The sequence below is a fragment of the Alexandromys fortis genome, unplaced genomic scaffold (genome assembly GCF_014885135.2).
Source record: "Alexandromys fortis isolate MF-2015 unplaced genomic scaffold, M_Fortis_MF-2015_v1.1 scaffold_146, whole genome shotgun sequence".
NCBI lineage: Eukaryota > Metazoa > Chordata > Mammalia > Rodentia > Cricetidae > Alexandromys > Alexandromys fortis.
The window spans coordinates 988,120-1,057,299 of record NW_026068042.1 but is presented as its reverse complement, the minus strand read 5'-3'; the positions used below and the strand labels follow the sequence as shown (position 1 = coordinate 1,057,299).

Here is a 69,180-nt window from a genome sequence, read left to right as displayed (position 1 = left end):
CGTGCAGGTCCGTGTGCACACACACGTTTGTTAGCACACACAGACTGATCTGAGAACGTGCAGGTCTGTGTGCACACACATCTGTTAGTACACACGGACTGGTCCAGAGCACTGGTCTGAGAACACGCAGGTCCGTGTGCCTTCAGCCTGCACACACTTTCTTCCTGCTCCAGTCATGTCTGTTACAGGGAATGCCTGATAAATGTAAGCTTTACATGAACAGCTGCTGCACAACATCTAAGAATAATGACAAGAAAAACATGTCTATGCATATTAGGTTCAGATGCAGTGTTATTTTGTTGTTGTTGCTTTTACTCCTGAATATATTTTATTTAAAATTTTAAATTTCTTTTTAAAGATTTGTTTATTATGTACAGTGTTCTGCCTGCATGTGTGCCCGAGTGACAGGAGAGGGCACCAGATCTCAGTATAGATGGTCGTGATTTCTGGGAATTGAACTCAGGATCTCTGGAAGAGCAGCCAGTGCTCTTAACCACTGAGCCATCTCTCCAGTCCTTAAATTTTTAATTTTTTTGAGATTTTCATATATAAGCACCACTGATACAGTGTTTTTAGTCTGATTTTGTTGTTGTTGTCTGAAGTCAATACCGTGGAATCCACAAATATGGAAAGCTAGATGCATTTACCCATTCACAAATAAAACTCAGCCTGGCAATGCCCCAATGGCTTACCCAGACACCAAACATATCCCTTCACTGTTGATGCCAGGACCTATACCCTTGCCAGTATATACAAGTATATCCTGTCTTCATAGGATGCTCACGAGGCCGCCCAAGAGACAAGGAAGCAGCTACAGCTGGAGATCTAATGAAGACAAGCACTATGAGTTTCCGTTGAGTCGGAACTCAAACGTGTTTAACTTCCACTTCGTCTTTTCCTCGTTTCTTTATTCTTTTGGTTTGATGCGGCAGGGTCTCCCTTTTATGTAGCTCTGGCTGTGCTAGAACTCACTATGTTGCCAGGCTGCTCTCAGACTCACAAAGGTGCCACTGCCCCTCCCAGTGCTGGGATTAAAGACGTGCTCCAAAGCGTTGATTTGATCACATCTCCAGTGTTTATGTGCATGAGTCTGTTCCTCCATAGACTTAGTTGGTATTTATCGAACAGTGTTCTGGTTTTTTTTTTTTAATATTTATTTATTTATTATGTATACAATATTCTGTCTGTGTGTGTGACTGAAGGCCAGAAGAGGGCGCCAGACCTCTTTACAGATGGTTGTGAGCCACCATGTGGTTGCTGGGAATTGAACTCAGGACCTTTGGAAGAGCAGGCAATGCTCTTAACCACTGAGCCATCTCTCCAGCCCTCGAACAGTGTTCTGCTTTGTGTGTGTTGTGTTTTGTGGAACCCGTTGTCTATTTCTGTATACCTTTCTTCACTTCTTACTCCGTGACTGGCTGTGTAGCTGGGTGGCTGGTCCCTTGAGTCCTCCTCTTTCTCCTGCTCCTTGATCTTTTCTCTCTCTTTTTCTCCTTCTATTTATTCTCTCTGCCTGACAGCCCCTCCTATCCTTTCTCCTGCCTGGCTGTTGGTCGCTCAACTCTTTATTAGACCAATCAGGTGTTAATTTAGTTAGGAAAAACATCACAACTTTACATTGTTAAACAAATATATAAATAGTTTAACAAAGAGTGAACTGGGTGCCCCCTTATTATCCCCTTTGCCCTACTACTCCACTGAGAAGAGGCACTGGCAGCCCGGAAGTCTTTCCAGAGCTCAGACTCTTGGGTGCAGCTTGCTTTAGCCCCAAAAAGAACAGTTCTTTCTGTCCAGAGTCATGCTTGGTTTTTGTTTGTTAGTTTAAGACAGGGTCTCAAAAGCCAGGTGGTGATAACACAGGCCTTTTTTTAAAAAAAAAAAAATATTTATTATGTATACAATATATGCCTGCAGGCTAGAAGAGGGCACCAGACCTCATTACAGATGGTTGTGAGCCACCATGTGGTTGCTGGGAATTGAACTCAGTACCTTTGGAACAGCAAGCAATGCTCTTAACCGCTGAGCCATCTGAGCCATCTCTCCAGCCCCAACACAGGCCTTTAATCCCAGCACTTGGGAGGCAGAGGCAGGCAGATCTCAAATGAGTTCAAAGCCAGCCTGGTCTACAAAGTGAGTTCAGGACACCCAGGACTGTTACAGAGAAACCCTGTCTCAAAAAAACAAAAAACAAGCCGGGCAGTGGTGGTGCACGCCTTTAATCCCAGCACTCGGGAGGCAGAGGCAGGCGGATCTCTGTGAGTTCGAGACCAGCCTGGTTCCAGGACAGGCTCCAAAACCACAGAGAAACCCTGTCTCGAAAAAACAAACAAACAAATAAATGGACAGGGTCTCAAGACAGGCTACTAGCCTGATTCCAGGGGAGCCTTGAACACAACTAGCATATGTAGCCGGAGCTGGCTTTGAAATTTATATACTAAGCATTTTCTAATAATTTATTTTTGTTTTATGTACATATGTACAGTTTTTTGCCTGCAGGTATGTCTACATGAGGGCATTGGATCCCCTGGAACAGGAGTTACAGACGCTGTGAGCTGCTATGAGGGTACTGGGAATTGAACTCGGGTCCTCTGGAAGAACAGTCAGTGCTCTTAACCGATGAGCCATCTCTCCAGCTCCTCTTCCCCCGCATTACTCCTCTTTATTTCCAGTTGCCACAGGTGAACAGTTTTCCTCCACTATGCCCTTCCACCTGGAGCTCCCACCTCGCGATAAGTCTAAGCGCAACGGAGGCACTGAAACCATAGGTAAAGATCCATCTTTCAGCGCACGCCTTTAATCCCAGCAGTCAGGAGACAGAGGCAGGTGGATCTCTGTTCAAGGCCAGCCTGGTCTACAGAGTAAGTTCCAGGACAGCCAAGGCTACACAGATAAACCCTGTCTTGAAAAAACAAAAACAGGAGGAAAAAAAAAAAAAAAGAAAGAAAAGGGGAGGGAGAAGCATCTCTGAAAGTTTTTTCCCTGAAATGAAAGTGTAACTCACAGTCAGTGAAGCCTCTCTATCTCTCTATTGTGCATGGCCCAGTGGCAAGATGCAGAGGTGGCAGGGGGCATAATAGACAGGGCCATAAGGAAGAGTGATCAATAGACAAGGGGCTTCCAGGGCTGAGAGTCCAAAGGAGCTACAGCATCCGGCAAGGTTCAAGGTTGGGAAGCTTCTCCGCGGAGGCAGAACTCAAGGGGAGGTTCCGGTGTGAGAAAGGCTGAGTCAGGAGGAGGATGCGCTGGAGGGCAAAGGTGTGGGGTGTGAGGTCAGGCAGGAGGGCAGAGACAAAGCCCAGGGACTTAGGCAGAAGGATGGAGACATTGTCCTGGGGACACTGGGAGTCACAGAAAGAAAGGTGCAGGATAGGAGGAAACAGAAAGACCCTTGTGGTCCCCTAAGTGTAGCCACCAATATCCGTGTTTTCTCCTATGGCCTTGCTCATTTCTGAAGCCTGCCAACCTGCCCCCATCATAGAGAGTAATGATGGTTTATAGTCAGGATTAGAACTGGGGTAAATATTGGCCCTCACAATGCATCTGGATGATTTTTTTAAAATAAATATTTATTTATTATGTATAAAAATTCTTTCTGCATGTATGCCTGAAGGCCAGAAGAGGGCACCAGACCTCATTACAGATGGTTATGAGCTGTGGTTGCTGGGAACTGAACTCAGGACCTATGGAAGAGCAGGCAATGCTCTTAACCGCTGAGCTATCTCTCCAGCCCCATCTGGATGATTCTAGGATGGGGCTTGGGTGTCTTGGGGGATAAGCAGCCATTAGATCTCTGAGCACATTTGTGATTGGGACAGAGATTAGGCTCAGAAGTAACATGATGAGACATTAAATTGTTATCATTGGGGGAACTGAGGAGACAGCTCAGAGGGTAAAAAGCTTTCTACACCAGCACAGGAACCTGAGTGTGATCCCAGCACCCACATAAAAGTCTAGGTGGAGCTGGCAGTTTGGTGCATGACTGTAATGCCAGGACCCAGGAGGCAGAAGCAGGTGGATCTGTGTGAGTGTGAGGCCAGCCTGGTCTACAGAATGAGTTCCAGGAAGGCCAGAGCTACACAGAGAAACCCTGTCTTAAAAAATGAAAAAAAAATTTAATTTCAGTGTCTAGAGATGGCTCAATGGTTAAGAGTACTGGTTGCTCTTGTGGGGGACCCAGGTCAGTTCCCAGCACCCACACGTTGGCTTACAACTGTCTGGAATTCCAGTTCCAGGAACTTTGACATCCTCTTTGGCCTCCATGATTCCCGGGCATACACATGGTATATACACACATACTTGCAAGCAAACACTTACAAAATAAAAACAAATACATCTTAAAACAAACCGAAAAGACTAGGGTCAGCTATGATGGCATGTGTCATTAGCCCCAGGCCTTGGGAGGCAGAGGCAGGAGGATCTTGTGAGTTCCAGACTAGCCTGGCCTACATAGTGATTTCAGGACAGCCAGAGCTACATAGTGAGACCCGCTTAAAACAGCAATCCCCTGATAAAAGGGACACTGGCACAGAATGCAGGGTCGTTCATACCTGAAGGACTCAGACTCAACATGAGACATACTTCCTCATTGATGCCATGACATCAACTTAGGTGAATGTCAACAGAGGAACACACACATGTTGCATCCATCTATCTATGTATCTATCTATGTATCTATCTATCATCTATCTATCTATCTATCTATACACACATATCATGTATGTGTGTGTGTGAGAGAGAGAGATGGAATTTTATTCAGCCATAAGGAAGGATGAAATTATTCTGTTTGAAGGAAAATGGATGCAACTGGAGATTATCATTTAAAAACATTGAATGTGGCAAGTATGGTGGTGTCGAAGGTAAGACAGGACGTGCTACCGCGAGGGAGCTACAAGCCCCCTCAGCTACAGGAGCAACCTGCCCCGCCAACCCCGCCCGCCCCGCCCGCCCCGCCCGCCCCTGCTGGGGACTGTTGGGCTACAGTGTTCGCTCTGCTCTGGGCATCCTGGCTTTGCTTTCTGGCTACTGGAGAATAATGAAGAGGAACCGTGAGCACAGGCTCCTGCAGACTGAGGATTTGGAGATCCGGATCACCCCCACGTCGCTTTTCCATGCAGAGAAGGACCCTGCAAATTCTTTGGAAGGACCCGGAGGAGGAGGCCATTCATCATCATGAAAGATGTGACCGTCCGGAAGATGGACGAGTTTGTGTTCTGCACCGTGCGCTGGGTGCTGCCTCTCCTCGGCGAATTGGAGCGGCCGCTCTACGGGAAGAGATGCACAGCGCCAACTTGGGCCTCACCTGCCACGTGTTGGGCCCCAGCCGACACCCACATTAAAAAATAGTCAAACAACAGGGCAGTCAGACCGCATGCCTTTAATCCCAGCACTCAGGAGGCAGAGGCAGTCTGGAGTTCGAGGCCAGTCTGGTCTACAGAGGGAGTTCCAGGACTGCCAGGGTTACACAGAGAAACGATGTCTTGAAGGAAAATGGATAGTCAAATAACCGCCGGGGGAAAAACTAATGGTGTGTGTGGGGGGGGGTGGTCTATGGTCACATGCACAGGCAAGTGGAAGTCAGCGCACAACTTTCATGAGGTGCTGGGATGTTGCACAATTGGTAGAGTGTTTGTCTAGTGTTGAAAAAATCCTGGGTTAAATCTGTAGCCTTATATAAACCACACCCATAATCCCAGCCCTGGAGAGGCTATGGCAGAGACTCTTAACTTGGAGACTAGTCTAAACTATAGGATGAATCCCTGTCTTTGAAAAAAACCTAAATAGGGGGCTGGAGAGATGGCTCTGAGGTTAAGAGCACCAATTGCTCTTCCAAAGGACCCTGGCTCAATTCCCAGCACCCACACGGCAGCTCACAACTGTTTGTAATTCCAGTTCCAGCGGACATGACACTCTTACACAGACATATACGCAAGCAAAACATTGATGGTCATAAAATACGAATAAACAAAAATTAAAAAACTGATAGGTCTCCTATTAAAAAAACAACAACAACCAAACAAAAACCTAAGTAGGGCTGGAGAGCCAGCTCAAAAGATGCTCACAGCCACCTGTAACTCTAGCTGCAGGAGGATTTAAGGCTATCTTCTGGCATTTCCACCACGTGTAGACACACATCCGTACATGTACACAAACAATAAAATTAAATATTTAAAAACGAACGACCAAGTGGAGTGCCAGGAGTGAAACTTGTGAAAGAGCATTTGACTAGCTTAGGAAGTGGCCTGGGTTCCGTCTCCTCTCTCTCTCTCTCTCTCTCTCTCTCTCTCTCTCTCTCTCTCTCTCTCTCGCTCACTCGCTCTTTTGGTGTTTGAGACAGTATCTTTCTATGCTGCACCTAGAACTTACTATCACTACTAGGCTGGCCTCTGCCTCCCAGAGATCCGTCTGCCTCTGCCTCCCTAGTGCTAGGATTAAAGGCGTGTGCCACCAAGCGTGGCACAAGTTCTGTTCTTAATACCACAGACAAGGAAGGAAAGACCAAATCTCAGAGAGATTATCTTTCTCAAGCCTGTGATGAGCACAGGCAGGACTTTGAAGCTGCTGACTTCTAAACTGCTGGGATCCCCCAGGGATTGGCTTCTAGTGAGACCAGACCACCATGGAGACAGTGAGACCCACAAGGCAGGGTAGAAGGGGGCAGCAGATCTGTTGATCTCCCCAACACCAAGACAGTCACTTTGGACAAAAAGAGCTGGCCCTAGGATGGGAGGCAAACCCTCCAGCTCAGAGGGGGAAATGAGCCCTTTGATGGGGGCAGGCAGCGGCGAGGCTGGGGGCGGGGGCTGGCCTTCCCTCCTGGGTGAGGCCCACGTCCACCTTCACCTGTGAGCAGTGCAGATCGTGTATCTGTTCCCCTCCCCCCCCTCTATTCCACAGCCATGGCCCTGGCCCACGCCTCAGTGCACCCACTCAATGGGCCTTTCCTAATCCCCTGACATCATCGCCTGCCTATCACTGGCCCTACTTGCCAATCTAGTGGTCCCCATCCTTGGAGATGCTGTTTAGAACCCCCCTACCCAGTACTGTCTGTGGCCTCTTCCTCCTTCCTATCTGAGTCTACAGTTCAGCTCTGGAGACCCACTCCCATCTCCAAGCCGGGGACGGGGCCTAGGATTTGGCCCGCCTATGCTGTGTGATTCCAGGTAAGCCGCTAACCCTTTCTGGACTGAGGCTCCTTCGTTGACTGTGCCTCACTCCCCACCCCCAACTAATCACTCTGAACCCTTATGGTTTCTCAGCCACTTGTCACTTGAGGAAACCTTGGATTGTTTTGTTTTACTTGATTTTATTTTGAGACAGGGTCTCATTCTATAGTCCAGGCTGGCCTAAAAAAAAAAAAAAATCAAGATTTCCCCTTGCCTTGGCTCCCTTAGTCCTGGGGTAACAAATATGTACTGTCAAACCTGTCTGAAACGTTAGCTCTTGTCAGCTTACGTTTATTGTTGGCCTTCTCCACCGGGGGTAGATGCCATTCACCCCAGGGCCATACACAGTGGGTGCTGTACTGTATCTGTTGTGAATGAATTTGAATTACCCTCTACCAGAGAGGGGCGTGGACTGTCCCGCAACCCTGTAGGGAGTAAGGACCAGCATCTGGCTGACAGTCTGACACAGAGTGAACACAGCATCATCCCTTGGTGGGCAAGTTCCCAAAGCGAGGGGGCGCCAGAGCTAGTTTTTCTGCCCTCCACCCCCTACTTCTCCAGGTGGGAAGAGGGTCTCGGGAGAACGCACGTGTGTCCATGTGTCCTGTACCTGGGCAGAGGGACAGGCTGAGGTGCGGCCGGATGAGGACCCCGGTCAGCTGCGCGTGAGCGTGTGACCAGCTTTAAGCGCACACCCGCACCTATGTAGGTGCGCCAGCTGGGATTTCAGGTGTTTGGGGTGTGTTTGTGTGTCTGTGTGCATCTGTACAGATGAGTTCTTATCTGTCTAGGACTCTGGGTATGGGACATGCGCAAGTCTAACATGATACGTGCATATAGAAAAGCCCGAGAGGGTCCGCTCCACGTGGGCAGGGATTCTACACCAAGCACCTGGAATAGGGACCGGCATTCAGTCCACGAGTACTTGAACAAACGGACATGTGAAATTGCCAGCACAGGGCATGCTCCTCTATTCAGGGGTCACACCTGGGTCCACTCCTCCGGCTCCTTTTCCAAACTCCTTGAAAGCCAGGGCCCAGTGCCTGGGTCCCCATGGGCGGAGCAGGGGGCGGCCTCCTCCTGGGAAATTGGATCCCAAGACGTGCAGAGCAGCAGGGAGCAGGGCTGCCCCTTTGTCCCCCATAATCCTGTCCCCGCCCTTGCCCCCTCCTTTTCAACCACCAGGGTTTAAGGTCAAAGTTGGGGGCTGTAGGAGTCCAGGTTGTCACCTTAGGGTCCTCTTCACTGACTGTTGCATGCTCTGGGGCTTCTGGTTGACCTGGAATATATACCCTCGTCTTGGTCTGTCTCAAAGCTCTCTATCCTGTCCCCTGGCTGGGTCTGTTTCATTTTCTGTCAGGGCGCTGTCCGCTGCCTGCCCTCCTTTCCTAGGGAGTAGCTCTCCTCCCTCCTGGGCGGCCCTAGGGCTCAGTCCCAGGTATAAAGCTACCCAAGGGACAGGAGGGCAGGTGCCCTGGAAAGACCCAGAGACTGCAGAGGAAGGAGCCGAGGAGGGAGAATGTACTGCCTACTGGGTGAGTGAGGGTACAGGGCCCCAGGGCCAGAAATCAGGATGGAAGGAGGCTCTGCCAGTGCCTCCCGCTGCTCAGTCTCAGGGCCCCGTGCACATCCTTACACATAGACGGACTTACCATCCATTCAAGGAGTATTTATTGAAGCCCCACTACGTGCTGGTACAGTTGTCCCTTGGTATCCACAGAGGATTGATTCCAGGACTTCCTCAGCGGAGACCAAACCCCAATGTGGCTTCATTCCCTTATATAGAATGTGATATTTGCATGTGGCCTATGCACATCTTTCTGTATGCTTTGTACCCCCTCTGGATGATTATAACAGCTGAGGCAATGGCAATACTGTCTAAGTAGTTGGTATGTTGTATTGTTTAGGAAATAAGGCAAGGAAAAAAAAAACCTTTGCATGCCCAGTACAGAAGTAAATTTCCAGACCCAGGTGGTGGTGGTGCATGCCTTTAATCCTAGCACAGCACTCGGGATGCAGAGGCAGGTGGATCTCTGTGAGTTCGAGGCCAGCCTGGCTTACAGAGTGAGTTCCAGGACAGGCTCCAAAGCTACACAGAGAAACCCTGTCTCGATAAAACAACAACAACAACAAAACAAGCAAAAGTAATTTTCCGTCTGCAGTTTCATGAATATGGGGGTGCAGACACAGTGAACTAACTATACAGTTCAGAGATTTGGGACAGGAAGAAGAAGATTGACAGCGTCTACAGTGGCATGGTGATTACCTGGTCAGATTTGTGCTACAAAGACATGAATCACACTGGGGAGGTTGAGGCTAGCTTGGAGTACATAGCAAGTTCCATCCTAGGCTCCATAACAAGACCCCGTCTACAAACAAACAAGTAAAATATAATGGTGCGTGAGAAGAGATGAGCTCACTCAAACTTCCTGAATAGGTGATGAAAGCTTTCTACTCTCAGTCTTCTTGTCTTACCTGCTCATTCATTCATTCATCCATCCATCCATTCATTCATTCATTTGTTGTTGTGTTTTTTTTTTTTATTTGAGAAAGGGGTTCACTGTGTAACAGACCTGGCTGTCCTGAAACTTGCTCGATAGACCTGGCTGGCCTCAAACTCACAGAGATCCACCTGCCTCTGCCTCCCAAGTGCTGGAATTAAAGGTGTGCACCACCAACAACACTCAGAGATCTGTCCCCCTCTGCCCGACCCCAGTGTTGAGATTGACAGCTTACACTGCACCTGCCCCCTTACTTTCAGTTCTCTCCCAACTGGTTCTGAGTTTAGGGACCTACATGAACTAAGGGGACCATGTGCACTTACCTTCCTCCTACCGGGTGGGTGAGCCTCGCACACTGTTGAGGGGAGCACAAGCTCCATCAGGGATTTGGGAGGACGATTGTCAGCACGCATTCAATGGAAAACAATCAGCACAGATGCCTACACTCAGGAGACTGAAGCAGGAGGATGGAAAGAAAGCTCGGGGCCAGCCTGAACATTTAGTGAGACTGCATGTGAAAACCAAGCATGGAAGGCATGCTGGGGCTTGGGCTGCCAGGCTCAGTTGGGAGAATATTCATACTGCATGCACGTAGCTTTGGGGTTGTCTCTAGCCCCGCAGAGACTGGGTGTGGTTCTGCACAGAGACCCTGTCTCAAATGAACCAGAAGGCTGGAATACCGCAGAGATAGCTGCACATCATACTGCAGGACTAGTCACAATGGCCAGGGCCTGGAACTCGTGTAGCTGCCCATCAACGTACGAATGGAAAAAAGGAAATGGGATACTTACACACAATGAAATTTCATTCAGCTATAGAGGAGTGAAATTATAACATTTTCAAGCAAAATGAAGAGAAGCAAGATCATGGTGTTAGGCAAAATAAGCCAGATTCAGACAAATATTGCATGTGAACCTGTTTATATGCATGCGCAGGACATAAATGTAAAACGGGAACTGTGAGAGGGGACAAGGGGGGGCAATGGACATGTGACATGTGACATGGAAACAGAGGGGGTACTTTCTGGGGGAAGAAATCTTAAAAAGGGGGAGAAGGATAGGAGAGGGTAAGAATAAAGTGTGTGTGTGTGCATGTGTGTGCACGTGCGCAATGCATGCATGTTACAATGAAACCCTTCCTTTGTCTGGCAGTCAAGATATTAAATAAATAAATACTCGCTATAGAACTCAATAGAGAGAGAAAGGGAGAGAGCGAGAACCTGGAAATAAAACTGTTGCTACATTCATTCAACAAATAATGTATGGGAGGCAGCAATGAACCACGTAAGGGTTCTCTTTCCTGGGTGACATTAGGGAGCTATAGCAACAAATTGTAAATATAACAAATAACCAAATGAATGAATACATAAATAAATAAAACCAGGCAGTAGTGGCACACACCTTTAATCCCAGACCTCGGGAGGCAGGGGTAGGGGGATCTTGGTGAGTTTGAGGCTAGCTTGGTATACAGACAGAGTTCCAGGACAGGAACCGGAGTTCCAGTTCCAAGGCTACATAGAGAAATTCTGTCTTGAAAAACAAACAAACAAACAAACAAAAACGAAAACAAAACGGGCTGGAGAGATGGCTCAGTGATTAAGAGCATTGGTTGCTCTTCCAGAGGACCCAGGTTCAATTCCCAGCACCCACATGTCAGCTCACAACTGTCTGTAATTCCAGTTCCAGGGGATCTGACACCTTCACACCAATGCACATAAAATAAAGTTGTTTTAAAACAAAACAAACACATAATTGTAGGCAACATGGTCTCTAAAGATGATAAATCAGGAGAGGGACATTGTTTTCTAATACTGTATTACTGTTGTGTGAGCCATGTATGATGTGTGTGCAGATATGAAGAGGCCAGAGGAGGAATTTCAGAACTTGTTTCTCTCCTTTCCACTGTGTGTTCTGAGGATCAAACTCAGCTTGCCAGCCTTGCTTGGAAGTTCTTTTACCTGCTGAGACCAACTTTTGATATGGGGGCCAGGCTTTGCTGAGCTGAGACCCAAAGAAAAGGAAGGACACAGCCTTGGAAATGTTTTTGTGGGTTCCTGTGGTCCTCCTTCATGCAAGGATGAGGTCATGAAGGAGGAAATGTGGGCGAACATAAAGAGAGAAAATGCTGAGGGAACAGAGTCTTTGCAGTCCACCTGGGGACTTCTGTCTACACTGGATGAGGAGGGAACCATGGGGATGCTAGAATAGTAGAGGGACATGCTTGGATGGGAGGGACCATGGGGATGCTGGAATAGTAGAGGGACATGCTTGGGTGGGAAAGACTGCACAGGAGGCCATCAGGTGGGACCAGAGACCAGAGGAGAGGGGAGGTGACAGGGCTCAACCCGAGACGCTACAGGCAGTAAGGAGTGAGGCAGTTAGATTCTGGGGACATCTTTTGATTTTTTTTTTCAAAGTTTGTTGTTGCTGTTGTTTTTAATTTTATTGTTTTTAGTGCTCGAGGAAGTCAAAAAGAAGGCATTGGATCTCCTGGAACTGAAGCAAGGAAAGCTGTAGGCCACCATGTGGGTGCTGGGACTTGAACTTGGGTCTTTTGGGAGAGCAGCCAGTGCTCTTAACTGCTGAGGCATCTCTCTGGACTGTTTCAAAAATTTTACTAAAAATAATGAATGTACAGAAAGATACATATTATACTTGTAGGTGGCCTAGTACAGCTGGATTTTTTTTTTCCAAGACAGGGTTTCTCTGTAGCTTTGGAGCCTGTTCTGGAACTAGCTCTTGTAGACAAGGCTGGCCTCGAACTCACAGAGATCCGCCTGCCTCTGCCTCCCAAGTGCTAAGGTTAAAGGCTTGCGCCACCACCGCCTGGCCTGGATGAGTTTTTATAAAGGGAACATTTCTAACGAGCATTCAGATAAGAAACACTCCCACAACTGCATATGGTGGTACAGGCCTATAATCCCAACACTCGGGAAGAGGAGGCAGGTGGATTTCTATGAGTTTGAAGCCAGCCTGGTCTACATAGTGAACTCTAGAACAGCCAGGGTTATACAGTGAGACCTTGTCTTAAAGGTAAGTTCTGGGCATGAAACAATCTGCCAACTAGGTAACTTTGCTTTGACTTGAATAGACAAGACATCAGTCCACAAAGGCTGTCCTCCTCGAAGACACTGTTGGAATGAATGCCTGATGAGGGGACCAGGGACTTAATGTGGACTCTCTTGTGTTCTGTACCAGCTCCCCTCTGCCTCCTGAGCCTGTTGCCACCCCTCAGTCCTGCAGCCCCCATCTCCCCATCAGAGCCCATCAGTCAAGCATATAGCCTGGCTCTCTACATGCAGAAGAACACATCAACACTGCTGCAGACCTATGTGAGTGACACTGGGCACAGGCAGGGGCCTGGGGGAGGAGGTGCTGGCCTGGACAGGGCAAACAGAGCAGGTCCAGGAGACCCCCCCCCCCGTGAGCCTGAGGAAACCAAAAGAGGGCATCAGATCTCCTGAAACTGGGGCCAAGGGAAGTTGTAGGCTGCCATGTGGGTGCCGGGAATTGAACCCGTGTTCACTTCACGTGTGCTGTCCTGGAGCCACCTCTTGCCCTGGGTTTGCTCCATCCCATTGGTTTCTGGACTCTTCAAACTTCTCTGAGAGGTGGAGCTAGAATCCGTTTTGCAGGTGAGAAGATGGAGCTGTAGAGAGGTAGGTAATATGCCTTCAAGCACTGAGCTAGTGAGCGCAAAGCCAGCTTCTGGGACCAGGTCTGCGGAACTCTTTACTAGAAGCTCCCACCTGCACACTTACTGTCTAGACGTAGAACTGGCAGCTTGCTTTCTGAGTCTTGGATGTTGGTTTGCTTGACCCATGTGTGCTGGTTTCCGTTCTCAGCAGCAGGGACAGGGATCCCGTTGGCCTCATCTGAGCCTGTCCCTTCCTAACTCATACAACTGTCTGGCCCTGACCCTGGAGTTCACAACTCTCCCACTGCGGTTTTCCTTTACATCAATGTGATTACAAAATCCAGGCTCTAGGTTGGGCGCGTTGGCTCATATCTTCCAGACCAGCAACAGGGGAAGAGAGGCAGGTAGAACTCTGTGAGTTTGAGGCCAGCCTACACACAGCTAGACAATGAAATACTATTTAAAAAATAAAGAGCCAGGCAGTGGTGGCGCAAGCATTTAATAGCAGCATTTGGGAGGCAGAGGCAGGCGGATCTCTGTGAGTTCGAGGCCAGCCTGGTCTACAGAGTGAGTTCCAGGACAGACTCCAAAGCTACAGAGAAACCCTGTCTCAAAAAACAAACAAACAAACAAACAAATCCCACAAAGAAAAAAAAAGAAGAAGACGAAAGAAAGAGAAACATCAGCTTTTACATTTTAATAATGTGCTCGGGCTGAACATACAGTCATAGTGCTCACCGGTATCCCTATATCAGTATGTGGTTCTCCCCTTATTGCAGGTCAGACACTTATGTGTATTATTTCCTACCACTGTACAGTCCTGCCATGTGGAGCTATGGCTTCTTGCGGTTCAGTGAGGCACCGTTGGTGCACAGAGGACGTAATGGAGCCCGCAGTGCGCTTGCTTATCCTTGCAGCTCCCAAAGGGCGGTGGATGGTGGCTTCTCTGGGGGAAATGCCAGCCTCAGAGGGAAGATGTCCCCCGAGAAACTCCTTCAGTGACTTCCCTTCTATTTGTTTGTCTCTCATGCAGCTCCAGTACCAGGGCAGCCCCTTCAGTGACCCTGGCTTTTCAGCCCCGGAACTCCAGCTCAGTAGTCTGCCACCGGCTGCAGTCTCCTTTAAGATTTGGCACGCTATGGAGGATGCAGAGCGGCTGAGGCGAGCCCAGGGAGCCTTCCTGGCCTTGACCCAGCACCTCCAGCTTGTGGGGGACGACCAGAGTGATCTAAATCCTGGCAGTCCCATTCTGCTGGCCCAGCTAGGAGCAGCAAGACTCAGGGCCCAAGGCCTACTGGGCAACATGGCTGCTATCATGACTGCCCTGGGGTTGCCCATCCCCCCAGAAGAGGATACTCTGGGACTTGTCCCTTTTGGGGCCTCGGCCTTTGAGAGGAAATGTCGAGGCTACATAGTGACCCGGGAATATGGTCACTGGACGGATCGGGCTGTGAGGGACTTGGCTCTACTCAAGGCCAAGTACCCAGCATAGAAGGTCGGCCTTCTGTCAGAAGTCCCAAGGCTTTTCTATCAGAGGACTCTCAGAGAACACATCACATCTCACTTAGCAGTCAGGACCTGAGCCAAGCATTTGAACTATTTTCTGGAAGTCAAGCCTCCACTCCTTATGGCTTGGGTCTTCCTGCCGGGTCCTAGCGAGCGACTCCCTTCCCGATCTGGGCAGGACTCCATGGACCCATCTGATGGAGCAACAGAGTGTTGATAGTCCTACTGTCTGGTTGGAAAGAAGAGCCCTTCTGAAGAGGCTTCACTTCCCACCCTAGGGAGAGGACAGCTGGTCTCCCCCCTGGGCTTGCCCTGCCCTGACTTTGCTCTTCCTGTATTTGAGGAAGTCCTGGGGCTTGCTTCCTGTCTCTGTCTACCTCAACTCCCAGGTGAGAACATGACCTTTCTGAACACAGGCCTCTTTTTGCTAGAGTTCTGGTCCCCACTCTACCTCTCCATTGACGGCTTCTGTTGAATTGTCCAGTGGATGGAGGCCCAACGCCCAGCCACAGTCACCAGGGCTCTTCCTGCTGAGGACACCTACTTCGTGGTCAGGACTGACAAGTGGTATCCCTGGCCTGGGCCCTTCGTGGATGCATTTGTACTGTGCCTCTGTGGGCGGGTGGAACCCACCTCCTGTACACTAGAGATCCTATTCTCTTCAGCTCTCACTCCCCATATGCAACAACTGTCTTTCATTAAACTGTGGTTTTATTGTTAAACATTTATTTACAAATATTAATTTATTCTCAAATAAAACTCTCTTAAGAGGCTTTTGACTTTCCCTCTCCATAGACCAGGCTAGGGCTGGGGGCCCCTGGGAACGGGATGTGGAGGTAAGAAAAGGAAGGGCATTGAAGGGGGGAGGAGTAAGGCTCTAAAGGATCTGGTGGGAGGAGAGAGGCACCTGGGAGATAGATGGTCCTGAGGGTAGGTGGTCTTGCACTTCTGGTTAGGAAAGGACAAAGGAACTAAAGGGATAGAAAGTGTCACTTCCGTGTTACACATAGTCATATGGACCATGGGGAGACAGATGGAGAAACTGGGAGTCAGAGGCAGGTGGATCTCTGAGTTCTAAGTCAACTGGTCTACATAGCGAGCTTCTTCAGGACATCCACGGCTACCTAGTAAGACCCTGTTTCAAAAACAAACAAACAAACAAAGAGCAAGAGACATAGAACGAGAAACAGAAACCTCCTGAAGAAAAAAAAAAAATACGGGAGAAAAAGAGTAAAAAAAAAAGAGAAACTGGTAGGCACGAAGCTCCCTGAGGATACAAGATCCAAAGAGAAAGAGACCACAATACTGCAGAAAGACTGGGACAGGGCAAGAACACAGTGACACAGATGGAGAGAAAGAATTGGAAGCCAAAGAGGTGGGACAGAGTAAGCTTGCAAGAACGAGTACTAACTCTCAAGCGACGCCTCCAGGCACCAGCTGGCTCAGGTCGCCCTCGGTGCGGCTCACCCACTCGCCATAGAGGCCGCACACGTGGAGCCCCAGCAGCTTGGCTGAGAAGACGCCCGGAGCGCCGTTGGCGGTGGAAAGGGGGGTGGTGGCGGCGGGCTCAGATCCGGGCCCGCGGGCTGCTGCGCCCAGAGCGGCCAACACCGTCTCCAGCGCGGCTCCCAGGGCGCGAGCCTGGCGCGCCGCGTCCTCCAGGCTCCGCAGCAGGCGCGGGGCGCGCGGGTTCAGTTCCGCCTGGTGGCGGCGCACAGCATCCAACAGCGCGGGGAGCGCACCCAAGGCGGCCGCGTCCAGACGCAGCCGCTCGGACAGCGGTAGCCCCGCGTGGCTCGGCGCCGGGCCGCTCAGGCCGGCCAGGGAAATCCGTGGTGGTGAGAAGCCCGGCAGCCCAAAGGGGTCTCCCTGCTGCTGTACCTGTGGAGATATGGCCACCGGTCAGCCGGGCTCCTGGGACCTTGTTGGGGGCTCGTCCACTCCTAACAGCCCTCCTCCCCTCTCCTGAGGCCTTAGTTTCTTGCAAATGATTGATCCTATTGTGTTTGAGATTAAACTAAGAAATTACACGGTCTTTGTTTCTCTAACAGCTAATAAGAGTTAAGCGCTAGAACCCAGGAAGAACTCAATAAATATTTTTTTAAAATTACTTTTTTTCGGGGAATACTTTTGAGAAAAGAGTCTCACTATGTAGTATCCCGGAACTCACTCTGTTGACCAGGCTGGCCTTGAACTCACAGAGATCTGCCAGCCTCTCAAGTGCTGGGATTAAAGGTGTGTACCACCACACCTAGCTTTCCTTGTTTATTTTGAGACAGGGTCTCACGATAGCTTTTGCTGGCTAGGCTGGCTTCAAATTCACAGAGATCAACCCGCCTCTGCCTCCCAAGGGCTGGCGTGTGCCCATGGCGTGCTGGGAGGACGGCACCACGCTGCACAGGTGGCAGTCAAAGACGACTTCATAGAGGCAGTTTTCTGCCACCTTTATGTTGGTTCTGGGGATCAAACTCTGGTCACCCAATTGCCTGTCAAGCCCCTTTACCAGTTAAACTGTATCTCCAATCCCAGCCTTAGGTTTAACTCCTATCGGCTACTTACTAGCAAGACCATTGCCTTCTTTTGGCTTCAGCCTTCTCGTCTGTGAGAGTAAAGAATGCTCTCTGTTCTGTCTTTCTATCTCGAGGACCACAGAAACAGTGCAGGGACCAAGTCAAATTCACTTCCTCTTCCCTACTCGATTGCCACCAAATGAAAGACAAAGGGGATTTGTAATTTGTCAAATGCTCTAACAATAATATTTATTCTTTGCAAATATCTTGCCTCAGATGCAGGCCTTGTGGTTGCTGCTTTGAATACAGTGTCTTTCTAAGATGGCTTTGTAAATAAGAAAACCGCGGCCCACTGAGATGGTTGCCAGTCTGACAACCTGAGTTTGATCCCGGGATCCACATAGTAAAAGAGAAAACCAAGTCCCTCAGTTGTCTGACTTTCATATACACGCCATGACACTTGGGTGCCCACACACATGCACACAAAATAAATGAATATAATTTAAAAATGGGTGGAGCACAAGCCATGATTGGCAGTAGGCTCCCTGGGAAGCAGCAGAGATGGAGTTTGGTCTGCCTACAAAGCTGGCTGAATCCTCCTACTGCCAGTGTTAGATTCCTCTTTAAGGTTTACCGTTATATCCCAAGGTTTTCAGTTAGCAACCCTACAGTCTGAATCAAAACACCAGCCTTTCCCGCTACACCTGGTAATCTAGAAGAGTCTTTTTTATGTGGCCAGGATAAGACTGCTGGCGGGCCACTTTGCTCTGGAAAGTCCCTCATGGGTAGAACTTTTGCCCCGACTGAAACCCCTTCTTGGCTTTTCTAAATGTCCCAGGTGGAAATGGTCACAGTTCACACTGTTCAGCTGCTCCATTTGACAGTGCAAAGAGTTGAGACCTCAAGAGCAAACTGAGCCCAGATCTAGGTTTCCTGACTCCCAGAGTTCCCTCTGGTTCCTCACACTGGTTCTGATTTCCGGCACCAAGGATGGAGCCTCCAGAAGGCTCAGTATCACTGGCCACTGGTGGGGTCCTCCACTTTACTGTGTGGCCCGAAGATAGTTAATGCTCCCCTCAGAAACTCTGATTGCCACTGCTGGGGATGAGGTGGAAGAAATGAATGAAGACCTCTGTGGGGCATGCTCCCCACCCCACACCCCAGTCCCTACTCACGTGTTCCTCCAGCAGCCGGAGGTGTGTGCTCCCCACCCCAGTCCCTACTCACATGTCCCTCCAGCAGCTGGAGGTGTGTGCTCCCCACCCCACACCCCAGTCCCTACTCACGTGTTCCTCCAGCAGCCGGAGGTGTGTGCTCCCCACCCCACACCCCAGTCCCTACTCAGATGTTCCTCCAGCAGCCGGAGGTGTGTGCTCCCCACCCCACACCCCAGTCCCTACTCACGTATTCCTCCAGCAGTTGTTCTGAGTATTTGGTGAGGAGGCGTGCAAGGTTGTGTGTTTGGCGGATCTTGGCCTCCAAATGGGGAAGGAAGGAGATTGGGGAGTCATCCTGGGAATCTTCTGGTGGGAACGAGGGGGGGTGAGGGGTTATGAGCGCAACCCAATCCTACTCCTAGATTATCTTTCCTAAACTGGCTCTTTCCAAACCCAGAGGTTCTGCTCTGAAGGCTAACATTCAAGCTAGGAGGACTATGTCCCATCCCAATGGAGGGAAAACCAGGCCCCAAGTAGTTTCTCTATGTGAAATTGTCTCTTCTGTCTCCAAATCACTGCAGAAATGCTATTAAGAACAAATTCATAATCTGCCTCCTTCAGGTTCTCACTACCTCAAATCAGTTTCTTCTTCCACTTTAGGTAATTTGTTCATACTTCTTTTTATCCATGTGAATCTGCCTTATTCCGAAACTCCTTAGAAGGCAGCTATGCTTATCCTATACCACCAATGCTATCCTGAGACTTTAAGGACAAAGTTCATATATCTTTGGATTTCTCCAACTGTTGGTTGAATTCAGTCAGCATCACTGAAGCACAGAACTTCACCTTGAAACACGTTTTCCCGGCCTGTTCTACAGATAGAGAAACCGAAGACCTATTCTCTTCCTGATGCTTCCAGGTGAGGTGCTAGGCTCAACAGCATCAATGTATCAACTCAACGACAGTCTGACCTGTCGCTGGCACAAACCTGAGAGCGGTGCCAAATGAAGACGACTACATTTCCCAAGGTGCACACCGCATGAATTCTAATGCATGCTGGGGAATGTAGTCCCGACCCGACAATCCCTTCCGTCTGAGTTTCCACAGCGGGCCAAGATCTCAGAAGCCCGTACTTTGCCCTCTTCCTGTCACTCATAGATCCTCCGTAGGAGTTATGAAGCTTCCTTAACTAGCTTCTCCCTCTAATCCTCCAGCTTTGATTCTCTCCTAATACTCTGATAGGCATTGTTATCCGGCCCCAGCCCGACCCCAGCCCTTCTTCAGGGTGTACTCACCCATATAGTCGGTGCTCTAACCCCTGAACCCAAGACCCTGAAGCTTCAACTCCAGGCCTCCTCTAAACCCTTGCTCCTGCCCTTTCTCCCAACTCACCCGCCGGTTACCTGACACCGGCGTCTCCTCCCTCCCCCGACCCCTCCCCCGCCCAGGTCTTTCCCCTCCCAGACTCGGTGTTGACAGGAATCCAAACCCAGGCTTTCGACCCCCCTCACTCGTATTCTCGTTAGGGACCCAGGATCCAGTAGCTCAGCCCCTTACCCAAACTTCCCTCCCTCTGGCTCATGTTGGCCCCTGGCCGATCCCGGTTTCCCTCAACACACCCCTACAGGAGGAAAGGAGGGGAGGAGGGGAGGGGGAAAAAAGGGGGGAAAGGGATAGGGGCGTGGCTCTGGCTCGGCCAATCATAGCTCAGACCCCAAACATTTCCTTCCCACCACTACTTTCAGGCAAGATTCCTTGGCTCTGAGCTCAGTAACCCGCTTGTGAGGCTTAGACTGGGAAGGGGCCAGAGTGGGAAGGCAGGTGTTGGCACAGCGAATGGGCACTTGGGCCTTTAAGGCAGCTCTTGTGTCTTGCTGGGAGGAGGAGACTCAGGCTCTGACCTGAGGCCGAGCTTGACAAAAAGGGCTGCTTTGAGAGGAAGCTGGGAAAGCTGCAGGGCCGGCAGGAGAGGAACCAAGGCAGGTCCTCCCCCTGGGCCAAGACAGAGAGAGAAGGCAGGGTAGGCCTGTCTAGATTAGGGCACACGTAAGGCATGCCTCCCCCCTCCCCCGGCCTAGCTTCTTGTCTTAGATGCCGTCTACCTTCTCTGTCACTCTCATCGGGAGTGAGACAGGTCTTCCCCTCACCTTACTGTTATAGACCCCCTACACTCACACACACACACACACACACACACACACACACACACACACACAATGTTTAGGCATCCCGACCCAGATTCACACATACATGCATGTGTGCTTAGGCATCTGGACCCAGACACACCCACACATCTGGACCCAGACACACCCACACATCTGGACCCAGACACACACTCTCCCTCTTACACACAGACACGTGTGTGTGTTTAGGCATCTGGACCTAGACACTCTCTCTCTCTCTCTCTCTCTCTCTCTCTCTCTCTCTCTCTCTCACACACACACACACACACACACACACAAACACACACACTTACTTGTGTGTATCTAGGCAGTGGAATGCAGCCTCTCACACAGGTGAGCACAGGTTTCAGACAGGTCACACCCAAACAGCAGCTCGTCGCCCTGGGGGAGATATGGAAAGCCCTGCACACACTTGTCTCTACAATTGGTGCCAAGCACCTACTCTGCCTTGGGCTCTGGCACAGAGAGGACCCACATTAGGTTTCAGGCGTCAGATAATGGAGTTTGGGAGCAAAAGGCCTGAAAAGGCCTGTGTGAGGACGGTAGCGTGAGCAAGCCATCAGAACAAGGCATTCGCTCCCGGAGTGCACTCCAGGTACATTGGAAGCCAGACCGTCCGCAGTGGCCACAGCCACACGCTACCCAGCAGTATTTATTGGGTATTCACCATGTGCCAGACACTGCCCTAGATGCTATGTATACGTACACGTTCCGTGTTACAGACTTGCCCAAGGTCATGCAGGTGGGTGTGACAGAGCTGAGATTTTATCGCTGACAGTTTGGTTCCAGAAATGCTGTCGGACATGGTGGGCATGACCACACAAGTATGCAGATGGCCCTCAGACGCCCAGCACAGCAGGCATGCCCTATCTATTGATGGGTCAGCGTCAAATCAAATCAACCGAGATGCACTTATCTTCGTTCCTTCTCATTTATGTGTATGTTGGGTGTGTTGGGTGCACATGTGCATCTGAGCGCAGCTGCTTGGGGAAGCCAGACCAGGGTGTTGAATTCCCTGGAGCTATGTTTATACAGTGCGACGTGGGAGCTAAACCAGGGTCCTGTCTGAAGTTAGAAGGTAGAATTAGCTACTGCACCCTGTCACATCTGGCTTCTTTTACTTAAGGCATCCCCACTGTTGGGCATAGCAGGGCTCTGTCATTCTGGTTGTTGTGTCCGTGACCACGGTGTAAGCAGGTTATAACTGGTTTTTCATTCCATTCTGTTGAGGAGTTGCTCCCAGATTGTGAAAAGGGCTACAAACTTTCCAGTGTCTGGGTCTTGGTGTTCATACAGGAGCATTTTGTCCTGTTGCGATTTCTATTGCTTTGATAAATCAAACAATCAAAAGCAATTTAGGGAGGAAAGGCTTTATTTCAGCTTACAGTTACAGCCAGTTCATCATGAAGGGAAGTCAGGGCAGGAACTCAAAGCAGGAACCTGGAGGAAGGAACTGAAGCAGAGGCCAGGAAGTAACGCTACTTACCCTGGCTCGTTCCCCAAGGCTTGCTCAGCCTGCTTTCCTAGAGTACCCAGGACCCATCTGCTCAGGGGTGGCCGCTGCCCACAGTGGTCTGGGCTCTCCCACATCAATTATTTAGCAAGAATATGCCCCACAAACTTACCTCCAGGGCAGCATAAAGGAGGCATTTTCTCAATCAAGGTTCCCTCATCCCAAATGACCCTAGTTTGTGTCGAACAGACAAAAAAACTAGACAGCACACATTTTTCTTCGGTTGGGCGTTGACAGCTTGGGACTGGAATTCCTGGGAGACCGGGTTGGCATAAGTTTAGCTTTACTGGAAAACTGCCAGTTTCCCAAAGTATCTCTACCATGTACGTTCCCTGATTCAAGGAATGCCAAGTTGCTCTGCTACCTCATCTACACGGTCTGTCTTTTTCACTTCCGCCATTCTGGCTGAGAAGGCCCGCTCCCCACTCGAAAGTCTGGCACGCACTTGGCACTGTCCATGAGACTTGAAATGAATGGATGAACAAGTGAAGTTGGGCAGCGTAGATTCCAGCAGCCTGGAGAGGGCAGACGCGCGCGCACACAGCATTTCAGGGACGCCCACCCGCCGCGGACGCACACCAGGACAGTCCCTCTCGCGCACCCCTGTGCCCACGTGGCCGGAACGCACCGCCTCGCTCGGGCCGCGCGCGTCCAGCCGCACAGCTGCCCCCCGGCTCTCCCTCTCTGCGGCTGGCAGAGGGCGCTGTGCGTTCGTGCGCCCCGAGGGGCGGGCCCGGGCCGGGGCGGGGCTGGCCGGGCTTCCAGGCCGGGGCTCTAGCCGCCCGCGCCGCCCGGGCCGCTCCGGGGACGGGCCGGGGCGGGGCGCGGTCGCAGGAAGCCAGGCGGGGACGCGCGGAGGCGTTGGGGAGCGAGGGAGGGCGCGGCCAACTCCCGGAGGGCCGGCAGGCCGAAAGAGCGGCGCCGGGGCCTGGCGCACAGCCTGAGATCGCCGGACCGCAGGCCGTCCCACCACGGGCTCAATCCCGGCCCCAGCCCCGCCAGCATGGCCGGCCGGACCGTGCGGGCCGAGACCCGGAGCCGGGCCAAAGATGACATCAAGAAGGTGATGGCGACCATCGAGAAGGTCCGGAGATGGTGAGCGCTGCCCCTGGGCCAGGGACACAGCCGAGCCACCTCCTCCAAACGCGTCCGCCTTTTCCTGGCCAGCTGCCCCCGCCCACCAGCTGTGCTCAGAATCGCCTGCCCCCCCCTCTCCCCGGCAATTCCCAGAGGTCTACAAAGCGTGGTCCGGAGTGGTGCTTTCCCAGAGCGGGAGCCCTCATCTATATGCCCCGCCCCCTGAAGCTTTGACACTCTTGCAAGCTCGGCCCCGGGTCTTCATTGCCAGAGTCCCTTGCCAGGCCTTGGTGGCGCCCTGCTGAGTGCCCCAGGTGTCTGCAAAACCGCAGCTCCAAGTTATATCCGTCTATGCTCTGGTCTTTACAGGGCTCTTTCTGCTTCTGTGAAGCTTCCCTTACCCTAGCACATCTCCCTGACCCCCTGCTCTATGGGGTTCTCGCTAACCCAGTCTCCTGCCCTCCCACAGGGAGAAGCGCTGGGTGACTGTGGGTGACACTTCCCTTCGAATCTTCAAGTGGGTGCCTGTGGTGGATCCCCAGGAGGAGGTGAGCAAGCCCAACCCCCAACAAGCCTTGCGTCTGTGCAACCTCAGACAATTTCCATCCCCACCTTGGCCTCTACCTTCAGTTGGCTTGGAGACTCCAGTGTGGAGCTCAGGCAGATGGTAACGATTAGCGCGCGCATGCACACACACACACACACCAATGCCCCCACCCTCTCCAAGTTCAAGACCTAACTCAGCCTGAGACAGCTGAGACAGCGCCTCTTGCTTCTCTAAGGCTAGGTTTCTTTATTTGTATTGAGGGGATTTGTAAGTGCTTACCAGATAGCTGGCTCTGACCTTACCCCTCTAACCCTCAGGAGCGGCGGCGGGCAGGAGGCGGGGCAGAGCGATCCCGTGGCCGGGAGAGACGCGGCAGGGGCACCAGTCCCAGGGCGGGTGGCCCCCTCATCCTGCTGGATCTCAACGGTATGTGCAGATTCTGGAATGAGGAGGGAAGGAAGCTACTGGGAGGCCCTCTGGCCAACCAACTTGGCTTTTGCTTCCGCAGATGAGAACAGCAACCAGAGTTTCCATTCAGAAGGTTCACTGCAGAAAGGCACAGAGCCCAGCCCTGGGGGGACTCCCCAGCCCAGCCGCCCTGGGTCACCCACTGGACCCCCAGAAGCGATTGCAGAGGATACTCAGCCCCCACAGCTGGGCCAAGAGAGAGGTAGGACCAGGTGGCTCTTAGGAGCCCTCCCTTCTCCAAAGTTGAACCCACCATCTTGTTTTTGTACCTATGTCAATGTCCTCTCTCCCCGTCCTGCTCCCCCTGAGGGTGGGGGGGAACCTCTCCTGTCCCTGGCAGAAATTACATCCAGCTGCTGTCCAATCCTCTGGCTGAGTCCGTCTTTGTAGGCAGCGTATCACCATCTGCAATTTTTATGCAGATTTATTTCTTTCCTGTTATCTCGTGCCATACTGATGTTGTCCATTCCTGTGACATCAGAGCACCACGGGATACATAGTAGATGTTCAGTAAATACTTATTCTGTTCGGGGTATAAATAACTCTGACAATCAGAGCGATTAGTAGCAGTAGAGTACCGGCTAACAAAGCCCCTTCCCTGCTAGGTGTTCTGTGCACGTCAACGCTTGCTTTTCGGATTCTCATTTCATCTCCACTGTTACTTTCTGGGAGCGATGATCCTATTATGATTCCTCTTTATACACGAGGAGCCCATCATCCAGACTTACAGAGCCAGTGAGCCAACACCCTGGTCTCTGGTCTCTGGTCTCTGGTCCTATCTTCTCATTGCTCACTTGTGCCTGCTCTGGCCTCCATCCCTGTCCCTAGTGGCTGCCACGCAGCTGCAGAACGGCTTTTCCTAAAGCACAGATTCCAAGAGATTCTTTTCCTGCTTCAGATCCTTCAGTGGCTCCGCCGGGCCTCTGGTTCTTTAGTTGGACTCTGGGGCCTTAACAAACTGTGGCCACAGGAACTGTTCCCCCACCACGAACACCATGACATGGTTGGGTCTCAGGACCGTGTGTAGATTGTTCCAGAAACCTCTGTTCATGTAAGATGACAGGGTAGAGAATACAGCTCCATAGCAGAGAGCTTGTCTGGCATGGCTGAGGCCCCGAGCCCCATTTCTATTCCCACAATGAGTGGGTGAATGAATGAATGCATGAATGAAGATTCTAGCTAGCACTTACTGAGCACATACTATGACCCTCACTGCAGTCTCTTGTATTACTGTCACTGTTCCCATTCTGCAGATGATTCCATTGAGGTTCAGAGAAATAGCTTGCCTAAGGTCAGGATGTGGGTTTAGTACAACATAGAATCTGTGGTCACCAAGCATGTATTTCCCTCTGCCTAAATTCTGTTCCCTCTCTCTGCTTGTCTCCTGGCTCACTCCCAACTATAACAAAACCCAACCTGAATCTCCCCCCTCTTGGCATCTTGGTGCCCTCCTCTGGCTCCCACAGTGTTGTGTTGTGTGATTGGTACCTGCTCGTTTCTTCTGCCCCCGGTCTGGTCTGTTATCCTGGCACAGAGCCGCTGCTCAGAAGGTGTCTGTTCATTTGGCATTCCAGACCCAGGGGACACACCTGCAGGCGGTACTGATGACCCCCCGAAGCTGACCAAGGAGGAGCCTGTTCCAGAATTGCTGGAAGCTGAGGTGAGCGAGGCCAGAGACTGGACTTTGACCTGGTGGGGGATGGGGTTCTGGGGGCACAGGGAGTCTGCATTCTAGGGTCCAGGAGGGAGATATGGACCTAGAACCCACTGAAAGTCTTAGCTGAGGTTGAATTCTTGGGTAAAAAGAGGAGTGTTTTAGAGACACCATCCTGAGAGCTGAATCATGGCTGATTTAAGAGCTCTGGAAGCCTGCGATGAACTTGGTGTTCCTCCACAGATTAAAAACCAAAAATCTAGGCTCAGGGTGCAGCTTGGCGCTGCTTCACCTTCTAAGTGTGCACGGAGAGCCTGGGCCCCCACATCACACAGACACACGTCCTGAGCTGTCAGGTTTGCTTTTCCCTACAAGGACTACCTGATTCCCTTCCCAGAAAAAAATCAAATTCTTTCCCCCAAACAGCGTTGCCATCATTTTTGGTCACTTGGTCCTGGGCCAGACTCTGGGTCCCCAGGGGAATAGAGAGGAAAAGGCTGAGGTTAGGAGACTGTACTTCTGGGTTAGAGTGGAGCTCACACCTGTCCGCCCTTCCTCTTCAGGCCCCCGAAGCTTACCCTGTCTTTGAGCCAGTGCCACCTGTCCCTGAGGCAGCCCAGGGTGACACAGAGGACTCGGAGGGCGCCCCCCCACTCAAGCGCATCTGTCCAAATGCCCCTGACCCCTGAGAAGCTGCCTACCTCCTGTGCTGTTGCTCCCAGGGCCCCTTTGGCTTTTTATAAATAAAGACCCTTTTGTAGTTTGGTGTCATGTCATTTCCCTGTCCCGGCTGGGGAGGGTCTACAGCATCCTGTCTCTAGGGAACCTTCCCTTCCATGGGAAACTCTAGGGCCAGACTTCTGTGCTGAGTCCTCTAGTCTCTTGTGCAATTGTCACCTCTTCTTAGATGCCTTCCCCGGTTCTAGGCTCCATCAACATCTCTCCTTTGAGTTCCCATAGCCCTTTAAGCTTCCTGCTCTTTGTCTTAGCATTTATCTGGCTGTTGGGAACCATGAGTCTGTGTTTCTGTCCTTTAGGCTGCAGGCTTCTCAAGAACTGAAGTAGGTTCCCAGCCCATGCTCAGTTTAGCACTGGGAATACAATAAGCCTAGCAAATGCTTCAGAGTAGATGATAGGGCTGGGCGTGGTGGCTTACACTTGTAATCAGGAGGCTGACGCAGGAGGATTCTGAGTTCCTGACTGTCCAGGCAGTGAGATGTCTCTGTTAATTCTAGGGTTTTGGAAGTTCTTACAATGTACTTCCTCTTTACTTAAGTAACATGTTCTTCTGGGGTCTTTGAAGAGTTGGAGACAGATAGTTATAGTTTTTCTTAGTTATGATAAAAGATAAATTAGATATAAAACTTTAGATTTACAAAGATAGGATAGATAATAGAGCATTTTCCTTAATTTGCCAATTGTAAATACACTAACTATTGTAATTATAATTCTTGCTTGATAACTGTTTTGTATATATATTATTTTACTATGTTAAAGTTAACTTTCCTTTTTATTTAGACAGAAAAAGGGAAATGATGTGGGAATATTCCCCTCTGTATGCTGTGAATGTTTTATTACCATTAGTTAATGAATAAAGTCATTTTGGCCAATGGCTTAGCAGAGCAAAGTCAGGCAGGAAATCCAAACAGAGAAATAGAAAGTAGGTGGAGTCAGAGAGACGTCATGTAGCTGCCCAAGAAACAAGAGGTAACAAATCACGAGCCTCATGGTAAAATATATAATAATAGAAATGGGTTAATTTAAGATATAAGCGCTAGCTAGAAAGACACCTAAGCTATTGGCCAAATAGTGTTGTAATTAATATAGTTTCTGTGTGATTATTTGGGTCTGAGAAGTCAGGAAACAAAAAAGCAGTTTCTGCCTACAAGTTCCTCCGTCATTGTCTGTGTGGCTCTAGGTCTCTACTCTCCAACTCTTACTTTGTTCACTGGACAAACGGGGTAATGACTCCACCCCATCCCTGGTCAGTGCCCCATGAGAAACTTCAACCAAACAAGCACTCCTCAGTCTGTACTTGTCTGAGAAGCAGGATCAGGTGAGGTAGCCCTGTTTTAGTTTTTAATAAAAGGAGAGATTGAGGTTTAGGATAGAATCTTTTAAAAATGTCACAGTGTCTGCTTCAGGCTAGGAGGCTGCAGCAGGGTTGCGATTGTGTGCGTTCCTATTGCTGTAGAAACAAATGACCAGGGATTCACAGTGTCATCAGTCTGAAGGTCAGAAGTCCAAGGTCAGTGTCGCTGGGGTCAGAGTCAGGAGCCTGCAGGACAGGCTCCCGTGGTAGGCTCTCCAGGAAAATTTGACTTTTGCAGCTCATAGAAGCTACTTGCATTCAGGAATGGATTCAGACTGTGGCATTGTTCTCTCTTCCACCCCACCTAACCATTCTGCCTTTCTGCTTCTGTCATTGCATCACTTTCTCTGGCCCTCCTGCTACTCATGTGGCCCCTAAGATCATTCTGGCCTTCCCAGGTATACAGGGTCAGCCCCCCATCTTGGAACTTAGTCCATCTGAAAATCCCATTGTCATGTAAAGTCACATGCTCACATGCTGGGGCTTAAGATGGACATCTCTCCCTTTGTCATGTAAGGTCACGGATGCTGGGGCTTAGGATGGACATCTCTGGGGGGTCAATAATCAGGATGAGGTAATCTCAGCAATTTTCTGGGTTTGTGAGTCATCTCTATTTCCCGAGGTGACACTATGAAGTCATGTAAATGCTCTACAAACTGTAAAGTGCCTTGTAAAGTTCAAGTTCTAGGTTTGAATTTCATTGTCTGTTTTCAGTTTAATTTTATGTGTGTGGGTATGTTGCCAGCATGTATGCCTAAGCATGTCCATCACTGAGTGTGTGCAGCACCTGAGGTGACTGGAAGTGGCTAGCAGATACCCTAAAACTGGAGTTAAAGTTTCTAGCTGCCATGTGGGTGCTGGGAATGTGGGTGTAGTTTTCCAGGCTACTTCCTGCTGGTTGGGGGCGCTGATAATCTTATGGGGATCTAAAGAAAATTTAGAGTTATATTTAAGTCCTGACTGAAGTATCCTGTGAGTCTTGATCATCTCAGGCAGCAGTCTTGAATCTGTTCTGGATGTAGAACTCAGACATCTGGGCCATCTGTTCCTACCGGAGATTTCTCAATTGGTCCTCCTTGATCAAACTAGATTTTTCTTATCTCAGAATAAACCCACAGCCTCTCATTTTCTGTGGAAACAAAAGCAAATCCTCTTCTCCAAAGTAACATACCTTTTGACTTCAATTTTGAAGCCAAGGTATTTTCAAAATACCTATCTTGGATTAATTCAGCAGCATTTATAAGCAAATATCTTTTTAGCAGCTGTTGCTCCTTCCTCAGGATTCAAACAATTCAAAGAGAGCATAATAGCATACAGTATCCAAACTCTCTGTGTATTTTCCATCTTTACGTGGCTTTACTTTAACCTCTATTTCTTTTATTTTTACTTTGAACTTTTGGCTTTTTGAGACAGTTTCTCTGTGTATCTTTGTCCTGGAATTCCCTCTGTAGACCAGGCTATCCTTGAACTCAGAGATCCATCTGTCTCTGCTTCCCCAGTGCTGGGATTAAAGGTGTCTGCCACTACATCTTGAGTTTACAGAGGTGTGTCTGCCTCTGCCTCCCAAGCTTTGGGATTATAAGGCGTGTGCTATCACACCTTGAACTCACAGAGGTCAATCTACCTCTGCTTCCCCAAGTGTTGGGATTAAAGGTGTGTACCACCACACCCAACTACTCTCTTTCTTTCTTTTTTAAGAACTCTAACCTTTTTTTCTTTTACGCCTGTATATATTTTTAACACACTGTAAAACATTTAGAAGTGGTTTTTCTCCCATTTGGATTTCTCTTTACTGTATATCTCTCTTTTTCTGACTATGTGAGTCTTTAAGGAGAGGATTAAAGCCATGGCTTTTAAGGCTAGATCCAGCCCATTCCTTAGCTTTTCAAGATTTCAGCCTCATGGCTGGGGTACTGACTGTAGCCACGTTTTATTGCCACAACTCTATGGTGTAACACCCGATTTCGGTGTTACACCCTCAGTACAGTTCGCATGCAGCTGTACTGAATCTCCGGGCAAGGGCCTGGAGATTGAACACAAGATACAGAGACCAGGGTCATTCGATAGGAGATCAAGCGAATGCAGTTTATTCAGACTTGGGGAAGCCTTTTTCTACCTAACTGCAGCGCAAAGATCTCTCCGCCCAGGGAGGTGGGAAATTACCATATTAACAATGGAGAAGATTGCCTGCAGCTAAATCACCAGGTGGGGCAGGGATAGCTGGGAAACACACAGGAAGTTTAGTTAACTGATAACAAACTGTCCCGCCAATGCACCCCAGGAATAAGGGAAACCAGGGGCCCACACTATGGCATTTCAAGGTCCTTGCCAGCAAGCAAGCTGCAACAGTGTTAAACAACACTGAAAAGCTCTGTAGTCAGGACTGCCTGCTTGAAAGAGTCAGAGTTTGCCCTGGCAGGACAGCCCAGAAAGCTGGCATTTTAAAACGGCGCAGCTTTTTTCCTGCTACGGCTGAAAACCGAAAAGCATGCAGTCAGATTTTTATCAACACTATTTAAGTGTTTCTTGGCAGGACCTCTTTAAAGGGCTGCAAGGTTTTGCAGCTAAAGCTGAGTCAGGAAGTGTCTCTTAGATGAGAGTGCTTGATTGCCTCTAGCAAGCAGAGCAGACCCGAGAAATTGTTGCTACCAAGAAAACATGCTTTATTCTTTCCCAAGCTTTCTCAGGCTTTCCACGGATGCAGTTATCCACGTGGGCACCACACAACCCCCGAATGTCCCGTGGGCCTTTGTTTCATTTTCTTATCCACCTATCCTTTCGTTTCCTGTGCCCATCAATGTCCCCATCCCTAGTCCCCTTTCCTGAGCCAGCATGTCCTAAGTCTCCATCCTTTTATGATGTAGCTTTATTAGTCAGGGTTCTCCAGAGGAGCAGAACTGATGGGATGAATACACGTGAAGGCAATTTAGACACCGTTCCATTGCTGTGAGGGGACTCCGTGACCAAGGCAACTCTTAGAAAAGAAAGCATTTAATTGGAGTCTCGCTTACTATTTCAGAGGGCTAGTCCATTCTCACCCCAGCAGGGAGCATGGTGCTGGAGAAGTAGCTGAGAGCTGCTACATCCTGGTCCTCGGGCAGGTGGGGGACATAGAGTGTAATGTGGTGGGCAAACCTTCAAGCTCATCCCCAGTGGCACCCCTCCTCCAACAAGGCCACCCTTCCTAATCTTCAGACAGTTTACCAGTTAGCTGAGGGCTAAGTGTTCAAATGCATGAGCCCATGGAGACCATTCTTATTTGAACTACCAAAATACCTTTTTTTTTTTCTTTTTTTTTTTTGTTTGTTTTTGTTTTTCTAGACAGGGTTTCTCTGTGGCTTTGGAGCCTGTCCTGGAACTAGCTCTGTAGACCAGGCTGGTCTCGAACTCACAGAGATCCGCCTGCCTCTGCCTCCCGAGTGCTGGGATTAAAGGCTCGCGCCACCATCGCCCGGCTTGTTTTGTTTGTTTTATTTTGTTTCTTGAGATGGGGTTTCTCTGTGTAGCCCTGATTGTCTGGAAACTCACTCTACAGACAAGGCTAGCCTCAAACTCAGAGATACACCTTCCTCTGCCTCCTGAGTTGTGGAATTAAAGGTGTGCACCGTCATTTATAACTGTGCGAGCTTCCATATTAAACCTAGAATTTCTACTCAGTCATCCCGTATCAATAAACTCAGCCTGATCCAGTTTTTTAAAAATTTATTTTATGTATATTGGTGTTTGCCCCCCCCACATACACATATGTGTATGCATATACGTACATATCTATCTATCTATCTATCTATCTATCTATCTATCTATCTATCTATCTATCTATCTGTCATCTAGCCAATATATATATCTGTCATCTAGCTATCTAACCTGTATACCACCTGTATGAGTTACAGTTGTGAGCTGCCATGTGGATTCTGGGAATCAAATTTGGGTCCTCTCAAAGAGCCCTCAGTGCTCTTAACTACTGAACCATCTCTCTGCCCACTCACCCCAGAAATCCAGTTTTATGTGCCTTCCACTATTTTCCCACACCCTTATAATCCATATTCCCACACGTGTCCCCCAGACTACAGCTTGACTGGATTAGCAGACTCCCTGGGCTTTTTAGTAGTGCAGCTCGTGGACTACACTTCCCAGCTCCCATCAAGGAGCCTGCCTGACCTTAAGTCATAGGTCTTCAGTCATATTATTAGTGGCTCCTGGGGACATCAGTGTTCTCTTGCCTGGCATTTCTTTCAGGGAAAGTCGCTGCTGGCTTAGCTGACAATGAAGGATGGATATGCCCGGGCAAAGGCAGAAAAGGCAGTGTTTCTGGGAGGGGGTGAGTGGGGGCGGGGTTGCATCTGCTGAGGGTGGACAGACTTCTTCAGGTGAGAGCAAACCCTTGAGAATCTGAAGGTTCAAGGCTTTCAGCTTCAGTGGGGCCTCTCACACACCTCCCCTGAGAGTTACAGGATCCCATTCTTTACCAGCTGAAGTCCTGACTGTGACCACTGACCCTCCCACGGCTTGGGCTTGCATTTCCACTGTAATCCACTAGTCTTACAATGGGAGCTTTGTCGTGGTTTTCTGCAGTGTGAGCTCTGTGGCTGCTGGGGAGCAGACTGTCTTCCAGGACACACAGGGAACCTTCAGGGTGTTTATGGGCTTCTGGAGCAGCCAATTTTATCACCGAGTTTGTTGTTTTTCTTTATCAGCTTATCCTGAGATTCTAAGAAGTTTATCAGTTTTATCATGGAGCTCATCCTTTTCCTTTGTTAGTTTATCTGGAGTTGCTAGGAACAACCAACCAGCGCCATTATTTTCCTTTTTTCCCCAAACTGTCCAAGTTTTACATATAGAGTCACTAAATTCCCTTCTTTTCACAATCAGGTGAGTCAGGATAATCAATGCATTTGTACCAATAATTTGTCAAAGAGTCCATAAATGGGTTTTTACTGTTCTCCATGCTTCTAGCAGAGGCTTCCGTAACTCAGCAAACTGGAAAGCTTCTTCCAGATACTTAAAACATTCATCCTTCTGTTGCTCCAGACCAACCGCCCCGTTCCACAGGCTGTGTTAGTCAGTTCTCCAGAGGATGGACAGAAAGGTCCAGGGATCCAAGAGTTGGCATCCCATGTGGCTGGATGTCTCAGCTGGTCTTCAGTAGACACTGGGAACCCAGAGGCTTTAACATCAGTGAAGGGGTGACCTTGCCAGGGAGAGTGAGGGCAGGAAGCAGAAGCTTCCTTCTTCCGTCTTCTTCAGATAGGCCACCACCAGAAGGTGTGACCTGGGTTTAGGGTGGATCTTCCCACTTTAAATGATCCAATGAGGAAAACTCGGCCACAGGTGTCCCTATGATTCCGGTTGTAGTCAAGTTAACAGAAAGAGCCATGACAGTAGTCTAGGATGTAAGCCTCAGGTCTTGGATCACGGGTATGGACCACCATGATTGGTTCCCTGCAGTGCTGAGGATTGAATCTGGGGTTTGTGCGTGCTAAGCCATGTCCACAGCCTTGCTCTGCTTTCTTTAAGTGCTGGGAAAGATGCTCAGCAGCTTCCTGGGTTTCTTGCTTCACTCTTGCCTCCTTTGGCCGAGCGTCTCCGCTGTGCAGCGGGCAGCCCTTCACAGGCCCACATCTCTCCACGGTGCTACCCCACCAAGCCTTCTTGTCTGACTCCTTCCATGGAGGATGCGGCCCCTGCTGCTGCACACCATCAACTGCTTCCCCAGATGCCGCGAATCATGGCCTCACCTCCGAGGCTTCACTTCCTCTCTCTGCTATGCTACAATCCCTTCCTCTCCGCTCCCCTGTCAGGTTCCCCTGTCTTTCAAACCTTGGCTTCACAGTTGTGGTATCCTCTTTCCCTTTGACCTTCCAGGTGGGACCTTCCATGTCTGAGGGCCTTGCAATGGTATGGTCAGCCTGAGACTCGGCATCAGCCTGATGCTCCGTGAGGGCAGATGAGTCTCCCGAATTGGTGACATCGAGTTACGGTGTACTTACTGTCTCCCGGGCACTGTTCTGGGCTCCGGGGGTGTAACTCTAACAAGAAGGAAAGAACCCTGCCTTCAGGGAGCCTGCCCAGGGCATTGCAGGGCTTGGTAGGAAGTCAGAGAGACACGCATCATCCCCTAAGGAAGAAGAGGTGTCTGGACAAGTGCATCTTGGGCATTTTCGTTGCTGTGTGACATTGTAGAGTCTGTGAACACAAAGTGAGAAATCTATAATGTCTTCAGGTGATACAGTCTTGTGGGACAGGTATATGTGCTGCTTGTGGCTGGTTGGAGTATTGTGTGTGGCTTGTAGGGGTACTTTAGAAAACTTATGCAGAAAGAGAGGAGAAAGAAGCAGTTGCAGTTTTAAATAGAGAGGTCAGAAGGGGCACCGCTGGGGCAGTGTTTGAAGAAGACCTTGGAGATGAGGCTCTAAAGCTTGTGAAGGTCTGTGGAAATAGTGACGTGGGCAGAGGGGATGGCCAGAATGACCACCCTGAGCGAGGATGTGCCTGGCAGCGAGGTCGGTGTCTCTGGAGCTGAAGGGAGGAGAAGAGAACATGGGAAGCGAGTTCATGGGAGGCCAGTCTCATGGCAGGGCGAGCATATGTCTAGCACTCAGACTGGGGGACGTTAGCAGATTGTTGTTACAGTTGATGTGGACTCTTTACATTTATGTATTGTGCACGCGCTGTCACGTGCACATGTGCTGTGGACGCCAGTGGAGGTCAGGGGGCAGCCTGGACATGGGGTACCCAGGACGGTACACCATGGAGGTCAGGGGGCAGCCTGGACATGGGGTACCCAGGGTGGTACACCATAAAGGCCAGGGGACAGGCTGGACATGGGGTACCCAGGACGGTACACCGTTGGAGGTCAGGGGACAGCCTGGACATGGGGTACCCAGGACGGTACACCATGGACATCAGGGGACAGCCTGAAGGAGACGGTTTTCTCTTTCCACCACGTGGGTACCCAGGGCAGAACTCAGGTCATCAGGTTTGGTGGCAAGCTCCATCACTTGTTGAGACATCACCATCCCTGCATTTAATAGTGTGCGTGTGTGGGTGTGGGTGTGCACGCATGTGTGTGCGTGCGTGTGTGTGTGCAATGCTGCAGTATGCAGGTGGAGATCAGGCGACAGCTTTTGGGGGTGTCCTTCCTCCACAGGAGTTCTGGGGATAGCACTCAGGTCCTCGGGCTTAGTGCCGTGTCCTCCACCTTCCTAAGGCTGCCATCCTTTAATGCAGTTTGTGCTGTGGTGACCCCAACCATAAAATTATTTTTGTGGCTATTTCATAACTGTAATTTTCCTACTGTTATGAATCATAATATAAATATCTATGTTTTCTGGTGGTCTTAGGCAACCCCTTTGAAAGGGTTCTACGACCCCTAAAGAGGTTGTGACCCACAGGTGGAAAAATGCTGGCTTAGAGGCGATGCCTTTATCTACTGAGCCATTTTGCCAGTCTAATCGATGTTTATTAAACCTCAGAGTGGTCTACTACTACTCCGTCTGGACACCTTCATGGCTCCATGCCTCAGACTTGCGTTCTGAAAGCTCCCAAAGCAAAACTAAAGTGCTTTGACTTTTAGACCTATGAATATAGGATTTGCTTCGTTTATATAATCTTGGCTGTGTTGACAACAATTAAAAGTCTAGACTCCTGACTGCCCTTGAAAGTAGGAATTCTGAAACATAGAGTGTGCTTCCCAGAGGGCTTTATCACTAAGAGCCTAGGGATACTGGCTACTCCTATGTGGATGAAGTTTGGGGCTCTTAATTCTTCTCCTTTAGTGTTGGTCCCTTGTGTGGCCTCAGGCTGCTGGCCCATCTGCCTCACCTCTCACTCAGTTCTGGTAATAGCTGTCTTCCAGTCCCTCGGGCCCCATGCTGCCGTGTCCTCCGGTCCCTCGGGCCCCGCGCTGCCACATCCTCTGGTCCCTCGGCCCCACGCTGCCGTGTCCTCCACTCCCTCGGGCACCATGCTCCCTGTCTTTACCTATAGAGCTCATCCGCGAAGTTCTTCAGCACAGCAGACAAGGACCTGTGCATGTGGCTCCTGCCCACTTCTCTTGCCCCTCTCCCTGGAATTCTCTACCTAACTTTCATTTTGTTTTGTTGGTTTTTTCGAGACAGGGATTCTCTGTGTACCCCTGGCTGTTCTGGCACTAGCTCTGTAGACCAGGCTGGCCTCAAACTCACAGAGATCCGCCTGCCTCTGCCTCCCGAGTGCAGGGATTAAAGGCGTGCGCCACCACCTAGCACTTCTTCCTAACTTTTAACACTGAAGCTGAGCTATAATCTCAATAGAAAGGTCAGGTGTTCAGAGTCATCCTCAGCTGTACAGTGAGTTTGAGGCCAGCATGGGGTGTGTGAACACAATTTTAAAAAAAATTTAAAAAACCAAGCATTAAAGCTGCCTGGGCTTCTGTCACTGAGCACCCGCTGTGCCTCTGGCTGGAAAGCTCTTCCAAGCCCCCCCTTCCAGCAAACACTTACCTTTCAGGCCTTGGGGTTGCACCTCCTACTGGGTGGTTCCTTGACCTCCCAACCAAGTCAGATCCTGGGCATGCCACTGTACTTCCCCATGTAGTTGGGTCTCTTCCTTCCTCTGTCAGTAGAAGGCCACATCTGCCCTTTGGGGCACAGTGTGGGTGACAGTCACGTTTCATTAGAGGAGATTGCCAGGGATGCATGTGTTAAGGATAAACAGAAAAGACCGAGCACATCTTCTTCACTGGCGAAGTTCTTGTTCTCAGGTTACATTTCCCCTGTGATGTCAGGGTTAGAGGCAATAGAGATGTAGCTCAGCTAACAGAGCCTTTGCCTGTCATGCATGGAGTCCTGGGTTCAATCCCCGGACTTAAATCATGTAAGCCAGGCAGGGTGGTCATTCTTGGCTTCATAGCAAGTTTTAGGCCTCAGTCCAGGTGAGTCTGTCTCTCTACATATGTGCGCTCAAGCTGCTGCTGTTGTGTCCGTCTTTGTCCTCTCGGAGGCTCTCCGTAGAGATCAGGTGATCATGGAGTGTTAGCTGAGGGTCATCCTGCTCATCACGGTTTAGTGGTTCTTCATCTTGTGGTTACTTGGCCAGGTCAGACGTGTCCTTAAACAAACACTCTTCAACTGGCAGAAGCCTGCCATCAGTTAGCAGGGTGTCTGTAAGGCTGTGAAGGCAGGGGTGTTACTGACTGGTGACCCCTAAATCCCCACGGAAGAGAGACAGCACAATAACCTTTCCGTCTCCTCACCCTTGGCTGTGGACTTGTGGACTTTGAGGTTGTCTTTCTGGTCCTCTGCTCCCGTGGGTAGAACAGACCTGAGTGGTACGGAATAGGGATGCAGAGCAGGGGTGAGGTTGTTCTTAGATTCAGACTGACTTGTACTTCTCGGACACGTCACACTGCCTGTCTAGATCTTAGCTACCCCAAATAAAATGTGGAGCCAATGAGCCAATGTGCTTTTCCTCAATTTTGGGGTCATCTGCATGAATTTCATCAGGAATACTGTGAGTCAAGTTCCAGGCCTGAGGATCTGTGACTCAGTTGTAGTGAGGCTGGCTCTTGCTGTGTAGTCCAGGCTACACTGGACTAACCATCCTCCGGACCCAGCCTCCCACAACTCTGGGATTCTAGTCCAGTCCCTCGCTGTTTCATCATTACGTTTACTGCTATATTTGAATTTCTTGTACTGGTATGCCCACTCAAGGGAGTTTATTTAGGAAATGCAATAGTGAAATCAAACGTGTTGTAAAATCTGCAATAAGCCTGGTTGGAGTTTTCATGAATTTTAAGAACTTGGGAAGGAGCGGGTGGAAGATGCTCATGGATTCATCAACCAACCATCGACTGCCTCTCCTCGGAGGGGTTGAGCTTATAGAGGGAGGGACTGGCTCAGTTTCCTGCTCAGCCTTTATGGAACCAGAAACCGTAGGCAGGTGTGGTCCAGCTGCCCGAGTAGAGGGTGAGCAGCCGCTCCTACAGAGCGAGCTCACCCCAGCCGGCCTTGGTTTCCCTGCAGCTTGACTGGTACAGATCAGACACACACACACACCCCATAGTGGCTCCCTAAACCACCGCTGCATCTGAGGCCCTGGGCAGCATCTGAGGCCCTGCTGGGCCCTGGTTTTCCAGGCTGTGCTGGGTGAGGACAGCTGGTGTTCAGTTCAGGTACCTGATCCTCTAATACCCCTTCTGTAGTCCAGGAAGTGGGCCTGAGAAAGTTAGTTTGGCTCATGGAGTGGTGGTTTCTCACTCCCTTGCCCAGTGAACTGAGGCAGAGTTGTTAAGCACAGCCCTGGATTCCTAACTCTGCTCAGGAGGCTGGGTCAGCTCCTTCCCTCCTCCACTTCCTTTCTCTGGGTCAGCTCCTTCCCTCCTCCACTTCCTTTCTCTGGGTCAGCTCCTTCCCTCCTCCACTTCCTTTCTCTGGGTCAGCTCCTTCCCTCCTCCACTTCCTTTCTCCCTGCTTTCTTCTTCCCCTCCTTCCTAGTGCTGGAATTTCAGGATGTCTCAGGATTCCTGGTTTCAGTGGTGCTGGGGATGGAACCCAGGGCCACTTGAGCTACATCCCCTGCCCCAGCTGCCCTCCGCCCTCGGTGCTGAGGATGGAACCCAGGACCTCAGACATGCTAAACAAGCGAGCACCCTGCCTGTGAGCTACACCCATAGTAGTAGCTACTGTTATCTGGTCCCTGTGTGTGTGAGAGAGAGAGCGTGTGTGTGTGTGTTTGTGAGAGAGAAAGAGAGACAGACAGACAGAGACAGACAGAGATAGAGTATGCGAGAGAGAGACAGAGGGAAAGAAAGTGTGTGTGTGAGAGAGAGAGACAGAGGGAGAGAAAGTGTGTGTGTGAGAGACGGAGAGAAAGTGTGTGTGTGTGTGTGTGTGTGTGTGCGTGAGAGAGAGATAGAGGCAGAGTGTGCGAGAGAGACAGAGAGAGAATGTGTGTGTGTGTGAGTGAGAGAGAGTGCATGCGTGTGTGCGTGCGTGTATGGTGTATCCCTCTTCATATGCCTCTCCGGGTTATTTTTTGAGACAGGGCGTCCACTGGACCCAGAACTCCTCAGTCTTGTTAGGTTGGTCACCAGAGAGCTCCAGGGTTCTGCTCTCTTTCCTCCAAGCTCTGAGGTAGAAAGAAGACCCTACCTGCCATGCCCATATATGTATGGTAAGAGGATCACCAGTTTGAGACTATCCTAGGCTACATATGGAGACCATGTCTCAAAAAATAAATACAGAGCTGATGAAAATGGCTCATTTGGCAGAAGCAGCTGCCGCACAAGCCTAATGCCAGAGTCCAGTCCCTGGCTCTCTCTCTCCTCTCTCTCTCTCTCTCTCTCTCTCTCTCTCTCTCTCTCTCTCTCNCCTCTCTCTCTCTCTCTCTCTCTCTCTCTCTCTCTCTCTCTCTCACACACACACACACACACACACATACTCACACACACACACACTTTAAAAATCTTTAAATCTCAGGACTGGAGACATGGCTTAGCAGCTAAGAGCACTGGCTGCTCTTCCAGAGGACCCAGTATCAATTCCCTGCTCCTACATGGCAGCTCACAACTGTCTGTAGCCCCAGGTCCAGGGTGTCTGACACCCTCACACCAGTGCGCATAAAATAAAATTAAATAAATTATTTAAAAACTGTAAAGCTCACTGGGTGGTGGTGGCGCACACCCTTAATCCCAGCACTCACGAGGCAGAGGCAAACAGATCTTTGTGAGTTCGAGGTCAGCCTGGTCTACAGACCGAGTTACAGGACAGGCTCCAAAGCTACACAGAGAAACCCTGTCTCAAAGGATAGCAAACACTAGGTGTTGTCAGCAGGGATCTGCAAATGGCAGCTATAGAGTTTTTTCCTGCTCTGGCCGCTTTCTCTTGGCCTTGTTATGTTACCAAGGATCCTCCTGTGTTGGCTTACCTAATCTGGGACACAGGTGTGCACTGTGTCTGCTGAAACACTACCTTTAGCCAGGGTGGGCTACACAAAACCCTATCTCAAAATCAACTAAACCCCAGAATAGCAACGGACTTGGAAGGTCAGCACCAGGTCACACCTCTGCACCCTTCAAGCCTAGTGTGCCCCTCTTTTTCCCTGTGACTGTCAGCTGCCACAGGCAGTGAAAACACTGTCACAATTGCAAGGTGAGGTGTGGCAGGGGGTCTGGAGAGATGGCTCAGTGGTGCCGAGCACTTGCTAGTCCTGCAGAGGACCTGGGTTCAGTTCCTAGACCCACATGAAGGCTCACAACCATCTGTAACTCAAGTCCCAGGGGGTTGGCCTCTGAGGGCACCCAGTACACATGTGGTGCATATACATACATGTAGGAAAGCATCCACACATGTAAAACAATATCTAAGACATTTTTTTAACGTGAGACCCAGAAGCTGAGTAGAAAGGAAGGTAAAATAGAGGCTGTAAGAAAGAGAGCTGGGAGATGGCGCATGCCTTTAATCCCAGCACTTGGGAGGCAGAGGCAGGAGGATTTCTGGATTAGAATTCATCCTACAAAGTGAGTTCCAGGGCCACACAAAGAAACCCTGTCTCAAAAACAAAGCAAACAATCACCCGTGTTGATGTGATAAGCTGTCATATATTTAGTGGCTTATCACAGCACAGATGGCGGCTGCTGGTGGCCCATGTTTGCAGTCACAGCTCTCGCTCTGGACAGGGAGACAGGAGGGTCAAACAAATAAAACAGATTAATTACGTTACAGCTCTGTAGGTCAGATGTCCCACGCTGGTATCTGTCCCTGGTTTCTGTTGGTGTGGTCATGTCTGTGTGTATTCCTTTCTGGAGACCTTAAAGGGAAATCTGTCCTTGCTCTTTCTGGCTTGTGTAGACTCCCTGCACTCTTTGGCTCATGGTTCCTTCACCATCTGCATCTGCCTTTCCCAAGTCATGTCTCCTCTGATCCCAGCCAGAACTAACTCTGATTTCAGAGACCTTTGGGCTTCAAGGGGATCACTTGGACAGTCCAGGGTAATCTCACCAACATAATATCCTTCAGCACCTGCAAAATTCCCAGCTCACGTGCTTGATCAGCTGGTATTCCTGGTGTGTCATTTTCTGTTGGCAGAGAATTTAGCCCTGTGAGAAGCTCAAATCTGACCAAATGGGTCCCCATCTCTTCTTCTTCTTTTTTTTTTTTCTTTTGAGACAGGGTTTCTCTGTCGCTTTGGAGCCTGTCTTGGAACTTGCTATATAGACCAGGCTGGCCTTGAACTCATAGAGATCAGCTTGCCTCCCAAGTGCTGGGATTAAAGGTGTGTGCCACCACCACCCAACCCCACATCTTTTCTTTCCAGGTTTGTTTTTTATGACCATTGCCAGTATCAGTTAGAATAGGATTCAATCAGTGTGGTGGCTTGAATATAATTGGTCACCATAATTTCATAAGGCGTGGCTCTCTTGGGAGGTGTGGCTTTGTTGGAGTGGGTGTGGTCTTGTTGGAGGAAGTGTGTTGCTGTGGGGGCAGGCTTTGAGGTGTCCTATGCTCAGGATACAACCCAGTGTTTCAGTTGACTTCCTGTTGCCTACAAGACGTAGGACTCTCAGCTACTCCGGCATCACGTCTGCCTGCATGCTGCCATACTCCCTGTCAGGATGATAGCAGATGGAACCTCTGAGACTGTAAGTGAGCCACCCCAATTAAATACTTTCCTTTGTAGGAATTGCCATGGTCATGCTGTCTCTGCACAGCACTAGGAACCCTAACTAAGACAGTCAGGAAGCAGAACTGCGACGGGAAAGTTTAGCATACAGAATATTTTGGGGTGTCATGGCAAGCAGTTACATTCTCAGCATTTGGAACACTGAGGCAGGAAAATGGCAAGTTCAGGGCCAATCTGGGCTGTAATAGTGAGACCTTGCCTCAAACAAACAAAAGAATTATAAATAAATGATTTGAATGCTTTAGCCACAAAAAAAGTTCCAGATATCAGGATTGGCCACCGCCCCTAAAGCTGAGTTAGGACTCAGATTTACTTGAAAGAATGCGACAGCTTAGTCACTCACGTTCCTCAGCAGTGGAATGTCATCTTCAGTGTCAGGTGGAGCTCCTGGAACTGAGGGCTGTGGCAAGCGTGCTGTGCTGGGCTCTAACAAAGCCAGACTGACATCCCATGTGACCTGCTTGAGGAATGCCTGCCTGTCTTTCCCAGCCCTGCTGGAAGGGATCAAAGACTTTTGAAAGACATGTCAGTACAGGACTCAGGCACCAGCCACACATTCTCAGTGAGACACAAGGCACACAAGAAGCTGCAAGACACACAGGCGGTCCAGTGTTTATGAGACAGTTGCTATGGAAACCGAGCGCTGGAGAAAGACTGCTGTGCCATAGCTCAGCCCTAGAGAAAGCAGCATCAGGTCAAGGTGTGGTGTGTGCCAAGATGTCCAAGCGTCAGAAATCTGTGCTTGCAAATGCGGGATACGGTCTGGATTTTGGTTGTTGGGAGAGGAGGCATGGTAAGGGGGGCGCTCTTTGTTCCTGACATCCATGTAAGGCAGGGGACCACCAGGATGTCCCCATCTACAGGCCCAGCAAAACTGCAACCAAAGACAAGAGAAACGAAAGCTCAGCAGGACCAGAACCAGGCGGAGCAGAGCCTTCCTCTTACCGTGTTCCTCCAGCGCCCTCTGTTGACCAAGCTTCATATCATGCTCTGAGCCCATGATCAGTCTTAAAGAAGATGCTGGAAGAAAAGCAATAAAGTGACCCACAGACTGAGAGCCAATGTGGGAGCAAAGGAGGGTTCAATAAAAGGCTTGGAAATTTCTTTCTAGAAGACCCATGAAAGATCATGTCCCCGATGAAAACAGATTAATTAATGTGAGTGTATTGTCATCTATGCAACAGTCTGGCCCAGAGAGAAGTTACTCGGATTCGGGAGAATCATTGAAGATGACCATGAACTCTATCAGGTGATGACACCGATTGCAGCTGCCATATCAAGTACATCTTTCTTGGAGCAACTCAGTATGGCTCTTGGTATTTGGTATGAAGCCAGCGTCCTGACCCTTTTTCCATACAAGGTATATCAGTCAAAAGAAGGGTTTCAAGCCGTCCTTGGTTACAAAAGGAAAACCTGTGCCCTGCAGAATCCCAGGGCTCATACTTGTGGAGTAGGCAGTTTTATATTTGTGAACATGAGCCCTCTAATGTCAGAGTCAAGCTGCATCTCACATGGTTACTCCCCCTAAAAAAAGACCTGATTCTCGGAGGCCTATTTGTATATCAGAGGTAACATACTGGATATCACCCGTGGAGTTACCCATAGGGACCAGAGCTTGTCAAGGCTCCGAAACAAGCCCACGCTGCAGTCCGTGCTGTTCTGTTTGGCACTTGTGACCTGGCCCGTTGAGACTCAGTGTCTGTGCAAACGATGGTGCTTGCCTCTAGCCAGGCCAGTGGAAGGACTCATCTCAGAGTCAAAAGATTTATTCATTTATTTATTTATTTATTTTTGAGACAGAGTCTCACTCTGTAGACCAGGCTGTACTTGATCTCAGAGATGCTCCTGCCTCTGCCTCCCCAGTACTGGGATTGATTGTATGTTACCAATTCAAGAGTTTTTAAAATTATCGTTTGATTTTATGTATATGACTGTTGTGCCTGCATGTATGTCTGTGTACCACTTTCTTGTGGAGATGAGAAGATGAGGCTTCCTGGAGTTAGAGTTACAGATGGTTGTGAGTGACCATGTGGGTGTTGGGAATGGAACTCAGTTCCCCTGAAAGAGCAGCCAATGCTCCTAACTGCTGAGCCATCTCTCCAATGCTCTCTCCTTTAAAAATATTCATGTATTTTATTTTTTGTATATAAACTTTTTGTCGTTATGTGTGTGCCTTGTGCCTTTGGTGGCCAGAAGAGGGTCTTAGGTCTCTTGGAATTGGAGTTGCAGGCAGTTGTGAGCTACTATATAGGAGCTGGGAACCAAACCCATGTCCTCTGGAATAGGAATAAGAGCTCTTAACCACTGAGCCATCTCTGCAGCACCAACCCCAAGCCCATTTTATAATGATAGCCCTTAACTTAATGTCAGCTGGAGCCATTATCACCCTGAGATTGGCTTGGTCTTTCGCTACTTCCTTGTTGCTAGTTGCTGAAATAGTACCGACAGAAGCAGCTTAGGGAGGCATTGTCCCTGCTCACGGTTTCAGTCCGACCTGGTGGCGAGTGTGGGAGTGTGGCAAAGCTGATGGCAGGAGATGCTTGCAGCAAAGGCTTTTCACATGTCCGTAGGTCAGGAAAGCAGAGCTAGCCGGGCAGTGGCGCTGCACGCCTTTAACCCGGTTTAATCCCAGCGCTCGGGAGGCAGAGGCAGGCGGATCTCTGAGTTTGAAGCCAGCCTGGTCTACAGAGTGAGTTCCACAGGACAGGCTCCAAAGCTACAGAGAAGCCCTGTCTCAATAAACCCAAAAAGAAAGAAAGAGGGAGGGAGGGAAGGGGAGAAGGAGGGAGAGAGAGAACCAAAGAAAGAGAGAGAAAGAAAGGAAAGGAAAGGAAAGGAAAGGAAAGGAAAGGAAAGGAAAGGAAAGGAAAGGAAAGGAAAGGAAGCAGAGCTAGGCTGGAGGCCGGATATTCTTGAAAGCTTGTCTTTGGAGGCCTGTGATAGCCAACCAGACCTCATGTCCAAAGGATCCGTAGCCTCCCAAATAGTGCCGCTGGCTGGGGACCAATTGCTCAAACCATGAGCTGTGAGGGACTCTAACCAGAGCACAGAGCAGCCCCTGTGTGTCACAGCCCTTGTCATCTGCATATGAAGTGCCCGCTGTGTATTCTAGCCTGGCCTGGAGACGCGCCCTGCTTTGGAGTGGACTCTGGGGTGGGTCCAGCTGGAAGGCCGAGTCACTGACTGTCAGAGGTTATCTTTTCTGTTCCCTGCCCACCGTGAGATGAGGTTAGCAGGTCTGTGCCTCCGTACCGTGTACCCTTCCATGACACTCTGACTCAAGACAAATCCAGGAACAATAGTGACAGTGACTGTCGACTGTGAGACAATAAACGTTGTTTCTTCCTCCTCATCCTCATCTTCATTAAGACAGCATTTCTCTGTGTAGCCCTGGCTGTCGTGGAGCTCCCTCTGTAGACCAGGCTGGCCTCGAACTCAGAGATCCCCCTGCCTCTGCCTCCTCAGTGGTGGCATTAAAGGACTGTGACACCACCGCCCAGCTAAGCTTTTCTTCTTTTAAGTTGTTTTTCTCAGGAATTTTGTCACAGCATCAAAAACCCAACCACTAAAGTCTGTTAATTTTTTTTTTAAATTACGATTGTGTGCATGTGTGTTTACCACATTGTTGTATGAAGATCAGAGGACAGCTTAAGGGAGGTGTTTCTCTCCGTCTACTGTGTGGGTCCCAGGATTGAACTCAGGTCCATAGGCTTGGTGGCAAGCACCTTTGCCCACCGACTCTGGCCCTGGCTTTTATTTTTTTCCTCACTTTATTGCTTCTTAGTAGCCAGAATAGGAAATGAGGTTGTTTCAACACAGGCAGGTGGCTCAGGACAGTCTTGTCATTTCCAGTGGACTAACTTCTCACTCTGGTAGGGTTGTTAGGACAAAGTACCACACACAGTTTAGTGGCTTCTATAGCAGAAACTTATTTTTGTTGTTGTTTATAAGACAAACATTTCATAAATTGGTTAGCGGGGATGTGTAATTCATGGTACAAAACTGTTATGAGGGGCGGCCACAGAATGGTGAAGGTAGATGCTGAAAATGTCATCACCTCCTTCGTCTTTTGTTACAGATTCTGTCACTTTTCTCTGCCTCCTTCCTTACAGCTTTAGAGGCGATGTATGTCTTCCTTTGTTGTCAGACTTTCTTTTGGGACCACCAGCTCCCATATAACAACACAGAGACTTTTTGTTAATTATAAATGCTCAGCCTTTAGCTTAGGCTGTTCCCCAACTGGCTCTTATAACTTAAATTAACCTGTTCCTAGTCATCTACATTCTGCCATGTGGCTTGTTACCCCTCCTCCATATTGTACGTCTGACTTCCTCGGTGTCCTGCTGGCGTCTCTGCCTCTTTTCATCCCAGAATTCCTATCTCTGCCCAGAAGTCCCGCCACTGCTCTCATGCCTAGCTATTGGCCATTCAGCTCTTATTAAACCAATTAGGTATTTCAGGCAGGTAAGGTAAATCAGCAACACAGTCACAATCACTAGTGTGATACAGTATCCCATAGCATTCCTTCAGTTATCTCACCAGCCCAGCTGAGCTCTCGTTCAAGAGCTCCGTCTTTAACCTCACCCCTGTGATGTCAGTCACCCTGTGATGTCAGTCACCCCTGCAACTTCTTGCGCTCTGTCACAGCAGGTCGTTTCTTTCAGCTGAAGCCTTTGAACGCCATCTTTGCAGCTTGCCTGCCTTTGCCAATGGCACAGCCCCAATAACCATATGAAACACTGGAGGGGTCAACCATATAGAGCTGTAAGACCCCTAACATGGAACTTGCCCAAAGGTCTAAGAACACTGTAGTGTGTACAAGCCTGTATGGCTGGTTGTTCCGTCTGTGAGATGTTCTAGAGGATTCTTACAGCCAAAGTTAGATCTAAAGTTGGCAGTGTTTTCTCCTGTTATGTCTGCTAACAAATGAATATCTGCCAACAAACCTATTTATATATAATTCCAGCACGTTGGTTAGCATTAGAAAATCGTTTATTGGAGCCTCCTCCATGGAGTTTGGAAAGGACTAGCTTTTCTACCCCAAGGCAACGCTCTCTTTCCTTATGCTTCTCATAGCTGTACTGAGTCCCACGGCCTTCACGCCATACTCAACTTGAAACTGTCAGGAGAGTGTAGAGGCCAACCAGCTATACCTAGTACCATTGGAGCTCACGGTGCCAACCCAGAGGCCTCAGAGGGCTTCCGTCTGAAGTGCCCTGCACAGCTCTGAAGACTAGACGTCTGAGAAAGGTCTGAGCATGTTGGTTTCTTCAGAGGCTCTCTCCTTAGCTGTTCTCTCACATCTTCCCACGGTCTGCCTTGGCGTGCTCTGTGTGCAGATTTCCTCAGCAATCATGTAGGATTAGAGCTGACCCTAAAGACTTTTTAATTCAGTTGTCAATTATTAAAGACCCTCTATCCAAATTATCTGAAATACTAGGAGTTAGGACTTCAACATGTGAGTCTGAGGGGAAGGTTCTGTTCAGTCCCCGACAATGAGAACTGAACAGATTTGCAGACATTATCCTACTGCAGGACCAAGAGCAGCCTTGCCCACGGGGCTTCGGGGACAAGGAGCACTTTCTGTGGGAGGGCCAGCATGTGCAGCTCCCCTCCATGTCCCGGAAAGAGAGCAACTTAGCTGGCTTCCCCGAGGCTGCTTGTGTTGAGAGTCGGTGTTGGCTTGTTGTTTTGGGGGAAGGCTAAAGGAGTCCTAACCACCCCCTTCCTGCACCCCCAGCCATCTGTTTCTCACAGGTCTCCCCTCGCAAACCTTGGAACTTGGGAAAACAGGGCAGAACGGAAATAGAATCCCCTTTTAGGGGAGAAATGAAGGCAAGATAGGTATGAAGAAGTGTCATTCCTCCCCCCCCAGCCGTCCTGGTTTCCTCAGTCAGTCAGGAGGAGGCCTTTGGACTTCCCTCTGAACAACAGGGAGTCTTAGGACTGAGGCAGCTGTGTTCTCTCCAGCTGAGCTGCTGTGTGGTGAAGCAGTGCGTGTGTTTTCTCTCGCTGTTTACTGGACTGCCAGAAGCTAGGCTTTTATTTGTTTGCTTGTTTGTTTGTTTGTTTGTATGTGCGCTGGTGGTTTGCCCTCATGTGTTTCTGGGTGAGGGTGTTGGGTCCCCTGGAACTGGAGTTATAGACAGCTGTGAGTTGAGTTGCCATGTGGGTGCTAAGAATTGAACCCAGGTCCTCTGGAAGATCCGTCAGTGCTCCTAACCACTGAGTCATCTCTCCAGCCCCTGGAGTGCACACCTTTAATCCCCAGTGCTTCAGAAGCAGAGGCAGACTTTTGTGTGTGTGTGTATGTATGTATGTATCCTTTGAAAATTGCATTCTCTGGTCTTCAAGTTTCTGAAGAAAATATTCTTAACTTCTGAGCCATCTCTAGCCTCAGTTTGGTTTTTGAGGCAGGATCTTGTTATGTTGCTTAAGTCGGCACCCAAGTCCTGAGCTCAAGGGATATGCCTGTTTCATGCGAATATGCAGTGTGTATCGGTCATAAGTCACACCCACCCACCACCTCCTTGTGCCCCAATCCCCCAGCTCCTCCTTGTGCCCCACCCATAACCCTCCAACTTCATGTTTATTTATTTATTTTCTTACTAACGACCCCGAGTTCAGGTAGTGCGGCCCATACAGACATGGGTGTGACCATCCACTGAGGCATGAACAACCTACGGGCAGCCATGTCCTCAGAGAATGACTGTCCCTTATCAGCCATGAGCTGCCAATAGTTTGTCCACCTCTCCCAGCCATGCTGGAATGGTACTTATCTTTTTATTTACTGGGTTTTGAGACAGGGTTTCTGTAGCCCTGGCTGTCCTGGAACTCACTCTGTAGTCCAGGCTGGCCTGGAGCTCAGAGATCCTCCTCACCTACCTCTGCCTCCCTCTGGGATTAAAGGTGTGTGCTCCCGCCCCCTGGCACCATGCTGAAGCACGCCCCACCCCCTGGCACCATGCTGGAGTATGCCCTGCCCCCTGGCACCATGCTGGGATTTTATTGGCTTGATCTTGTGCAGGTAGCTACAGCTGGTGTGCGTTCACGTGTGCATCATCCATGCCATGTGCAGATGCCCGCATTTTCTAGGTCTTCCTCCATCAGGGAGTGCTTGCGTTTATCCCTCCCCCCCCACCACAGTGGTTCTTGAGGTTTGATGGAAATTAATACAAGTGATTTATTCTCAGCTGCTCACTCACAGGAACTTATACTCTGCACTCTGACCAGTTGTGTCTCTGCCTTAACCACTACCACTACTAGAAACAGAAGCTTCTATGACTAAAGTTAAGAGCAAGAGAGCATCAGAAATGTCTGGGTATAAACATAAGTATTTACAGTGCAGTTTGTAAGATGCAATGGCAAGTCCATTTATTTAGCAAAACAACAGCAGGTGCGCCCCATCCCCAGCGCCTGTGATCGCCCTAGCAATGGGCTTTTGACCAGCTTTGAACCGCTCCTGCAGAGCAGGCCTAATGGCCGATCAGAACATGCTCAGTTACTACTGCAGGGTTCAGTGCTGGGTGAGTCTTGGCAGCGTTTACCCCTCAGCAGCCTGCGTAGCAGCTTTTGGCCAATGTAAGCTGGATAGCAGGGAGGGGACCCTCTGCACCTCCATGACACCTGATGTAGAAATTTGATGCCAGGATTAAAAATGGCACCTTAATTACACCTTTGAACTCTCTTTGCGGTGGTTCTTAGACAGTGGCTTTGTCCCAGGGGACAGGGCTCTCAGGGTGGGGGCACATCCTCAGAATGCTGCTGCAACACTAAGGAAGCTCACTTGCCCCAACCCTTGATAGAGCTGAGGCACAGACAAATACAGAGGAAGAAAATACGGAGGAAGACCCAGCACAGAACACAGCTGTTACAGCCTCTAGAGACCTCCGCCGGCTCCTCAGTTGGTGTGCACAGATCTGTAATGTTTACTCATCTTGAGACGTGATCTTACTCTGTGGCCTTGACTGATCTGGAACTGCAAAGATCCACCTGTGCCTGCCTCTCAGAGCGCTGTGATTAAAGGCGTGTGCCACCATACCTAGCCTAATTTGTATGTTTTTAAAAAGATTTATTTATTCATATGTATGAATGTTTTGTTCGAATATACAATAAGCGCACCGTGTTCATTCCTGATGTGCACAGACACCGGAGCAGGTGGGGTCCCCTGGAACTGGAGTTACAGATGACTGTAAGCCACCATGCGGGTGCTGGTGTTGATCCCCAGGTCCACTACAAGAGCAACACATGCTCTGAACTCCCGGTTTTGTGTGGCTTTCAAACAACTGTCTTGTGAGGCCAGAGCGTTGACTCAGTGGTTGAGCGTGCTGGTCTGCAAGAGGACCTGAGTTTGGTTCCCAGCACCCACGTAAGGTGCTTCACAAGCCTGTGATTCCAGTTCCAAGGGATCCTACACCCTCTTCGGGCCCCCACAGGCACATGGTATGCACACACACACGAAAATATTTTGCAAGTTTTAAAAACTGGGCGTGGCGGCATATACCTTTATTTCTAGAAGGCAGAGGCTTTTTTTTTTTTTTTTAAAAAAAGCTTTGTAACCCCAAGAGGTAGGGCATGCTCCTCGGTCCAGCACTCAGGAGGTAGGAGGCGCGATCAGGAGTTCAAGGTCATCCTTAGCTACGTAGTGTTGTAAGGTCAGCCTGGAATATACAAGATCTATCTTAAAGACAAAACTTGAAACACACAAAGGTGGTATAGCGTATGGAATCCTGTGAACTTACACCTGAACTTTACTAGTTAGTGATTCACAGACACTAAGTCATATCTCATATCATAATTTGAAAAGATTTTTTAAATTTATAATTTTTTTCTTTTTAATTGTTGGGGTTTTTTTTCTTTCTTTTTTTTTTTTTTCAAGACAGGGTTTCTCTGTAGCCCCAGCTGTCCTGGAACTCGCTCTGTAAACCAGGCTGTTCTCGAGCTCACAAAGACCTGCCTACCTCTTCCTTCTGAGTGCTGGGATCAAAGGTGTGTGCCACCATGCCTGGCCTCCTATGCTTTTGAGGACATCATATAAGCCTTTTGCCATTTTTTTAAAGTTTATTTTTGCTATGTGTGGTGATTGTTTTGCCATGGATGTCGGGTCCTCTGGAACTGGAGTTACAGACGGTCCTGAGCTGTCAAGTGGGTGCTGGGAATTGAACCCGGGTCCTCTGAAGGAGCAGTCAGTGCACTTAACCACTGAGTCATCTCTCTAGCCCCGCCTTTTGCCATTTTTAATTAGGGTGTTTGATTTTCTTATTGAACTTTAGTTCTTTCTTTTTCTGGCAGGGCTGGGAATGGAACTGAGCCTCAGTGTGCCAGACAAGCCCTCTGCCGTGGGCGACATCCTCGGCCCCGGATGCTCTTGAAGTATTGTGGATGAGGTCCCTCATTGAACCCAGGACTGTTCTTTCAGGATTTGGAGCTCAGTAATTTTTTAAGCTTCCCAGGTTGAGAACTGTAGGGACAGTGACCATAATTAATGACCATCTTTATCTTTGTGTTGTTGCACTGAGCAGAGCATCCTTGAAATGCTTCCGCTTTCTGTGTCAGCAGGATGCTGCAGACGCATCTGTATTCTTTCTGTCTCAAGGAACTGAATCAGCTACCCGCTCTCGGCTCCTGTTGACTTCTGATAGATAGTATTAGTGGTGTTCGTTGAGGGGAGGAAACAGGACAGCCAAGGTTGACAGGTGGAAAATGTTTTAAGGTAACCCCTCTCTGCCTTCCCGAAGATCTGTGGACTCGCCCTCCACCCTGCGGCTGCTTCCATTCCTCCCGTCTTACAGCTGAGCAAGCTGAGACTGGACCAATGTGTGCCGCTGTCCAGGACTGCAGAGCGAGAAGTGCCAGGCCTAAGACTCAGCCCAAAGTGTCTGATTGCAGAAACCGCTCCTTCACCTCTCTAACCAGGCTGTCCTTGCACTTCTGTCTTCTGTCAGAATATAGAACTTAGGTTTAGTTGGTAGGGTGCCCTGGGATTCTTGCGGTGAGAGGAGGCACCCTTCATCTCATTGTCCTCCAATTTTCACACACGTGCCTTCACTCCTCTCCATTCACACAAAACAAATAAGTGAGATTTTTTTTTATTATTATTATGTTTGCTTTACTTTTGAGACAGGAACTCTCAGTGTAACTTGGCTGTTCTGGAACTCACTCTGTAGACCAGGCTGGCCTCGAACTCACAGAGATCTACCTGCCTCTGCGCCCCAAGTACTGAGATTACAGGCATGCACAATCATGCCTGGCTTTTTATTTAAAAAAGCCAGACTGTTGGTGCAAGTTTGTATGTAAGTGCTGCTGAGGAGGTGGGGACAGGTGGAGCCAGGGACTTACTGGAGCCAGACTAACCCGGTCTGGGGGCTGCAGGTTCAGTGAGAGATCCTGTTTCAAAATAAGGTGTAGGGTGATTGAGGAAGACACCCAAGGGTCCACCTTGGCCTCCTCTCCTCCTGCGCCTGCATACACAAACATGCGTGCACACACACAAACATGCACACACAAAAACATGCACGCACATGAACATGCTTACACACATGTGAACATGTGCACACACACGAACATGCACACACACAAACACAGGCTCCAGTTGTATTCTCTTTCTGCTTTCTCTGTTAGTTCTCCTATTGTCTTTCTGGCTTTGTGCAGGGTAAGGAGAAGAGCGACTATCGGTGTTTTCTTCTCTCCTTGCAGGACTCTGGAGTGAGGATAACAAGGAGAGCCCTCCAAGAGAAAGGCTTGAAAACAGAGCCCCTCAGGAGGCTTCTGCCCAGGAGAGGACTCCGGACAAACGTCCGGTCTGCTTCCACAGTGCCAGACACCAGAGCTCCAGGAGGTGGGAGCAAGGCCCAGAGGGCGCCCAGGACGATCCCACAGGGGAAGGGGAGGTGAGCGGGCCCATCCCGCAAGGTGAGGCCCTTAGGTCTTCTTTAGCTGCCCCAGGATCCACTCACCTCCTTGCACCGCTTCAGGGTGCAGAGAGCTTCAGAGGTGGATGCCTGCTGTGCGTACTTGGAGGTAGGCAGCCAGTCCTCCGCCTGTCCCTAACCCTAAATCTGGATCCATCTTGCTTGTTGTGGGTCCCAAACTGTGGGGCTTGGGGCAGGTCACAGACAACTAGCGCCTAAGGACGCCGCTGGGTGATGCCTAGAAGCAACTTGAGTATACAAAAGGATGGACCCCGGGTCGACTTGGCCACCTCTTCAAGCACCGGGGCAGCCATCCGCCAGCGGGCCAGGCATGGCCCCCAAGGTGGCACATTCGACCTTCGGAACCACAGGATCTACCCTGGTGAGCAGCCAGCAGTGTCTGAAGCATTGGGCAGTAGGTGCTAGGTGCTAGTTTGCAGTCTGCGAATGGTGTCCAAATCCATGCTTGTGTGGGAGCATACCCGTGTATAGACCGTACAGCTCCGGCAAGCACCCGGCAGCCTCCCCTCCCTCACAGGCCTGTGGACGCTAGGCCTGCCGATTAACCTTTGGCTCAAGAAGACACATGCCAACCTTGCCTGTCAGGCAAGGGGCACACATGAGCGATCTAGTGACCTCTCAGACCAGGCCACCACCTCCTGCTGGAGGACCCAAATCCAGGGATGGATGGAAACTTGTGGTCCAGCCCTGAGCCTGCCAAACCTACCTGGAAACGACCCGTTTTGAGAAACCCATGACAAACGAGCCATCTGAGTGGCTCCAAGGGCTTCTATCAACCTCTTGCCTCCTGACTTAACAACGTAGTGGGCCTGCCGTGCCAGGAAATGGCTCCCACTTGTTGAGGGCTTCCTCTACTACAGACTGCAGTTGTGGGAATTATTTAGTACAATATTCCAGTGTCATAGATCCTGTTAGTTTACATTTTACAGATATGGAAACTACATAGACAGGCGGTTGAAGAGCTTGCCCTAAGTCACACAGCCTGCCTGTGGCAGAACCAGCATTCCAACAGCTCCCTGCCTGCCCCCAGGCCCTGCTGGTACACCACTTCTCACATTGGGCTTGCTCTGGGGCTGAAGCTGTGAGGTTAAGGCATTCATTTATGGAGCACTCATTTTTCTCAGTGGAAATTCTATAGGACTTTTAACATTTAAAAAAATATTTTTTATTTATTTATTTTTTTCTGTCTCACTATGCAGCCTTTGCCTCCTGAGTGCTGGGACTCAAGGTGCGTAACACTACACCCAACTCAGGACATTTTTTTTTTAATAATAAAAAGAGCAGATGCCCTGTGAGAGGAAAGAATTTTGTGTCCGTAATGGAGATGCTATAGAAATATATGGTAAGGCCTGAGATTCCAGCTCAGCCCCCAGGCCCCTGGGTGACCTCTTTAGAGTCCTAATGCTGCAGGAAGGTCATCCCAGGCCCCACTCCCATGTGGAGGCTTCCCAGAAGCCACCAAAAGTGGCTTGTGCTATCCTGGGGAACTTCAAAAAGTAAAGATTTATTAGTTAAGACTTCTGAATTTCCAATGGGGCAGAAGTTTTCAAATTTCCAACAGATACTAATTTTCAGGAATTAGAAATGAAAACTAGGAATTCTGGGGAGATCCAGAAAAATCATCCTTTGTATTTTTTTTCGAACTCTCTGTACTTTAAAGACTAAGATGCTCGCAGTCAGTAGCAGTTTAAAAGAGCTTGCTGGCCATGGCGGGGGCGCACGACTTTAGTCCTCAGCAGAGGAAGGCAGAGGCAGGCGGGTCTTTCTGAGTTTGAGGCCAACCTGGTCTACAGAGCTAGTTCCAGGACAGCCAGGGCTACACAGAGAAACCCTGTCTCAAAAAAAAAAAAAAACAAAAAACAAAAACAAAAACAAAAAAAAAAAAACAAAGAAGAGCTCTAAGCCTTAAATATTCTAAAGGTGGAAACTGCCAGTGTGTGGCACTGGGTAGTATCTGAATAACACGATGTTTACAGATCCAGTTAGATTCATAGTAGCCACAATCATGAGTTGAAATTGCTGATACAAAAGCTTAGTTACAAATATATAATTTCTCAGAGCATCTTAGGATTTGCAGAAACTGTCCTATGCATGTGAGCACATTCATGTTTATCTTACTTGTGAGAGTCATCATCAAGAGCAGGGTCACAGAAGAGTGGACCGGGCAGCAGCAACCCAGATTCCGAGGATAGCCACCTAAACTCCATGTTAGTGTTTCCGGTTCCTGCTCTTTGACCTGATGCAGCGTTGGTTGTTAGAGGACAGCTAGTTACAATATGTTCTCTTTTCCCCGCAATTTATTTACTGATTGGTTTTGAGATTAAAACAAAGCAAAACAAAAAACAACCCCTCCCAGGTTTCCCAAAGAGTGTCAACAAGGAATTCTGAACAGAAACAGTCCTGTGGGCTGGGCAGCCATGATGAGCAAGTGTGCTGGTCCTTATGAAGCCCAGGCTTCGAAACTCCATGGAGTGGAACACCCCAGCTCCACCTGTCCCCGGCTGTGAGGCCTTGGCTGAACTACTTACCGCCCAGCTTCAGTTTAGTGGGTAGACTCATATCTAGGAAGGAATATTCTTGATTTTGTAAGGTAACATTGTGGAAAGGTTACCAGCATGGCTTTAGGGTCAGGCAGGCTGCTGTTCAAACTCTAGCTTCAGGGCTTCCTACCTCTTTGATTTGGGGCAAGTTCTAACCACTGGATTTTTCCCTTCTGTAAAATGGGGACGTGGATCTATTTCATAGGGCTGTGGTAAGTTTAAGTGAGGTCACGTATGAACTGCGTAGGCTGTACACGCTTGATCCACGTGGGCCAGGGTAGTCGTTACCCACTTATCTACCTCACCGGGCCGGTTGTGAGGATGAAGGGCGGCAGAGAATGCTGAGGACGCTGTCTAAGCTATGAGGTGACAGTAACTTGCCAGTCTTCCCTCTGGAGATGGGGAGATAGGAAGTTATGCCAGATGTCAACAGAATGCCCAAGGAGAGGGACGGGCATGCTTCTGGCCAGACGGTGTGGCCGGGCTGAAGGGGAGGGGCCAGTCTGGGCAGCCAGAGAACAGGTGCGCATGCCCTCCCTCGGGTGAGGGTTGCTCCAGTCAAGTGGGCAGTCCAGTGCGTACGTCGTAACCCTTGGGGACAGGGAGAAAACAGGTTCAGTTTTAAGAAGGATGCTAGCTGAGGGGCTAAAGGAGAGAAGTGTTTGCCCAGCGTGAGCAAGGGACATAGATTTCATATCTAGCACCTCAGGAAAAATATAAACAAACAAACAAACCAAAACCAACCAAACAAAGATCCTCTTCTTGGTTAAAGGTTTTGACCGAAGAACAGTGTTCCGTGGATGCATCCACAGTGTGCTTTTAAATAGGACTCGAAATTGCAGAAAGGACCGTGTGGGAATCGGTGAGAGGTGGCTGGGTGCACGTTTAGGAACTGTTTCCATTGGCTGGAAGCCAGCAGCCTCCTCCCGCGAGTGCAGAGTGCAGACCAAAGCAGCTCCGAGGGCCCTCTGAAGACGACGTCCCACGATCCTGGTAGTAGCTTCACACAGTAAACCCTCAGATTAGAGATGGGAGTGCCATGCTCACGCATGCTCTGTCAGGACAGGATCCAGGCCTTTCACCGGCACTGAGCTTCCTGCACCCACCAGCATCACACCGCTGATCCCGAGCAAGGAAGGAGTTAGTGCTGTGTCTAAGCACCCTCTCCTCCTGGCCTAGCAGCAACTCCTGATCTTGCTTTCACTCCTCCTCCTCCTTTCCCTGTAAGTCAGGATCCTCCGGGTGCCACCCTTAGACTTTCTTTAACAAACCATGAGGGTGCTCTCATTCACCAGACTGCCTCTCCGAACACAGTTGCACTCAGCTCCTTGCCTTCTGGGCATCTGGGCTCCCAGCTCACTCCAGCGTCATTCCCTCCACACGCCCCTCATGAGTTCCCATTCTTTAACCCCAGCCCTTCAGTTTCAAGCTGACTTGGCAAGTGGGCAGTCAATTCAGGGCTCCTTCAACGTCAGCGCCTCTTGATCAAACTCTTGGGACTAAGGGTTAAGGGCAGGGCTGAGAGTTGCCAATAGCTTGGAGCTGAACTTAGAGAGTGGGATTTGCCCTCTCATCACCTAGCTGGTTACTTGGTGCCCACGGCCGTGCCAGCTTCAGTAGCTAGTGCAGGAAATACACTCGTGAGCAGAACAGACCCAAACCCTGGCTTCAGGGAGCCTCCAGGCAACTGGGGAAGATAGGCTGGCATCCAGTTCTTCCTGAATACCAATCCTTAGCCTGGCATGGTGGCACACGCCTATAATGCTAGCCCTTTGGGAGGTAGAGGTAGGAGGATCAGGAGTTCAAGGTTAACTTTGGATACTTATCAAGTTAGAGGCCAGCCTGGGCTGCATAAGCCTCTGTCTCAAAAACAAACACAGTAACCCTGTAACCTGTGAAGTACGTGGAGAGTTCAGGGTACTGTGAAAGCCTAGGACATAGAGATGGGGTGTGTCAAGACAGCGCCAATGTGGGCCCGCAGTATGGAGAAGGGAGTTCTATGTAAAGGCAATAATAGACCCTCAAAGGGAGGAAGCGCTTGCTGTGTTGGGAAGCAGCAATGCTGTCCTTGTGGCTGAACTGAGCCTCAGTGGGGATGATGTCATAGACCTTACAGACCGTGTTGGTGTTAAAGTCTGATTTGGAAACAATTTCAGAATTCCCGGAAAGTCACGAGAGCGGTACAGACGAAGTCTGCATACTTTGACGGCGAACTCCCCAGTGTAAGCGTTTTGTTCGGCTTGACTTATCCCCGGCGTCTACCTGTACTGTGTCCTCGTACCTTGTAGTCTGAACTCGGAGAGTAAGTTACATACACCATGTCTGTTCACACTCACAATACAGTGGCTGTTTGCTAACGCCTCGCTCGCTTCCCTGAACTTCTCGCTGCTCAGACGGTGGCTCAAGCTCTCCTTGTTCGTTAGTGGCTCTCTCTAGTCACCTTTATTAGCGTCTCCCCTCTAGGACAAAATCAAGTCTACGAACGCTGTGGAGCATACGTTGTGGTTTCTTGCTTGTATCTTTTAATGTGGCATAGACTTTCTTTCCTTTGTTTGAATAGACAATTTCTCCTTTTGGGTCTGTCTGCTGTTTCTTTGTTACTGTGTATGTGCTATGCATTCATGGTTGGGAGAATGTGTAAGTGATTGTCCTTCCTCAGCGTCCCAGTGAAGGCACACAACATCTATCTGTTCCTCTGGTGATATTCAAAAAAAATTTTTTTGAGACAGTGTCTCTCTGTAGCCCTGGATGTCCTTGAGCTTGTTATGTAAACTTGAACTAATGTGCCTGTCTCCCGTGAGCTGGAATCAAAGGCATGCAAACTACATTTCTCTCTCTCTCTCTCTCTCTCTCTCTCTCTCTCTCTCTCTCTCTCTCTCCCTCACTCTCTCTCTCTCTCTTTGGCAGGGGTGGGGGGCAGTTTCGTGACAGGATTTCACTGTGTGTAGCTCTGGCTGGCCTCAAATTCACAGAGATCTGCCCGCCTCTGCATCCCAAGAGCTGGGATTAAAGGCATGCACCACCACAGCCTGGTCTACATGTTTTTTTTCAAGACAGGGTCTCACTATGTAGCTCTGACTGACCTGGAACTCGCTTTGTAGACCAGGCTGGCCTCTCGAGTGTTGGGTTTAAAGGCGTGTGCCACCACGCTCAGCTAGCAATATAATTTTTCAAAATTTGTCTTTAGGGCTGGAGAGTTGACTTAGTGGCTAAGAGCACTGGTTTCTCTTCGAGAGAACCCAGGTCCATTCTCAGAACCTACATGGCAACTCACAGTAACTTTAGTTCCAGGGGATCTGATGCCCTCTTCTGGTCTTGGAGGGCACAGCACACTGCACAGACGTACATGAACGCAAAACACCCATACACATAAAACAAAACCCTATCATTTTATCCCGACTTCAATGAAATGATGACCTGGCGGGATTCAATTTGTGTCTCATCCCACCCTGAGTGCCATGTCAGAGTGAACTAGTCAAGGAACTAAGGATTCTGGGGCTGTTGAGGTGTTCCTCTGTGAGGGGTACCGAGGTGTGTGGCAGGAGACCCTCCCACGGGCCTGGAATGCCTCATGCGCTCTTAGCAGACCACCGGGTGGCAGGGTGATTGATCTGGGTCTTAGGATTGTTCTGCCAGCCGGAAAGATGATTCGGGAGGCTGCGGCGCTGTTTCCATCTTTCTAAACCAGCTCTTTGTTGCCGCCGAGGGTTCTCTACCTCAGATGTCCCCGTGCCTGAGTATGGCCTTGTTCATCTGAGTGTATGGTGATAATCATGAAACCCGTGTCAGCTGTGCTTGCCCGGACAGCTTACAGTCGGGCCCAGGCGGTATCTGTCTCAGCTGTGCTTACCTGGACAGACCCAGGTCACCTGTCTCAGGTATGCTAATCCGGACAGCTTACGGTCAGTCTGCCAGCAAACACCTCTCTCCCTGACAACATTGTGGCCAAGGTCACGCCACCCAGTCCTCCCTCGCACTGTGGGAAATGAGTCCAAGTCTGGCTGAACATCGTGGAACATCCTCTTAGAGGCCGGTGCGTAGGAAGCCACAGTCTTGCCTGTGAAGTGCTTAACGCAATGGCAGGAATTTAAGAGACTGGAGAAAGCTGGATGCCGTGAAAATCCACGCAAGGCAAGGTTGCTTCTAGTGGGAGAAATCTGGGTAAGTCAGCAGAGAAGGTGGCATTTGACCTGAGCCTTGAGTGCAGAGAATGCTGGTTTCTGCTTTACAAAAGAAATATTTAATTATTCAGTAAATAAGGAAATTTTTAAAAAGCAAAGCCCATATCTTTATTTGTCATTGATATTTTCAAACATGATTAGTGTTGGTTTCATGATACTCCATTAGGCAGATAATCCACACTCACACCCCATTGTTGAAATAATCCATCCTGGGGGCTGGAGAGCTGGCTCAGTGGTTAAGAGCACTGACTGTTCTTCCAGAGGACCCAGGCTCAATTCCCAGCACCCACATGGATGCTCATGATTGTCTATAATTCCAGTTCCAGGAGATCCGACATGCAAAACACAGTGCACTAAAATAAATGATATTTTAACTATTCTTCACCTCCATCAAAGGCTGCAGGGGGTTTAACATTACCTAAGTAAACAGGAAGTACGTTGTAAGCAACTTCAAAACTCTAGAAATGACAGAGACATCTCACTGCTTAGACAGTCACCCAAAGCTCTTGTGTAACATTGGGGCACTCAGTCTTCAGCCTACAGGCCCAGACTTTTCCATGAAGCAGGAAATGTCAAAGACAGTTCCACCTATACTGGCAGTTTGTCAGTCACTTTCTTCTGTGTCCTGCAGAATGACTGGCAGACTCGTTCATGAAGCAGGAACCCCGAAGGATCGTCTCGCCTTTAGGCAAGTTCAGCAGTCACTTCTTTGTGGATCCTGCATGTCCAGTTCATACAGTACACACAAAGAAAAATAATAAAACTACATCTTTAAAAATTATTATTTTTTTAATATTTATTTATTTATTATGTATACAATATTCTGTCTGTATGCCTGAAGGCCGGAAGAGGGCGCCAGACCTCTTTACAGATGGTTGTGAGCCACCATGTGGTTGCTGGGAATTGAACTCAGGACCTTTGGAAGAGCAGGCAATGCTCTTAACCACTGAGCCATCTCTCCAGCCCCTAAAAATTATTTTTAAATAACATTTTTTAATCTTGACTTATTTGTGTCCTAAGGATATCTACGTCTACATATACAGAGAGCGAGAGAGAAACGTGCCTTAAACAAGGCGGAAATTGAGTGATATCTGAGGTGTTATTTGTCCTCTCCATGTGTACAATAGCACAGGAACGCCCACACTTGCCCATTCAACCATTAATTAATTAATTAAAGAAGCGAAACCCCTTCAAGCTAATTACATCCGTGAGTCAGGCTGGGAGCTCAGGCTCTGGAGACAAAGAGCGAGGGGAGGGAATCCAGCTCTGCTATTTATTAACTTAGGTGCTTTTCTGTGAAACGGAGACAATAGGTGTGAATCCGTAAACACTTCCTGGTGAGTATTCAATTGGCTAAAATGTGCCATGGTGGTCATTGTTATGTTGCCTGGCTGACCAGTGGTGACACTTGGGCCTCTGGAGCAGAAATAGGAAGCTTTAGTCCCCTCACCTTGTTTTTTGAGACAGGGTCTCTGTGTGTAGCCCTGCTTGTTCTGGAACTCTCTGTGTAAACCAGGCTAGCCTCAAACTCTCAGAGATACACCTGCCCCTGCCTACCATGCTGGGATTAAAGGTGTGCACCACTACACTTGGCTGAAAGATTGAAAACGGAACTGGCTGGTCACTCAGAGCAGCCAAAAGGAAAAACCCACTTATGTCTATCAGCAGGTGTACCCACTAACTCATCAAATAAGGAGTGTGCATATAATGGGTATTTTTTCAGTCTTAAAAGAGAATAGAATTCTGATCTAGTATGGGTGGGCTCCGACATTATGTTACATGAAGGTCCAACACAGAGACACCAAGATTGAAGAGACGACTCGGAGGTGAAGAGCACCGGATACTTCTCTAGAGACCTGGGAGTTTTTGATTCCTCACATCCACCTGGCAGCTCACAGCCATCCTGAAGTCCAGTCCCAGGGGATCTGATGTCCTCTCCCGGCCTCTGTGGGCACCGCATGCTGATGATACACAAACACATATGAAGGCAAAACACCCTTAGAAGTAAAAAAAAAGATAAAATTAAAAAAGCAAATATCATAAATTCCACTTATATTAGACACCTAGTTCAGAAACATAATGTAGAACAAAAGTAATCAGAAAAGAGCAGGAAGCATAACCTGGGGCTATGCCTTCTATTTATTTATTGTCTATTTATTTATGTATTTATTGTATATACAGTGTTCTGCCTGCATGTATGCCTGTAGGTCAGAAGAGGGCACCAGATCCCACTGTAGATGGTTGTGAAACACCATGTGGGTGCTGGGACTTGAACTCAGGACCTCTGGAAGAGCATTGAGTGCTCTTAACTTCTGAACCGTCTCTCCAACCTCCAGGGGGTTCTGTTTTAATTACTGTGGAATCGAGTTTATTAAAAAGGCTCCTGAGCCAGGCAGTGGTGGCATATGCCTTTAATCCCAGAATTTGGGAGTCAGAGGCAGGTGGATCTCTGTGATTTTGAGGCCAGCCTGGTTTACAGAGTGCGTTCTAGCACAGCTAGGGCTACACAGACAAACCCTGGCTTGAAAAAAAAAAAAAAAAAAAACCAAACAAGCAAAAAAGGCTCCTGAATGGACAGAGGATGTCAGGGCAACATTGTAAATATGTGTAGTACACAGCACATAGACCTTTCATCTAACGTGTGCAACATTGTAAATGTGTGTAGTACATAGCAATAGACCTTACATCTAACGTGTGCAACAGTGTAAATGTGTGTAGCACACAGCACATAGACCGTACATCTAACGTGTGCAACAGTGTAAATGTGTGTAGCACACAGCACATAGACCGTACATCTAACGTGTGAAACATTGTAAATATGTGTAGTACATAGAAATAGACCTTACATCTAACGTGTGCAACATTGTAAATGTGTGTAGCACACAGCACATAGACCGTACATCTAACGTGTGAAACACTGTAAATATGTGTAGTACATAGAAATAGACCTTACATCTAACGTGTGCAACATTGTAAATGTGTGTAGCACACAGCACATAGACCGTACATCTAACTGTGCCTGTCCTGCTGAGGTGCACTGTGGAGGTCAGAGGACCACTCCCACGAGTCACTTCTCATCTTCTACAGTGCAGGTCTTGGGATCAAACTCAGGCCCTCAGACGTGGCAGCAAGCGCCTTTTCCCACAGCTATTGTGCTGGTCCTGTAAATGTGTATATTTATTTACAATGTTTACCTTTTTGAGACCAGGTTGTTCTATGTAGTCCTGATTGAACTTGAATTTGGGATCTCTCTACTGGGCTTACAGGTGTTTGCCCCTATTTCTGGCTTATAAGTGTATTTAGTACCATGGAATTTTGCATTTAAAAGGGTTTGGTAAATTTCTCTTTAAAAAAAAAATCAAGCTGGGTGTAGTGGTGGATGCCGTTAATTACAGAGGAGAGGGATCTCTGTGAATTAAAGGCCAGACTGGTCTACATAATGACTTCCGGGCCAGCCAGGGCTACACAGGGAAACCTGGTCGTGAAAAGGAAAATAAGAAATGCATCACAGGCTTCTGCCCTCCGTGGGAACCAGGTAAGTAGGTGATGCACAGATGTGCAGGCAAAACACTCGTACAATAAAATAAATAAATCTAAAGAAAGACTCAAGCTGTTTCCCAGTAACAGAGCTGCATCATAAATTAAATGCAAGATTTATCTGAAGAAGAGGTATTTATAAGGGGTGGGGTGGCTCAGCAGGTAAAGGCGCTCGCTACCCAAACTGGCAAGCTGAGCTCAGACTCTATAACCCACATGATGGAAGGAGAGATCCAACTCCCAGACATTGTCCTCTAACATCCACATTCATGCATGGCTTGGATACACATACACATGCATGCACACACATGCATATACACGCGCGCGCACACACTAAATGCAATATTAATAATAAATGCAATATTAATAATGGTAGCATGTATCTATAATCCCAGTACTGAGAAAGCTGAAATCTGAGGACAGAGGATTTGGGACCAGTTTGCACTACAGTGTGAGCTACGACAGGACAGGCTCCAAAACTACAAAAAAACCCTGTCTCAAAAAAAAAAAAAAAAGAAAGAAAGAAAAAGAAAGGAAGGCAGGCAGGAAAAAGAAAAAACAGAGAGAATTATCCTCAATATCCAGAGAGGTAGAGTTAAAAGTGCCTGAGCTGGAGAGATGGTTCATTTGGTGAAGTATTTCCCACAGAAGTGTAAGGACAGTCAACTTCCAGAAAAATAAATAAATAAAAAGCCGAGTATGGCGGCGTCCACTTGTAATTCTGGTATTGGGGAGGCTGGGACATGTGGATCTCTGGGCTGCCCGCCAACTAGCTCAGTCCCTCTCTGCCTCAAGGAGAAACAAAGTGGATGGTTCCTGAGGAACAACACCAGAGTGATCTCTAGTGAGCCACACACGCACTCTCACACTCACCGCATGCACAGGCACACATGTGTGCACACATGCTCACACGTGCACTCCCACACTGCATGCACAGGCACACACATGTGCACACACGCTCACAATGCACTCCCACACTCACCCCACGCAAGGCACACACGTGTGCACACACGCTCACATATGCACTCCCACACTCACCCCACGCTTCCCCCATTCTGCAGCTTTCTCTTCGGTCTGCTTCCTTTTGTTAGACAGAAACTTCTGGAAATGTCTGCAATCCCACCTGTCAGTTCTGGAGATTTTCTGTGCCATTGAAAAATCTCTGCCTGTGTCCATATCTTGAAGTGGCTTCCTCCAGAGCAGTGGTTCTCAACCTGTGGGTCAGGAACCCTTTAGGAGGCAGAGGCAGATGGATCTCTGTGAGTTCGAGGTTGCCCTGGTCTACAAGACAGGACAGGCTCCAAAGCTACAGAGAAACCCTGTTTCCAAATAACAACAGCAACACAAGGTCTCTCTATTATGCAATTCTGGCTGTCTTGGAACTCACTGTATAGATCAGTCCAGCCTAGAACTCACAGAGATCCCCCTGTCTCACCCTGCCGAGTGCTCCCTGCAATTACAAGCCGACTCTGAGGTCCCCACTGGCTTCTATGGTTAAATGAAGGCAGCCAGTCTCACACTCTTCTCGTGGATAACGTCACGTCCTCTCCCCTGTGGAATGCTCTTTCACCCTCCTTTAATTTTTGTTTTGTAGTTTCATTGTAGCTGCCTCCACCTTTGTTTGTTTTCTATTTTGTTTTACCTGGCATTTGTTTATTTGGGGGCTGGGCGTTCCGGAGTCCAGGCCATCCTTGAATTTGCTAAACCGCCCAAGCAGGCTTTGAACTCACAATCCTGTCTCCTCCCTGGGAGATTACAGGACTGCCCTGTTAAGTCTGTATGGACCTTGGCTTCTGAAATAGTGGGCTACAAGAGGTGGGTTGCAGCCAAGTTGCCTAGGAAGGCAGGTTTAACCATGCACCGCTGGAGCCTGCCAGAGGTTAGGGAGGAGGGGTGCGGAGGCGGCGACCCGCCCCTACCTAACACAGAATGGCCCGTGGTTGGCACACTGCCTTAAACCACACCCGGAAGCCAGGCAACGGCCTGTTTCCCGGGGACTGGGCACAGAGGAGGACCGGGGAAGGGCTGAGGTCCTCCCCGCCTTGGGAGGCAACCTCCACTGTCTGAACACCTGAATCTCGTCTCCAGTGATGCGCTCAGCTGGTGCAGCTCGGAGCCTCTATGTGCGGACGCCCCCGCAACCACAAGTCTTGGGGAGGGGGGCGGGGGCTAGTTCAGGCTAAATAGGAAGAGCAAGGTCGGGAACCAAGGCCCGCAAATTGCGAGGAACCACGATCTTCCGGATCCTGGTAATAGAGGGATTGGACTCACTGGATGATGTCGAAGGAGCGTGCCCTACAACAGACCTTATTTTTCGTGGACGTCTCTAAGTCTGAGTGGTTAGGGTCATAGAAGCGTAACAACTCCGCAGGCGTAGGGAAGCGCCCGACCCCTCGTCTGCTCCGTGGCCATAACCAAGTTACATCCTCCCGTTTCTTCATCTTGCTGTGCCGGGTTTGTCTAGGCGTCCTCCACGGCACTCTTAACTTCTCCCTTGTCGTGAAACATCCTTGATGGGATGTGTGAAGGTTCTTTGTAAATGTCTGGCAAATACAGCCCCTTAGCAATGCAACACACATCGACTCAGCCACCCGATTCCCCACCCCGACTCAGCCACCAAACTTCAAGTACCTAGAAGCTGCAGGGAAGGCGGGAAAGTCTAGGTTGGTAACTAAGAATACGTTAGGGTGTGTCAGCGCACACCTGAAAGACAGTCTGCAACCCAGGCTTGAGCCAGTGAGGACAGGGGAGTGGCTACCGTACTTCACCGCTACTAAGAGGGAACGCGACTAAGAGGGAAAGGAGTCTGGCCCCTGAGCAGATAGAGAGCGGGAATGTGTGAAAACCGGGAAGGAAAACTGGTCCACAGCAGTTGGAAGCAACTACTTCGCAGTACATTCACCTGGAATTCCTATCCTGCCCACATGTTGGGAGACTTACAGAGAAAACAGAAATAAAATGCAAACCAGAGCCAGGCACGGTGGTGCGGGCTCCCATTTTATGCTCCAAACTGACTTGCAGGCCATTTGCCTGGTCACCTGCCTGCCTTCAAAACCAAAGAGCCGAAGCAGCTTTTCCCCAGCAGACCCACGGGTTCGCCCTTCAGCCCATCATTGCAGCGGCTTGGAAGGTGAATTCACAGTCCTCGTGACGTGGGAGTCGGTCCTGCGCCTTCAGCGAAACCTACAGGGCTGACTAGAAAACGAAGCTGTTGGCCCAGGATTCAAAAAACAGGACTAGGGTGCAACGCGACCCTTCTGTGAATCCCGGTAAAGGTTTCGAAACTCAGTCTCCGAGAAGCAGGTTCTGAACATTGAAATGAGCAGGTAGGGTTTCAGCACACACTCGTGAACGAGCTTTTAAAGCTCTCTTCAGGACCAGAAATGCAGTGGTCTGTGAGGGCGTAGGACGAGTGTTGGCAGAGGGAGGTTTAGAAGCAGGAATCAATTTCATGGTCTACCAACCAAGTCGGGGGAGGCAGCCTCCGCCCACAGAATACCATGACAAGAGGTATGCGGTGCTTTAGGAGCCTTGGAGAACCCGTGAATGAAGCAGCGTCAATTGCTTTGAGATATAAATATACAACAGTAGCCATAAAAGGAAGCGCCCAGGAGGCTGGAAAGAGGGCTCAGGAGTTATGTGAGCTCATTGCTCATGGACAGAACCCAGGTTCAGTTCCCAGGATCCACGTGGAGGTTTACATCTGTGTGTAACACCACTTCCGTGGGATCCCAACACCCCGTCTGGCCTCCAAGGGCACCAGGCACGTACATGGTGCACGGATGTGCATGGAGGCAAACAGATACATTAAATAAAAATAAAACAAAACGCATTGGTTGTGGTAAAGCTTTGTAGCAATAATGAAGCAGGGGAGGAGTGTTTGTAGCTCAACTGTCCCCTCTGGGAGTGGCTTTAATGGTGGTGTTTTAAGCAAGGCTACAGTCTTCTTCTTCTTCTTCTTCTTCTTCTTCTTCTTCTTCTTCTTCTTCTTCTTCTTCTTCTTCTTCTTCTTCTTTTTTGGACTTGTGACACACTAAAGAAAGTATCACCAGCTATAAACATTTGAAGGGCAAATTAAAATTGTTTGTAAAATATGAAATAAAATAAAAGCCAGGCACTGGTGGTGCACTTTAATCCCAGCACTTGGGAAGCAGAGGCAGCCTTAGCTCTGTGAGTTCAAGGCCAGCCTGGTGTACAGAGTGAGTTCCAGGACAGGCTCCAAAGCTACACAGAAATAGAGAAACTCTGTCTTGAAAAACAAACAACAACAACAAAAAATAAGATATAAAACAAAAACATGTGTGAATGCTTTTTTAAAGAGTGAAGAGGTGCTGGAGAGGTGGCTTAGTGGTTAAGAGCACTCGCTGCTCTTCTAGAGGATCCAGGTTCAGTTCCCACATCAGGAGGCTCTCAACAGCCTATAACTCCAACCCCAACTAGCACCTGGATGCATGTGCATACCCTCCACATATACAGAGATCTCAAAATAAAACCTTGTTTTAAGTAGGGAAAATGCGATCTGAAGACCCAGCGAAAGCTGTCGGTTTTATGAAATGGCCAGAATAAGTGAACGCACAGGGGGCACCAGTGCTGGCGTGGAGGGAGGATGACAAGCAAGACAGCTAAGGAGGGCAAAGTTCACTTGAGGTCGGTGACAACACTGTGAAGTGGACCACGGTGCATCACCCACTTAACCTTTAAGAAGATGACGTGTATGAGACAGGAGGTAGGGAAGAAATGGGGAGACATAATAAGGGAGAGAAGCCCCTCACTCCGGAATCGAGCTGAGGCCTCTCAGCAGCAGAGAAGGAGAATGTCACACAGCCAACAACGGGAAGGTCTCTCTGCCCTCCTGGCCAGAAGCCTGAGGTTTCCTAGGGCTCTCCTCAGAAATGCTGCTCACAGGAAAGGGACATGTGCCAAACAACGTGGCAGCCTTCTTGGCTCTGGGTTCACATCATGAGATTAAAACGCCATCCGTGGCTTCTCAGAGCCACCCTCTAATCTCATTAAAAGAAAACAGTACCGGGCAGTGGTGGTGCACACCTTTACTCCCAGCACTCAGGAGGCAGAGGCAAATGAAAAATGCAAGCTCCACATTGAGGGAGAAATCCCAGCTCAAAACTATGGGCAGAGAATGACAAAAGTGAACGCCCACACCCTCTTTAGGCCCCTACAGACACATTTAGACATACGTGTACATACATGCACATATGTAGAGACACACATCTAAATAAATATCTTCTTTTTAATATTATATTTATTTGTGAGTGGGTATGCACATGTCAGAGCTTGCACCTGGAGGTTGGGTGACTTGTGGGAACTGGTTCTCTCTTTCTGTCATATGGGCCTTGGGGCCCTAATTCAGCTCATCGGGCTTGGTAGCAAGTGTCTATCCTCTAAACCATCTTATCAGTTCAACAGACTAATTTTTATTTCATTTTTAAAAATATTTACTTAGTTTATGTATATGTGTGTATGTCTGAATGTATGTATATGTACCACATACGTGCAGAACCCAAGGAGGTCAGAAGAGGACACTGGATCCTTGAAGCTGAAGTTCCATGTGGTTTGTAAGCCACAACGTGGGAATTAGGGGACCTGGGTCCTCTAAGAACAGTAATTACTCTTAGCCACCGAACATCTCTCCAGCTCCAGAAATAACAACAACAAGAAGTTTATCTTCTCTTGGTTTAATTTTGATAAGTATGTGCACCTCAACATTTTTATATTTCTTTTAGACATTCCAATTTAGTGGGAAGTAAGTTTTTTAGGTATGTCATAATAAATCAGTCATGAGCTAATTCCTGGGCGCAGTCCTAGCCCCAGATATCTAGGCCAAGTCCAGAATCAAACAGCTCATGACTTTCTAAATGTCACTGCCGTGGGTTGTAGTTGGGCCTTTTACACTTCAAAGGTTAACATTTAGTTTGGCTAAAGGTTGCTATCTTTCTTCCTTCCTTCCTTTCTTTCTTTTGAGACAGGGTTTCTCTGTAGCTTTGCAGTCTATCCTGGAACTCACTCCGTAGACTGGCTTTGAACTCACAGAGATGCTCTTGCCTCTGCCTCCTGAGTGCTAGAATTAAAGGTGTTGCGCCGCTACAGCCTGGTGGCTAAAGGTTTCTTAATCATGCTTTTTGCTGTTTTTGTTTTTATTTTTCAAGACAGGGTTTGTCTGTGTAGCCCTTGCTGTCCTGGAACTTGCTCTATGTCCCGGGGTGAAATCCATTTCAGTAGCTCTGAGCAGCCTGTGGCAGGAGTCACATTTCTTCCTTCTTAGTCCTCCCTCCCTCCCTCCCTCCCTCCCTCCCTCCCTCCCTCCCTC

The 69,180-nt window shown here is 49.1% G+C and overlaps 3 protein-coding genes and 1 pseudogene across 8 annotated transcripts; 3 read left to right on the top strand and 1 right to left on the bottom strand.

Annotated features, from left to right (window-relative positions):
• Positions 1 to 4,841: 4,841 nt before the first annotated feature.
• On the top strand, positions 4,842 to 7,840 carry LOC126515911 (NADH dehydrogenase [ubiquinone] 1 alpha subcomplex subunit 13-like; annotated as a pseudogene).
• A 4,993-nt stretch (positions 7,841 to 12,833) lies between these two features.
• On the top strand, positions 12,834 to 14,798 carry LOC126515910 (cardiotrophin-2). The gene is made up of 2 exons (XM_050165951.1): positions 12,834 to 12,995; positions 14,334 to 14,798. The coding sequence occupies exons 1-2, from the start codon at positions 12,834 to 12,836 to the stop codon at positions 14,790 to 14,792; spliced, it is 621 nt and encodes a 206-aa protein (XP_050021908.1). The 3' UTR covers positions 14,793 to 14,798.
• A 44-nt stretch (positions 14,799 to 14,842) lies between these two features.
• Ctf1 (cardiotrophin 1) lies at positions 14,843 to 20,111 on the bottom strand. Of its 4 annotated transcripts, none has more exons than XM_050165874.1 (3): positions 20,031 to 20,111; positions 18,721 to 18,839; positions 14,843 to 16,687 (listed from the first exon to the last, which is right to left on the bottom strand). In XM_050165874.1, exons 1-3 carry the CDS (start codon positions 20,053 to 20,055, stop codon positions 16,220 to 16,222), a joined length of 612 nt encoding a protein of 203 aa, XP_050021831.1. In that variant the 5' UTR covers positions 20,056 to 20,111; the 3' UTR covers positions 14,843 to 16,219. The 4 variants fall into 4 exon arrangements, with proteins under 4 accessions (XP_050021831.1, XP_050021832.1, XP_050021833.1 ...); XM_050165875.1 differs by having other exon boundaries at positions 18,721 to 18,836; positions 20,031 to 20,099; XM_050165876.1 differs by lacking the exon at positions 20,031 to 20,111 and adding an exon at positions 19,769 to 19,887.
• Positions 20,112 to 22,926: 2,815 nt separating this feature from the next.
• Positions 22,927 to 58,164, top strand: Bcl7c (BAF chromatin remodeling complex subunit BCL7C). Of its 3 annotated transcripts, XM_050165872.1 has the most exons (7): positions 22,927 to 23,264; positions 23,716 to 23,794; positions 24,111 to 24,219; positions 24,302 to 24,463; positions 25,836 to 25,921; positions 52,362 to 52,503; positions 57,294 to 58,164. In XM_050165872.1, the coding sequence occupies exons 1-7, from the start codon at positions 23,173 to 23,175 to the stop codon at positions 57,341 to 57,343; spliced, it is 720 nt and encodes a 239-aa protein (XP_050021829.1). In that variant the 5' UTR covers positions 22,927 to 23,172; the 3' UTR covers positions 57,344 to 58,164. The 3 variants fall into 3 exon arrangements, with proteins under 3 accessions (XP_050021829.1, XP_050021828.1, XP_050021830.1); XM_050165871.1 differs by having other exon boundaries at positions 52,362 to 58,164; XM_050165873.1 differs by lacking the exons at positions 52,362 to 52,503; positions 57,294 to 58,164 and adding an exon at positions 26,479 to 26,675 and having other exon boundaries at positions 22,944 to 23,264.
• The last annotated feature ends 11,016 nt before the right edge of the window (positions 58,165 to 69,180 follow it).

Coding starts and splice junctions, on each gene's coding strand:
- LOC126515910 (XM_050165951.1), top strand. CDS start 12,834: ATGTGGACTCTCTTGTGTTCTGTACCAGCTCCCCTCTGCCTCCTGAGC. Junction 12,996..14,333: donor CAACACTGCTGCAGACCTAT/GTGAGTGACACT, acceptor TCTCTCATGCAG/CTCCAGTACCAGGGCAGCCC.
- Ctf1 (XM_050165874.1), bottom strand. CDS start 20,055: ATGAGCCAGAGGGAGGGAAGTTTGG. Junction 18,840..20,030: donor CCAGAGGGAGGGAAGTTTGG/GTAAGGGGCTGA, acceptor CGTTCCCACCAG/AAGATTCCCAGGATGACTCC. Junction 16,688..18,720: donor AACAACTGCTGGAGGAATAC/GTGAGTAGGGAC, acceptor ATATCTCCACAG/GTACAGCAGCAGGGAGACCC.
- Bcl7c (XM_050165871.1), top strand. CDS start 23,173: ATGGCCGGCCGGACCGTGCGGGCCGAGACCCGGAGCCGGGCCAAAGAT. Junction 24,220..24,301: donor CATCCTGCTGGATCTCAACG/GTATGTGCAGAT, acceptor TTGCTTCCGCAG/ATGAGAACAGCAACCAGAGT. Junction 24,464..25,835: donor ACAGCTGGGCCAAGAGAGAG/GTAGGACCAGGT, acceptor TTGGCATTCCAG/ACCCAGGGGACACACCTGCA.